The 70,857-nt window shown below is 40.1% G+C and overlaps 3 protein-coding genes and 1 pseudogene across 4 annotated transcripts; 1 reads left to right on the top strand and 3 right to left on the bottom strand.

Moving 5' to 3' along the window:
* The first annotated feature begins 1,262 nt into the window (after nt 1-1,262).
* Nucleotides 1,263-2,143, top strand: LOC145877268 (uncharacterized; annotated as a pseudogene).
* Nucleotides 2,144-28,702: 26,559 nt separating this feature from the next.
* Nucleotides 28,703-31,157, bottom strand: LOC145877267 (uncharacterized; the record flags this gene model as incomplete). The annotated part of the gene is made up of 1 exon (XM_082972568.1): nt 28,703-31,157. A coding segment is annotated over one exon (900 nt), but the record flags the coding sequence as incomplete, so codon positions are not given.
* LOC145877269 (uncharacterized) lies at nt 30,966-38,839 on the bottom strand. 2 transcript variants are annotated; one of them, XR_014391627.1, is made up of 3 exons: nt 38,250-38,839; nt 31,415-31,918; nt 30,966-31,144 (listed from the first exon to the last, which is right to left on the bottom strand). XR_014391627.1 is itself a non-coding variant. In XM_082972569.1 (2 exons), the coding sequence occupies exons 1-2, from the start codon at nt 38,536-38,538 to the stop codon at nt 31,566-31,568; spliced, it is 642 nt and encodes a 213-aa protein (XP_082828695.1). In that variant the 5' UTR covers nt 38,539-38,839; the 3' UTR covers nt 31,139-31,565. The 2 variants fall into 2 exon arrangements, 1 of the variants encoding a protein (XP_082828695.1); XM_082972569.1 differs by having other exon boundaries at nt 31,139-31,918.
* A 14,711-nt stretch (nt 38,840-53,550) lies between these two features.
* On the bottom strand, nt 53,551-56,175 carry LOC145877266 (uncharacterized). Its single transcript, XM_082972567.1, has 2 exons — nt 56,172-56,175; nt 53,551-56,077 (listed from the first exon to the last, which is right to left on the bottom strand). Exons 1-2 carry the CDS (start codon nt 56,173-56,175, stop codon nt 55,272-55,274), a joined length of 810 nt encoding a protein of 269 aa, XP_082828693.1. The 3' UTR covers nt 53,551-55,271.
* Between the last annotated feature and the right edge of the window lie 14,682 nt (nt 56,176-70,857).

Here is a 70,857-nt window from a genome sequence, read left to right as displayed (position 1 = left end):
GAATATTATTCATGTTCTGGTTAAAAAAGGCCCTAATGATTTATGCTATACAATGTTTGACATGTTTGAACGAACGTAAATATATTTTTTCCCCTCGATCATGAAGTGAAGTCCGGCGGGCTTAGATCATGTGCTAACAAGACGGAGATTTTTGGACATAAATGATGAGCTTTTTTGAACAAAACTACATTCGTTATGGACCTGTGATACCTGGAAGTGACATCTGATGAAGAGAATCAAAGGTAATGGATTATTTACATAGTATTTTCGATTTTAGATCTCCCCAACATGACGGCCAGTCTGGTATCGCAACGCGTATTTTTCTGGGCGCAGTGCTCAGATTATTGCAAAGTGTGATTTCCCAGTAAGGTTATTTTTAAATCTGGCAAGTTGATTGCGTTCAAGAGATGTAAATCTATAATTCTTTAAATGACAATATAATATTTTACCAATGTTTTCTAATTTTAATTATTTAATTTGTGGTGTTGACTTGACTGCCGGTTATTGGAGGGAAACGATTTCCTCAACATCAATGCCATAGTAAAACGCTGTTTTTGGATATAAATATGAACTTGATAGAACTAAAAATGCATGCATTGTCTAACATAATGTCCTAGGAGTGTCATCTGATGGAGATTGTAAAAGGTTAGTGCATCATTTTAGCTGGTTTTATGGTTTTGGTGACCCTGTCTTTGAATTGACAAAACATTACACACAGCTATTGTCAATGTACTCTCCTAACATAATCTAATTTTATGCTTTCGCCGTAAAGCCTTTTTGTAAATCGGACGACGTGGTTAGATTAAGGAGATGTTTATCTTTCAAAGGGTGTAAGATAGTTGTAAGTTTGAGAAATTTGAATTATGACATTTAATTGTTTTCAAATTTGGCGCTCTTGATATTTCACCTGTTGTTGATAGGGTGTACCAGGGGTGGGACGCTTGCCCTAGTGCCGCAATTTTAGCAAACACAGAAAGGGGCCTATATTGGAGACCAAAAGTCGTCTGGCACACTGCTTAGAGGTTCAACAACATGAATAACTTATTTCTAGCCTACAATCATCAATGTCACTACGAATGTGAAAACAAGACAAAATATGACTATTCTTGCTCATTTTAAGGCAAATATCAAATAATTTTAACATTCATTACAGACGTCAATTGTTGTCCAACATCATGGCTCCGCTGTTGGCATCACCTTTTACAGTGGATTACCGCTGTTGTGGGCCTTTAATCATCTGTCTGACTTTGTTGTTCACACAGGAGAGATATGGCACTATCGTGGATCCTCTGGGGAGCCTCAACAACCTCTTGATGCTGAAGAGGCAGAGAAGAGTCTCTCCACATTAGAACACCTCAATAAACACCTGCAGAGACCCACAGGGAAGAAAACTCACTGCTGCTCTGACTGTGGGAAGAGATTCACCTCCCCATCAGGCATTAAAATTCATCAGAGAACACACACAGGAGAGAAACCTTATAGCTGTACTCAATGTGGGAAGAGTTTTGGTCTATCTGGAAATATGACTGCACACCAGAGAACACACACAGGAGAGAAACCTTATAGCTGTGATGAATGTGGGAAGAGTTATGTTAAATCTAGCACTCTGACTCTACACCAGAGAACACACACAGGAGAGAAACCTTATAGCTGTGGTCAATGTGGGAAGAGTTTTGTTCAATCTGGCGAACTGAAGATACACCAGAGAACACACACAGGAGAGAAATCGTATAGCTGTGATCAATGTCGGAAGTGTTTTACTACATCTAGATGTCTGACTTTACACCAGAGAACACACACAGGAGAGAAACTTTATAGCTGTGGTCAATGTGGGAAGAGTTTTACTACATCTGGCACTCTGACTCGACACCAGAGAACACACACAGGAGAGAAACTTTAACTGTGGTCAATGTGGGAAGAGTTTTACTACATCTAGATATCTGACTATACACCAGCGGAGACACACAGGAGAGAAACCTTATAGCTGTGATATATGTGGGAAGAGATACTCTGATAAAAGATCTCTGATCAAACATCAGAAAATACATACAGGAAGGAATTGTTTCATGATGTCAATGAAATGAAATCTCACAATGTGGAATGTTTTAACATTGTAGTAGGAGTATTTTAATGATGTCACAATGTAGAACCCTAAATGTTTGTCCCCTGTTCTATTGATTTCAACATGATATGGATATTAGCCTCAGGGGGGAAATCCAGGCTCTGAAATGGAAGAGTTACTATTTATGAGATTTAACAAAAAGTGACTAACACAAAAAGAGTTGTTACACTTACCATGTTGGTGACCCACTTGAATCAAAACGCAACACTTCAAAATGTAGTGAGCTGTTTTCTACAAATTGTCCTCTAACCAGGGATGTACACATTATTCCCAGATTCCGTGTGGTTTTTGAGCTGTTCGTTTTAACAGGACGTGTAAACTCATCTTCCTCCTTTCGCACAATTGTTGCCAGCAGCATACCACCCTGCATCCCACTGCTGGCTTGCTTCTGAAGCTAAGCAGGGTTGGTCCTGGTCAGTCCCTGGATGGGAGACCATATGCTGCTGGAAGTGGTGTTGGAGGGCCAGTCGGAGGCACTCTTTCCTCTGGTCTAAACAATATCCCAATGCCCCAGGGCAGTGACTGCCCAGTGTAGGGTGCCGTCTTTCGGATGGGATGTTAAACGGGTGTCCTGACTCTCTGAGGTCATTAAAGATCCCATTGCACTTATTGTAAGAGTAGGGGTGTTAACCCCGGTGTCCTGGCTAAATTCCCAATCTGGCCCTCATACCATCACGGCCACCTAATCATCCCCAGCTTACAATTGGCTCATTCATCCCCCTCCTCTCCCCTGTAACTATTCCCCAGGTTGTTGCTGTAAATGAGAATGTGTTCTCAGTCAACTTAACTGGTAAAACAATGGTAAAAGAGAAAAAAATCCACATGACATCGATGAGTTATGACAAATAGGTGTTGTGTTCCTTTGTTTAGGGACCCCTAAATTTAAATGCATCACTCCAAAATGTAGCTGACTGTCTTCTGCAGGTTGTCCTCTAACCAGTGAGGTAAAATATATCTCCATTTCCATGTGTTTTTTGTTTTGTTGTGTTAGTTTCAAGAGCAGGTTCAACCTGATTTCCCCCCAAATGGATATAAGATTTGTGTTTTGCGTTTAGCTAGTGCGTTGCTATGGATCTTTATTTATTTTGACTGCATGTTTTTCCGTATTGGAGATGAGTTTTGTTTGGGCTTGTTCCAAGGAGACGAGAGTTCTAGAAGCTAGTGGGATTTAGAAAGAGGATAGTTCTAGAAGCTAGTGGGATTTAGGAAGAGGAGAGTTCTAGAATCTAGTGAGTTTTAGGAAGACGAGAGTTCTAGAAGCTAGTGGGATTTAGAAAGAGGAGAGTTCTAGAAGCTAGTGAGTTTTAGGAAGACGAGAGTTCTAGAAGCTAGTGGGATTTAGAAAGAGGAGAGTTCTAGAAGCTAGTGAGTTTTAGGAAGACGAGAGTTCTAGAAGCTAGTGGGATTTAGAAAGAGGAGAGTTCTAGAAGCTAGTGAGTTTTAGGAAGACGAGTGTTCTAGAAGCTAGTGAGTTTTAGGAAGACGAGTGTTCTAGAAGCTAGTGGGTTTTAGGAAGAGGAGAGTTCTAGAATCTAGTGAGTTTTAGGAAGACGAGAGTTCTAGAAGCTAGTGGGATTTAGGATTCTATAGAAAGAAAAAGGAGAAACAAATAATCCTATTGTATATTATTATTTAGAAATACGTGGTTTTTTCTTGTTTTTAATTGTTGACATCCAGTAGACACCATGTTTCTATTGGTGAAGGTGAAGCATTGTAGTTGATTATAATGTGAAATGGAAGTTGTTTTCTGTTGGTGGTGAGCAAACTTTTCCAACAAAAATATAGGATATATTTGTTGTCTTAAGGTGTTACAGGCTTTGGTTTTTCCATTTATGTTTTGAAGTTGGACTTTAGCACGTCTAGCTCGTTAGCCCGTCTAGCTCGTTAGCCCGTCTAGCTCGTTAGCCCGTCTAGCTCGTTAGCCCGTCTAGCTCGTTAGCACGTAGGACGCACTGATTGGTGTCACCTCGTTAGTCAGTATGTGTTACACCTGTGCTGGCTTGTCCATCTCGTTAGTGGGAAGGTGTTTCACCTGAGCTGGTCCAGGTTCTATTTAAGAGTGTCTGGCCCAGTGCTCCAGTTGTCTTGATACATGTGGAGAGTCAACACCTTTAGTTGTTCCACCTTTTTGTCTTTAAGTTCGATGTGGATATGTCTTTTGTTTTCCTCTTCTTGGGCAGATTTAGTGGGTCTCATGGTGGGTGTCTTTTAGGTCCCAGTTGTTGTTACTAGTCAACTTCCAGTGGACACCCCCATAGTGTCTTTCAGAGCCCCTCCTAAAAAACAAGCTTATATTTTGGGTTGGATGTTGCATCCAATTAATATTTTAATCAATGGATTTTCCTTAGAATGCTAATTCGTCTTTCAGTTGTTAATCTTATGTTTGTTGTGGTAAATATTTCTGTTTATTTTCATTGTTTTATTATTTTTTCCTGTGAAGCATCCATGTCTGAAATGTGCTGTATAAATAAAGCTTGATCTTGAACATATTGCAAAAGAAAATGAACCCAATGACTGACAATCAACAGACTCTTGCTAAACCAATGAACAAATATGTGCAAAAAGCAACACATCTTTATCCATCTTAGTATGAAAAACAGTATAAAGTCAGTACATCTCCCACTATGTCAAAATAGTGCTGGTATGTACGTTTAGTATCACTTTTCAACCAACCCAGTGCATTTGTTGAAGATAAATGTTTAATTCAACAATATGTCAAAGGATTCAACTACTGCAAACTGAACACAAACAAATGGATCAAACAGATCAATCCCACTTTTCCAGCCTGCTGAAGGCGTGGTGGAGTGGTAAACACCACCCCCGGCTCTACCAGGGGCTTGAGGTGGTCTCCCACAGCTCTGATTATGTCATGTTCTGTGGCCTTGTCGTTCCATTTATTGACTGACCCTGCAACACAGAAAACACATTTAGTCATATTATATAAAACACTCAAAGTAATGGATATGGAGCATCTATGGCCTCAGTTACACCTGGCACCTAAATGTGACTTCTGTCATCTGATCACTCCAAGCTGCATTAGGTTCAGATCTACCAGGATGAGCCTTTGACATAGTCTGGATGCAGTCAGGCCACTGAATATGCATCAGCAATGTAAAGAGATGGGGTGCATGAGGGGAAAAGTACATTTGACACAAATGACCTTCATAATATCAAAGAACAAATGTGTGTGCCTGAGGGGAAATTAACTTCATACAGCCAAGAGGGGTGAGAAATTACACCAATATCAGTGGACAATTTGCACTAATGTAAATAAACATAGATGGAACATATCACCTTTTGCTGATGTGATGAACCGCTAAGGGGACATAAATATTTACCATCTAAACCATGTGTGACCTCTCACCTCTCTGGTTGTAGAAGTGGTCTTCCTAACCAGTCCCTCAACAGCTCTCTGACTGAGCTCCACCCTCACTGGGTCTTCAGAGGAGAGGAAGGCTGAGGAGGGATGGAAGGATGAATGGATCAGTCAGTCAATAAAGTGTAGAGCTGCTGTCTATGCTGTCTGACAAATTCACTATTTTAGTAGTTCATTAAAGTAAATAAGGCTTTATGACTGCTGAATACCAACTATCAATCACTTAGATCATGTATTTTCAGGTAGAGCTACATCCTTGGGACGTCCCCTAGCCCGTTGAAGTTGACATTTAAAATGGTTAAGGTTAGGGGTTAAGGTTAGGGTTTAGGGTAGGGATGTCCCAAGGATCCCAGATAGCATTGACCATTGTGCATTCTTCTGTCTCTTTTACATAGCAGGTGATGGGTTCTGACTTCTGAACTTGAAAATATTAAATATCCTTATTATGTGAAATTGAATGAAACAATAATGTATGTTGATGCTAATATGATGTACAATATTCCATGATGTTTCTATATGATAACAATAGAGTAATATATTTAATATGATGTACAATATTCCATGATGTTTCTATATGATAACAATACAGTAATATATTTAATATGATGTACAATATTCCATGATGTTTCTATATGATAACAATAGAGTAATATATTTAATATGATGTACAATATTCCATGATGTTTCTATATGATAACAATACAGTAATATATTTAATATGATGTACAATATTCCATGATGTTTCTATATGATAACAATAGAGTAATATATTTAATATGATGTACAATATTCCATGATGTTTCTATATGATAACAATAGAGTCATATATTTAATATGCCATATACTATTTTTTTAACCGTTTCACAAATTCATTTTAATTATCTTAATCATTATGATTCAACATCAGTTCACCGTCTCACCTCATACTGTATTGGAGCAGCAGCAGCTGACTGCCCAGTTCAACATCAGTTCACCGTCTCACCTCATACTGTATTGGAGCAGCTGACTGCCCAGTTCAACATCAGTTCACAGTCTCACCTCATACTGTATTGAAGCAGCAGCAGCTGACTGCCCAGTTCAACATCAGTTCACCGTCTCACCTCATACTGTATTGGAGCAGCAGCGGCTGACTGCCCAGTTCAACATCAGTTCACCGTCTCACCTCATACTGTATTGGAGCAGCAGCAGCTGACTGCCCAGTTCAACATCAGTTCACCGTCTCACCTCATACTGTACTGGAGCAGCAGCAGCTGACTGCCCGGTTCAACATCAGTTCACCGTCTCACCTCATACTGTATTGGAGCAGCAGCAGCTGACTGCCCGGTTCAACATCAGTTCACCGTCTCACCTCATACTGTATTGGAGCAGCAGCAGCTGACTGCCCGGTTCAACATCAGTTCACCGTCTCACCTCATACTGTATTGAAGCAGCAGCAGCTGACTGCCCGGTTCAACATCAGTTCACCGTCTCACCTCATACTGTATTGGAGCAGCAGCAGCTGACTTGATCGTTGATGCTAATCATCATGTTTGAATCTGAGAGTAAATAGAGCCGACTACAACTCTAAAAATGAAGGGTTCAACTGGAGTTGTTCTCAGATCCCCTAAGAACCGTAGGGTTCTTGGTCAATGAAAAACAGCCCCAAAAGGTTCTTCAAAGAACTTGTTAGAAGGTGGGTTCATCGAGGAACCTCCGTTGTTGCTGGACTTCTTCCGGGAACTTCGCAATTACAACTGAAAACGATGGTGACAAGTTTGGATGCGACAACAGTTAAAAAGGTTAAGTTGGGTTGATGTTTGGCTCTGAATATGTCTCGAAATAATGTATTATAATAATATAACATACTAATAATGAATAACGAAGACAATGATGGTTTTCTGTGAATATCTTCCATAACGTTACTATAGTTAATTAACGTAAATATTAGAAAGCCGGGTTTGACCGTCGGCGTTGTATGAGCTACAGTACAGTACCGTTAGCTAGCTAGCTAACGTTATGTCCTAACTAGGCACAACTAGGTTTGGATTATTTCCTCAACTATATTCTTTCCCATATATTGTATATCGTTTCCATAAAGACAACATGGCTTTACACTCATTAACGTAAGTTTCCAATCTACATGTACAACTAGCTTCGTTAACTAACTAACTAACTAACTAACTAAGGACGGTGACCTGTCCAGACGAGATGTTACAACGAACTGAATCGTCAATGGAGGTCTTCCTCTTTATATAGCCTGCTACAGCATGCAATACTATTAACTCACAAGGGGGCATAACGTTACATGGACAATACTATCCCATTTTGGACACGTTACATGGACAATACTATCCCATTTTGGAAACGTTACATGTACAATACTATCTCATTTTGGAAACGTTACATGGATAATACTATCCCATTTTGGAAACGTTACATGTACAATACTATCCCATTTTGGAAACGTTACATGTACAATACTATCCCATTTAGGAAACGTTACATGTACAATACTATCCCATTTTGGAAACGTTACATGTACAATACTATCCCATTTTGGAAACGTTACATAGACAATACTATCCCATTTTGGAAACGTTACATGTACAATACTATCCCATTTTGGAAACGTTACATGTCCGCCCCCTTGTGGAGGGAAATTAATATCTTAGATGGTAGCTCTAGATGGGATTCAAATGCATAATGGTATTAATACAGTGTCTAGACTACCTCTTTTGTATAAATGCCCTTCAGAATCCCAACACAGTATTGCCACGCAGCAAAATGTTGCATATAATATATAACACTTACTCTTGAGTTGCTGACTTGTTGCACCCTTGACAACTACTATGATTATTATTATTTGACCATGCTGGTCATTTATGAACATTTGAACATCTTGGCCATGTTCTGTTATAATCTCCACCCCGGCACAGCCAGAAGAGGACTGGCCACCCCTCATAGCCTGGTTCCTCTCTAGGTTTCTTTCTGGGTTTTGGCCTTTCTAGGGAGTTTTTCCTAGCCACCGTGCTTCTACAGCTGCATTGCTTGCTGTTTGGGGTTTTAGGCTGGGTTTCTGTACAGCACTTTGAGATATCAGCTGATGTAAGAAGGGCTATATAAATAAATTGTATTTGATACAGATCTCTGTGAGGAACTATAGATCTCTGAGAGGAACTATACATTTACATTTAAGTCATTTAGCAGATGCTCTTATCCAGAGCGACTTACAAATTGGTGCATTCACCTTATGATATCCAGTGGAACAACCACTTTACAATAGAGCATCTAAATCTTTTTAGGGGAGGGGGGGGGGGGGGGGGTTAGAAGGATTACTTTATCCTATCCTAGGTATTCCTTAAAGAGGTGGGGTTTCAGGTGTCTCCGGAAGGTGGTGATTGACTCCGCTGTCCTGGCGTCGTGAGGGAGCTTGTTCCACCATTGGGGTGCCAGAGCAGCGAACAGTTTTGACTGGGCTGAGCGGGAACTGTGCTTCCGCAGAGGTAGGGGGCCAGCAGGCCAGAGGTGGATGAACGCAGTGCCCTCGTTAGGGTGTAGGGACTGATCAGAGCCTTAAGGTACGGAGGTGCCGTTCCCCTCACAGCTCCGTAGGCAAGCACCATGGTCTTGTAGTGGATGCGAGCTTCAACTGGAAGCCAGTGGAGTGAGCGGAGGAGCGGGGTGACGTGAGAGAACTTGGGGAGGTTGAACACCAGACGGGATGCGGAGTTCTGGATGAGTTGTAGGGGTTTAATGGCACAGGCAGGGAGCCCAGCCAACAGGGAGTTGCAGTAATCCAGACGGGAGATGACAAGTGCCTGGATTAGGACCTGCGCCGCTTCCTGTGTGAGGCAGGGTCGTACTCTGCGAATGTTGTAGAGCATGAACCTACAGGATCGGGTCACCGCCTTGATTTTAGCGAAGAACGACAGGGTGTTGTCCAGGGTCACGCCAAGGTTCTTAGCACTCTGGGAGGAGGACACAATGGAGGTGTTAACCGTGATGGCGAGATCATGGAACGGGCAGTCCTTCCCCGGGAGGAAAAGCAGCTCCGTCTTGCCGAGGTTCAGCTTGAGGTGGTGATCCGTCATCCACACTGATTTGTCTGCCAGACATGCAGAGATGCGATTCGCCACCTGGTTATCAGAAGGGGGAAAGGAGAAGATTAATTGTGTGTTGTCTGCATAGCAATGATAGGAGAGACTATGTGAGGATATGACAGAGCCAAGTGACTTGGTGTATAGCGAGAATAGGAGAGGGCCGAGAACTGAGCCCTGGGGGACACCAGTGGTGAGAGCACGTGGTGCGGAGACAGATTATCGCCACGCCACCTGGTAGGAGCGACCTGTCAGGTAGGACGCAATCCAAGAGTGGTCCGCGCCGGAGATGCCCAACTCGGAGAGGGTGGAGAGGAGGATCTGGTGGTTCACAGTATCAAAGGCAGCAGATAGGTCTAAAAGGATGAGAGCAGAGGAGAGAGAGTTAGCTTTAGCAGTGCGGAGAGCCTCCGTGACACAGAGAAGAGCAGTCTCAGTTGAATGACCAGACTTGAAACCTGACTGATTTGGATCAAGAAGGTCATTCTGAAAGAGATAGCAAGAGAGCTGGCCAAGGACGGCACGCTCAAGAGTTTTGGAGAGGAAAGAAAGAAGGGATACTGGTCTGTAGTTGTTGACATCGGAGGGATGGAGTGTAGGTTTTTTGAGAAGGGGTGCAACTCTCGCTCTCTTGAGGATGGAAGGGACATATCCAGTGGTCAAGGATGAGTTGATGAACGAGGTGAGGTAAGGGAGAAGGTCTCCGGAAATGGTCTGGAGGAGAGTGGGGGGATAGGGTCAAGCGGGCAGGTTGTTGGGCGGCCGGCCGTCACAAGTCGCAAGATTTCATCTGGAGAGAGAGGGGAGAAAGAGGTCAAAGCATAGGGTAGGGCAATGTGAGCAGGACCAGCGGTGTCGTTTGACTTAACAAACGAGGAGCGGATGTCGTCAACCTTCTTTTCAAAATGGTTGACGAAGTCATCCGCAGAGAAGGAGGAGGGGGGGAGGGGGAGGAGGATTCAGGAGGGAGGAGAAGGTAGCAAAGAGCTTCCTCGGGTTAGAGGCAGATGCTTGGAATTTAGAGTGGTAGAAATTGGCTTTAGCAGCAGAAACAGAGGAAGAAAATGTAGAGAGGAGGGAGTGAAAGGATGCCAGGTCCGCAGGGAGGCTAGTTTTCCTCCATTTCCGCTCGGCTGCCCGGAGCCCTGTTCTGTGAGCTCGCACTGAGTCGTCGAGCCACGGAGCAGGAGGGGAGGACCGAGCCGGCCGGGAGGATAGGGGACATAGAGAGTCAAAGGATGCAGAAAGGGAGGAGAGGAGGGTTGAGTAGGCAGAATCAGGAGATAGGTTGGAGAAGGATTGAGCAGAGGGAAGAGATGATAGGATGGAAGAGGAGAGAGTAGCGGGAGAGAGAGAGCGAAGGTTGCGACGGCGCAATACCACCCGAGTAGGGGCAGAGTGAGAAGTGTTGGAGGAGAGCGAGAGGGAAAAGGATACAAGGTAGTGGTCGGAGACTTGGAGGGGAGTTGCAATGAGATTAGTGGAAGAACAGCATCTAGTAAAGATGAGGTCAAGCGTATTGCCTGCCTTGTGAGTAGGGGGGAGGGTGAGAGGGTGAGGTCAAAAGAGGAGAGGAGTGGAAAGAAGGAGGCAGAGAGGAATGAGTCAAAGGTTGACATGGGGAGGTTAAAGTCACCCATAACTGTGAGGGGTGAGCCATCCTCAGGAAAGGAACTTATCAAGGCGTCAAGCTCATTGATGAACTCTCCAAGGGAACCTGGAGGGCGATAAATGATAAGGATGTTAAGCTTGAATGGGCTAGTGACTGTGACAGCATGGAATTCAAAGGAGGAGATAGACAGATGGGTCAGGGGAGAAAGAGAGAATGTCCACTTGGGAGAGATGAGGATTCCAGTGCCACCCCCCGCTGGCCAGATGCTCTCGGGGTATGCGAGAACACGTGGTCAGACGAGGAGAGAGCAGTAGGAGTAGCAGTGTTTTCTGTGGTAATCCATGTTTCCGTCAGCGCCAAGAAGTCGAGGGACTGGAGCGTAGCATAGGCTGAGATGAACTCTGCCTTGTTGGCCACAGACCGGCAGTTCCAGAGGCTGCCGGAGACCTGGAACTCCATGTGGGTTGTGCGCACAGGGACTAGGTAACCTCGATAGTTTATCTGTACTACACCTTTATCATGATACAAAGGCAACTATGCAGCTAGCTAACGTAACACTAATCAAGACGTTCCTTTGTAATGTATTGAGTTTCTACAGTGCTGCTAGTCGGTAAAGTTGGCTAGCTAGCAGTGGTGTTGACTAAGTTTGACTAGGTTTAGAAAACAGCGTCGCGGCGGACGAAAATAGCTGGCTAGCTAACCTCGAAAATTACTCTAAACTACACAAAGACAGCAAAGACAGCTATGTAGCTAGCTAACACTACACTAATCAAATCGTTCCGTTGTAATGTATTAGTTTCTGCAGTGCTACAGTGCTGCTATTGGTAAAGTTGGCTAACTAGCGGTGGCTGTGGAGTTGACTGTTAGGAAAACGGCGCCGCTGCGAGCTGGCTAGCTAACCTCGATAATTTCTCTAAAGTTGGCGGTAAACTACACAATTATCTTTGATACAAAGACAGCAAAGACAACTATGTAGCTATCTAACACTACACTAATCAAATCGTTCCGTTGTAATGTATTTAGTTTCTACAGTGCTACAGTGCTGCTATTGGTAATGTAGGCTAGCTAGCAGTGGCTGTGGTGATGACTAGGTTTGGAAAACGGTGTCGCGGCGGATGAAAATAGCTGGCTAGCTAACCTCGATAATTTCTCTAAACTACACCACTATCTTTGATACAACGACAGCAAAGACAGCTATGTAGCTAGCTAAAATTGCTCAGATCAAACAAATCAAACCGTTGTAATGTAGTGAATTGTAATATTACCTGCGGAGCGAAGTGAAGCACGACTACTCGCTCCAAACCCGGAAGTTTCTATAGATCTCTGAGAGGAACTATAGATCTCTGTGAGGAACTATAGACCTCTAGGAGGAACTATAGACCTCTAGGAGGAACTATAGATCTCTAGGAGGAACTATAGATCTCTGTGAGGAACTATAGATCTCTAGGAGGAACTATAGACCTCTAGGAGGAACTATAGACCTCTAGGAGGAACTATAGATCTCTGTGAGGAACTACAGACCTCTGTGAGGAACTATAGACCTCTAGGAGGAACTACAGATCTCTGTGAGGAACTACAGACCTCTGTGAGGAACTATAGATCTCTGTGAGGAACTATAGATCTCTGAGAGGAACTATAGATCTCTGAGAGGAACTATAGATCTCTAGGAGGAACTATAGATCTCTGTGAGGAACTATAGATCTCTAGGAGGAACTATAGATCTCTGTGAGGAACTATAGATCTCTAGGAGGAACTATAGACCTCTAGGAGGAACTATAGACCTCTAGGAGGAACTATAGACCTCTAGGAGGAACTATAGATCTCTGTGAGGAACTACAGACATCTAGGATGAACAACAGATCTCTGTGAGGAACTACAGACCTCTGTGAGGAACTATAGATCTCTGTGAGGAACTATAGATCTCTGTGAGGAACTATAGATCTCTAGGAGGAACTATAGATCTCTAGGAGGAACTATAGATCTCTAGGAGGAACTATAGATATCTGTGAGGAACTATAGATCTCTGTGAGGAACTATAGATCTCTAGGAGGAACTATAGATCTCTGTGAGGAACTATAGATCTCTGTGAGGAACTATAGACCTCTAGGAGGAACTATAGATCTCTAGGAGGAACTATAGATCTCTGTGAGGAACTATAGATCTCTGTGAGGAACTATAGATCTCTGTGAGGAACTATAGATCTCTGTGAGGAACAATAGATCTCTAGGAGGAACTATAAATCTCTGTGAGGAACTATAGATCTCTGTGAGGAACAATAGATCTCTAGGAGGAACTATAAATCTCTGTGAGGAACTATAGATCTCTATGTTACTATCCAAACATCAGATTAAGACTCAGTCACACAACTCTCATATCCACAGTCACACAACTCTCATACCACAGTCACACAACTCTCATATCACAGTCACACAATGCTATTCCCAAACATACCTAATCAATTAGTTGTTTTTCAACAATATTTTAACCTGCAGGAATATCTTCACATTTCTATCTCATGGTTAGTTCCTAGGATAATGTAACTCATACATGTACATATTTCAATACTTCTAAAATGGGGTCCAGGTTTAAAACAATTACAGGTTTAAAACAATTACAGGTGCACCGTACTATCATAAATGGTCTGTGTGGTTTCCCTGAGATCCCAAGTTTGAGGGATCCCTCATGCACCCTTTACCCAGGTCGTCAGGAGCGGTCACCAAGTCAAGATTCACATTCCCATCGCCAAATGTGGTGGTTAATTTCTTTAATATCAAATGAGGAGACAAACTTATGACACAAGTCAGAGTTATTCTTAAAATCAATCTTTATTCACTTATAAGGGAGCAGGTCAATACAACGTACACATATAAAGTGAATCAATTGAGTGCTCTACGATAAATGATGGCTGGTCGACGAATCACCCCCAGATGATTCATTGAGAGCCACAATACAAAAGTACAAAGGTCTTTTACAGCCAAGATACACCCCTTTCAACCTACATGACCAACAACAGATGTATAGAACGGGTCACAAGGTTAAGATTTGTATGAAAGATGCTTATAATTCTCAGCAGACAGTATCTGCTGTAAAAACAGTACTCTTTATGTAGAGACCAGGGTCTGGCCCTGAGGTCATCTCTCCCTGGTACCATATAGAACAGAAACATTAACTCATGTTCTGGAATGCAGTCTCTTTAGGTTTTATCACCCAAAAGACATTGTAAATCTCCTGTCAGTGTTTTCTCCCAGAGGCCCATCCTCAGTAGAACACACAGACACAATAGTTCTAAGAACCCTCTATTCTGTTGCATAAAACAACCATTTGATGCAATAAAAGTATTATAACAATGTTGCAATTTTGCTCTCTCAGTGTCCACTGAAAGTTGACTAGTAACAACAACTGGGACCTAAAAGACACCCACCATGAGACCCACTAAATCTGCCCAAGAAGAGGCAAACAAAAGAAAAACCCACACCAAACTTAAAGACAGGAAGTAAACCAAAAAGGTGGAGCAACTAAAGGTGTTGCCTCTCCACATGTATCAAGACAACTGGAGCACTGGGCCAGACACTCTTAAATAGAACCTGGACCAGCTCAGGTGAAACACCTTCCCACTAACGAGATGGACAAGCCAGCACAGGTGTAACACATACTGACTAACCAGGCAACACCAATATGTACCCAAGACACATTTCAGTTGAATGCATTCAGTTGTACAATCAATCAATTCAGATCAAATGTATTTATATAGCCCTTCTTACATCAGCTGATATCTCAAAGTACTGTACAGAAACCCAGCCTAAAACCCCAAACAACAAACAATGCAGGTGTAGAAGCACGGTGCCGAGGAAAAACTCCCTAGGAAAAACTCCCTAGAAAGGCCAAAACCTAGGAAGAAACCTAGAGAGGAACCAGGCTATGAGGGGTGGCCAGTCCTCTTCTGGCTGTGCAGGGTGGATATTATAACAGAACATGGCCAAGATGTTTAAATGTTCATAGATGACCAGCAGGGTCAAATAATAATAATCACAGTGGTTGTCGAGGGTGCAACAAGTACCTCAGGAGTAAATGTCAGTTGGCTTTTCATAGCCAATCATTCAGAGTATCTCTACAACTTCCATTTCACATTATAATCAACTACAATGCTTCACCTTCACCAATATAAACATGGTGTCTACTGGATGTCAACAATTAAAAACAAGAAAAAAACACGTATTTCTAAATAATAATATACAATAGTATTATTTGTTTCTCCTTTTTCTTTCTATAGAATCCTAAAACTCACTAGCTTCTAGAACACTCGTCTTCCTAAAACTCACTAGCTTCTAGAATTCTCGTCTTCCTAAAACTCACTAGCTTCTCGAACTCTCGTCTTCCTAAATCCCACTAGCTTCTCGAACTCTCGTCTTCCTAAAACTCACTAGCTTCTAGAACTCTCGTCTTCCTAAAACTCACTAGCTTCTAGAACTCTCGTCTTCCTAAAACTCACTAGCTTCTAGAACTCTCGTCTTCCTAAAACTCACTAGCTTCTGGAACTCTCGTCTTCCTAAAACTCACTAGATTCTAGAACTCTCCTCTTTCTAAATCCCACTAGCTTCTAGAACTCTCGTCTCCTTGGAACGAGCCCAAACAAAACTCATCTCCAATACGGAAAAACGTGCAGTCAAAATAAATAAAGATCCATAGCAACGCACTAGCTAAACGCAAAACACAAATCTTATATCCATTTGGGGGGAAATCAGGTTGAACCTGCTCTTGAAACTAACACAACAAAACAAAAAACACACGGAAATGGAGATATATTTCACCTCACTGGTTAGAGGACAACCTGCAGAAGACAGTCAGCTACATTTTGGAGTGATGCATTTAAATGTAGGGGTCCCTAAACAAAGGAACACAACACTTATTTGTCATAACTCATCGATATCATGTTGAAATCAATTGTGCCGCGAGGAAGGAGATGACGTTGCACGTCCTGTTAAAACTAACAGCTCAAAAACCACACAGAATCTGGGAATAGTGTGTACATCCCTGGTTAGAGGACAATTTGTAGAAAACAGCCAGATACATTTTGATTCCAGTGGGTCACCAACATGGTAAGTGTAACACAACTCTTTTTGTGTTAGTCACTTTTAGTTAAATCTCATAAATAGTAACTCTTTCAATTCAGAGCCTAGATTTTCCCCCTGAGGTTAATATCCATATCATGTTGAAATCAATAGAACAGGGGACAAACGTTTAGGGTTCTACATTGTGACATCATTAATATACTCCTACTACAATGTTAAAACATTCTACAATGTGACATTAATTCATTGATATCATGAAACAACTCCTTAATGTATTTTCTGATGTTTGATCAGAGGTCTTTTATCAGAGAATCTCTTGTTACATTGACCACAGCCAAAATATTTCTCTCCTGTGTGTGTTCTCTGGTGCACTGTCAGATATCCAGATAGACCAAAACTCTTCCCACATTGACCACAGCTATAAGGTTTCTCTCCTGTGTGTGTTCTCTGGTGCACTGTCAGATTGCTAGATTGACCAAAACTCTTCCCACATTGATCACAGCTATAGGGTTTCTGTCCTGTATGTATTCTCTGGTGCACTGTCAGATTGCTAGATTGACCAAAACTCTTCCCACATTGACCACAGCTATAAGGTTTCTCTCCTGTGTGTGTTCTCTGGTGTAATGTCAGAGAGCCAGATGTAGTAAATCTCTTCCCACATTGAGTACAGCTAAATGGTTTCTCTCCTGTGTGGATTCTTTGATGAATTTTAATGCCTGAGGAGGTGAATCTCTTCCCACAGTCAGAGCAGCAGTGAGTTCTCTTCCCTGTGGATCTCTGCAGGTGATTATTGAGGAGTTCTGATCTGGAGAGACTCTTCTCTGCCTCTTCAGCATCATGAGGTTGCTGAGGCTCCCCAGAGGATCCACGATAGTCACATCTCTCTCCTGTGTGAACAACAAAGTCAGACAGATGGTTAAAGGCCCACAACAGCGGAAATCCACTGTAAAAGGTGATGCCAACAGCGGAGCCATGATGTTGTACAACAATTGACATCTGTAATGAATGTTACAATTATTTGACAATTGTCTTAAAATGAGCAAGAAAAGTAATATTTTGTCTTGTTTTCACATTCGTAGTAACATTACGATTGTAGGCTAGAAATAAGTTATTCATGTTGTTGAACCTCTAAGCAGTGTGCCAGACGACTTTTGGTCACCAATATAGGCCCCTTTCTGTGTTTGCTAAAATTGCAGCACGAGGGCAATGCACACAATTTGGTTGCAGAAACTCATCCCTGCTAATGAGGAAATGGCTAGTTATGGATGTAGTATATCTGCTAATGAGGAAACCACTAGTTATGGATGTAGTATATCTGCTAATGAGGAAACCACTAGTTATGGATGTAGTATATCTGCTAATGAGGAAACCACTAGTTATGGATGTAGTATATCTGCTAATGAGGAAACCACTAGTTATGGATGTAGTATATCTGGTAATGAGGAAACCACTAGTTATGGATGTAGTATATCTGCTAATGAGGAAACCACTAGTTATGGATGTAGTATATCTGCTAATGAGGAAACCACTAGTTATGGATGTAGTATATCTGGTAATGAGGAGACCACTAGTTATGGATGTAGTATATCTGGTAATGAGGAAACCACTAGTTATGGATGTAGTATATCTGGTAATGAGAAAACCACTAGTTATGGATGTAGTATATCTGGTAATGAGGAAACCACTAGTTATGGATGTACTATATCTGCCTGGAGCAAAAATGGTGAGCAAAGATTTTAGTTTTTCACAATGTATTCTGAATGTGAATGGGGGAAACTCAGGGGAGTAACCTCCATTTCCAGGTTGATGATGAGTTCATTTCACACTACTTTGAATTATAATTGTAAGACTCATTTGAATCTCCTGCTTAATATGTTTGTGTTATTGTCGCAAATCAACTGCTTTGTACTTAAAAAACACTTCAACCAGTAAAATGCTCTTTGGCTTTTCCATCAGCCTGACAATGAGGGTTTGTACACTCTTTGCCAAATTGGCCCATAACTTCACCTAACAACAATCATACCTATGTAATGAACGAAGAAGCACTTTGGTTGTTGTTGCATGACACACATAGTGTCCTCTAGGACCCATAACAATAACACAGACCTACTGTAGGACCCATAACAACAACATAGACCTACTGTAGGACCCATAACTTCACCTAAAAACATAGACCTACTGTAGGACCCATAACTTCACCTATTAACAACATAGACCTATTGTAGGACCCATAACTTCACCTAACAACAACATAGACCTACTGTAGGACCCATAACTTCACCTAACAACATAGACCTACTGTAGGACCCATAACTTCACCTAACAACATAGACCTACGGTAGGACCCATAACTTCACCTAACAACATAGACCTACTGTAGGACCCATTACTTCACCTAACAACATATACCTACTGTAGGACCCATAACTTCACCTAACAACATATACCTACTGTAGGACCCATAACTTCACCTAACAATAACATAGACCTACTGTAGGACCCATAACTTCACCTAACAATAACATAGACCTACTGTAGGACCCATAACTTCACCTAACAATAACATAGACCTACTGTAGGACCCATAACTTCACCTAACAACATATACCTACTGTAGGACCCATAACTCCACCTAACAACAACATAGACCTACTGTAGGACCCATAGCTTCACCTAACAACATAGACCTACTGTAGGACCCATAACATCACCTAACAATAACATAGACCTACCGTAGGACCCATAACTTCACCTAACAATAACATAGACCTACTGTAGGACCCATAACTTCACCTAATAACAACATAGACCTACTGTAGGACCCATAACTTCACCTAACAATAACATAGACCTACTGTAGGACCCATAACTTCACCTAACAACAACATAGACCTACTGTAGGACCCATAACTTCACCTAACAATAACATAGACCTACTGTAGGACCCATAACTTCACCTAACAATAACATAGACCTACTGTAGGACCCATAACTTCACCTAACAATAACATAGACCTACTGTAGGACCCATAACTTCACCTAACAATAACATAGACCTACTGTAGGACCCATAACTTCACCTAACAATAACATAGACCTACTGTAGGACCCATCATTTATTTTTTTAATTTTTTTTATTTCACCTTTATTTAACCAGGTAGGCTAGTTGAGAACAAGTTCTCATTTGCAACTGCGACCTGGCCAAGATAAAGCATAGCAATTCGACCCATACAACAACACAGAGTTACACATGGAATAAACAAAACATACAGTCAATAATACAGTAGAACAAAAGAAAACAAAAAGTCTATATACAGTGAGGGCAAATGAGGTAAGTTAAGACAATAAATAGGCCATGGTGGCGAAGTAATTACAATATAGCAATTAAACACTGGAATGGTAGATGTGCAGAAGATTAATGTGCAAGTAGAGATACTGGGGTGCAAAGGAGCAAGATAAATAAATAAACACAGTATGGTGATGAGGTAGGTAGATAGATGGGCTGTTTACAGATGGGCTATGTACAGGTGCAGTGATCTGTGAGCTGCTCTGACAGCTGGTGCTTAAAGCTAGTGAGGGAGATATGAGTCTACAGCTTCAGAGATTTTTGCAGTTCGTTCAAGTCATTGGCAGCAGAGAACTGTAAGGAAAGACGACCAAAGGAGGAATTGGCTTTGGGGGTGACCAGTGAGATATACCTGCTGGAGCGCATGCTACGAGTGGGTGCTGCTATGGTGACCAGTGAGCTGAGATAAGGCGGGGCTTTACCTAGCAGAGACTTGTAGATAACCTGTAGCCAGTGGGTTTGGCAACGAGTATTAAGCGAAGGCCAGCCAACGAGAGCGTACAGGTCGCAGTGGTGGGTAGTATATGGGGCTTTGGTGACAAAACGGATGGCACTGTGATAGACTGCATCCAGTTTGTTGAGTAGAGTGTTGGAGGCTATTTTATAGATGACATCGCCGAAGTCGAGGATCGGTAGGATGGTCAGTTTTACGAGGGTGTGTTTGGCAGCGTGAGTGAAGGATGCTTTGTTGCGATATAGGACGCCGATTCTAGATTTAACTTTGGATTGGATATGCTTATAGTCAGTCTGGAAGGAGAGTTTACAGTCTAACCAGACACCCAGGTATTTGTAGTTGTTCACGTATTCTAAGTCAGAGCCGTCCAGAGTATTGATGCTGGACGGGCGGGCAGGTGCAGGCAGCGATCGGTTGAATAGCATGCATTTAGTTTTACTTGCGTTTTTTTTTACATAGATGGCAATAAAAGTTACTTTTAGATTTGTATAATTTTCATTTAGATAGAATGTAGATTAATCACAGGCAATGATTTTGAGATACTATTATAAATGAAATGAAACTGTTCCAGTAAAATGTACATATGAAAATCACAACTGGCACACAGATTGGTAGAAATGGTCAGATAACTTGCCACTCAGCTGATGTAAGAAGGGCTATATAAATACATTTGATTTGATGATGGAATATTTGATTATTTTGACTGCCAGAGCGAGTCTACCTCTGAAAATAACATACAGTCCTTGGACCTTGAGGAGTAACGGGGGCAGCAATCAGCAGTAGAAACAATATCAAAGCGAACTCCCTGCCCGTTTCAGTAAAAAGCTGAGGGATGGAGCTGGAGAAATGTAACCATCCATGATATCAACATTATAGTTTTAACCATGTTTTGAGGATATACAGTGTTTGTTAATATTTCCTGACAAACATTGGAGTAAAAAAATGCTTATATTTTGGGTTCTGATGGGGTACGACAGTTGAACTAAGCTCATGAGGCATTTATAAGTGATTTCTTCAAGAAACAGATGGGTACATATCATTAATGTATAAGTCCCAAAATGGATGTAACAACTGCTGATTGCCCCTTTAAGAGAACATCTTGGGCTAATCTAATAGGAGATATTGAGGACTACAGTATTTCAGGCATTGTCATTGGATGCATTTGATCAATTGTTAACGTTTTGTTGATGGTCCACTCTTGATGTTCTACACGTTACAGTGTAGCTTCAGCCATTCCTACAGAACAACATTAAAGTGTAGAACCCCTTTACTGCATATTGGTTCAACGACTGCAGAGACGGTACTTACTGGTGTTAAACAGATCTCCAACCTCCTCTTCTTCCTCCGATGTGACAGTCATCTCCCCCTCCTCCTCTTTCACTCCAAAAACTGCCTCCTCTTTCTCTTCCTCCTCTTCTTTTACTGTAACATCCTCCTCCTCTTTCACTCTGAACGCGTCTTCCTCTTCTTTCACTGAAACGTCTTTCTCTTCTTCTTTCACGCTAACAGCCTCATCCTCTACTTGTTTTTGCATTGTAACAGCCTCCTCTTCCTCCTCCTCTTTCACTAGAGCTTCTTTCTCCGTCCAGCAGACCTCCTCTTTAACAGGAGGAGAGTAGCTTAGTGAACTCATGGTCGGGGATGTTAGCTAGTTAGCATTAGCGACTAGCCTAGTTCTAAGCTAACTTAGCAAACCAGCTAGCTTACAAACAACGTAAATATATAATTAAATGGGTCAACAAGTACATACGACAGAAGTGTGTTTAATACACAGCGACTGATATACACCAAAACAGTGTAAAGAGCGTGAATGTTGTAGCTATGTTTGCTAGAAAGCTACCGAGGTGTCTGACTAGCTGTTGTTGTTGAAGGAGCGTCCCGTCCACTAGATTAGACGTCACACTGGCAGCATCGCCTGAACCTAAAAGACGCACATCGCCATCTGCTGACTGGACTGGGCAACGCAGTTGAGGAACCAAACGTTTATTTTTCATTTATTTCAGGAAAGTTTAATATTATATTAAGTCGTTCAAAGAGAAGCATGTGTTGATTGATTCGTTTTTAATGAGTTAGAATTTAAAACCAACTTTACACCCACTACATATTTGCATGGAACCATACTTCTGACATGGATCATTTTGACCCCAGAGGCATATCTTTTATCATAGCCAAAATGTATTTTATTCAATTCTTCCACTTTTCATGACTTTGTCAATCAACTGGTTGTTAATACATCTAAATCATGGTTTAGTGTTTCTGTATCAATATGGACTTTTAACAAATTCAAATCCTTTGGAGTCATTTTGACCCCAGCCAAAAGCACCTTTGATAAATAGGACGTTTATTTCAAATCAAAATCACATTTTATTGGTCACATCACATGTTGAGCAGATGTTATTGCGGGTGTAGCAAAATGCTTGTGTTTCTAGCTCAGACAGTGCAGTAATATCTAACAAATAATGTCTAACAATTTGACAACATATACCCAATACACAAATCTAAGTATTTGAATCTAGGTTTCTCTGTAGATATGACAAATCTGTTGTTCTGCCCCTGAACAAGGCAGTTAACCCACTGTTCATAGGCTGTCATTGAAAATAAGAATTTGTTCTTAACTGACTTGCCTAGTTAAATAAAGGTTAACATTTTTTGTTGTTGAAAACTCTACACAATCCCAAAGCAGGTTTTTAGACATTTTTACAAATGTACTTAAGTATTCAGACCCTTTGCTATGAGACTCGAAATTGAGTTCAGATGCATCCTGATTCCATTAATCATCCTTGAGATGTTTCTACAACTTGATTGGAGTCCACCTGTGGTAAATTAAATTGGTTGGACATGATTTAGAAAGGCACACACCTCTCTATATAAGGTTCACAGTGCATGTCAGAGCAAAAACCAAGCCATGAGGTCAAAGGAATTGTCCATAGAGCTCTGAGACATTATTGTGTCAAGGCACAGATCTGGGGAAAGGTACCAAAAAATGTCTGCAAGAACACAGTGGCCTCCATCATTCTGAAATGGAAGAAGTTTGGAACCACCAAGACTCTTCCCAGAGCTGGCCACCAGGCCAAACTGAGCAATCGGGGGAGAAGGGCCTTGGTCAGGGAGGTGACCAAGAATCCGATGGTCACTCTGACAGAGCTCCAGAGTTCCTATGTGGAGTTGGGAGAACCTTCCAGAAGGACCATCATCTCTGCAGCACTCCACCAATCAAATTTCAAATCAAATCAAATTTATTTTTATATAGCCCTTCGTACATCAGCTGATATTCTCAAAGTGCTGTACAGAAACCCAGCCTAAAACCCCAAACAGCAAGCAAAGCATGTGAAAGAAGCACGGTGGCTAGGAAAAACTCCCTAGGAAAAACTCCCTAGAAAGGCCAAAAACCTAGGAAGAAACCTAGAGAGGAACCAGGCTATGAGGGGTGGCCAGTCCTCTTCTGGCTGTGCAGGGTGGATATTATAACAGAACATGGTCAAAATGTTAAAATGTTAAAATGTTCATAAATGACCAGCATGGTCAAATAATAATAATCATAGTAGTTGTCGAGGGTGCAACAAGCACGTCCGGTGAACAGGTCAGGGTTCCATAGCCGCAGGCAGAACAGTTGAAACTGGAGCAGCAGCATGGCCAGGTGGACTGGGGACAGCAAGGAGTCATCATACCAGGTAGTCCTGAGGCATGGTCCTAGGGCTCAGGTCCTCCGAGAGAAAGACAGAAAGAGAGAAAGAGAGAGTTAGAGAGAGCATATTTAAATACACACAGGACACCGGATAAGACAAGAGAAATACTCCAGATGTAACAGACTGACCCTAGCCCCCCGACACATAAACTACTGCAGCATAAATACTGGAGGCTGAGACAGGAGGGATCAGAAGACACTGTGGCCCCATCCGATGATACCCCCGGACAGGGCCAAACAGGCAGGATATAACCCCACCCACTTTGCCAAAGCACAGCCCCCACACCACTAGAGGGATGTCTCCAACCACCAACTTACCGTCCTAAGACAAGGCCGAGTATAGCCCACAACGATCTCCGCCATGGCACAACCCAAGGGGGGGGGGGGGGGGGCGCCAACCCAGACAGGAAGACCACGTCAGTGACTCAACCCACTCAAGTGACGCACCCCTCCCATGGACGGCATGGAAGAACACCAGTAGGCCAGTGACTCAGCCTCTGTAAAAGGGTTAGAGGCAGAGAATCCCAGTGGAAAGAGGGGAACCGGCAAGGCAGAGACAGCAAGGGCGGTTCGTTGCTCCAGCCTTTCCGTTCACCTTCACACTCCTGGGCCAGACTATACTTAATCATAGGACCTACTGAAGAGATAAGTCTTCAGTAAAGACTTAAAGGTTGAGACTGAGTCTGCGTCTCTCACATTGGTAGGCAGACCATTCCATAAAAATGGAGCTCTATAGGAGAAAGCCCTACCTCCAGCTGTTTGCTTAGAAATTCTAGGGACAATTAGGAGGCCTGCGTCTTGTGACCGTAGCGTACGTGTAGGTATGTACGGCAGGACCAAATCGGAAAGATAGGTAGGAGCAAGCCCATGTAATGCTTTGTAGGTTAGCAGTAAAACCTTGAAATCAGCCCTTGCCTTAACAGGAAGCCAGTGTAGGGAGGCTAACACTGGAGTAATATGATCAAATTTTTGGGTTCTAGTCAGGATTCTAGCAGCCGTATTTAGCACTAACTGAAGTTTATTTAGTGCTTTATCCGGGTAGCCGGAAAGTAGAGCATTGCAGTAGTCCAGCCTAGAAGTAACAAAAGCATGGATTAATTTTTCTGCGTCATTTTTGGACAGAAAATTTCTGATTTTTGCAATGTTACGTAGATGGAAAAAAGCTGTCCTTGAAACAGTCTTGATATGTTCTTCAAAAGAGAGATCAGGGTCCAGAGTAACGCCGAGGTCCTTCACAGTTTTATTTGAGACGACTGTACAACCATCCAGATTAATTGTCAGATTCAACAGAAGATCTCTTTGTTTCTTGGGACCTAGAACAAGCATCTCTGTTTTGTCCGAGTTTAAAAGTAGAAAGTTTGCAGCCATCCACTTCTTTATGTCTGAAACACAGGCTTCTAGCGAGGGCAATTTTGGGGCTTCACCATGTTTCATTGAAATGTACAGCTGTGTGTCGTCTGCATAGCAGTGAAATTTAACATTATGTTTTCGAATGACATCCCCAAGAGGTAAAATATATAGTGAAAACAATAGTGGTCCTAAAACGGAACCTTGAGGAACACCGAAATTTACAATTGATTTGTCAGAGGACAAACCATTCACAGAGACAAACTGATATCTTTCCGACAGATAAGATCTAAACCAGGCCAGAACTTGTCCATGTAGACCAATTTGGGTTTCCAATCTCTCCAAAAGAATGTGGTGATCGATGGTATCAAAAGCGGCACTAAGATCTAGGAGCACGAGGACAGATGCAGAGCCTCGGTCTGACGTCATTAAAAGGTCATTTACCACCTTCACAAGTGCAGTCTCAGTGCTATGATGGGGTCTAAAACCAGACTGAAGCGTTTCGTATACATTGTTTGTCTTCAGGAAGGCAGTCAGTTGCTGTGCAACAGCTTTTTCTAAAATTTTGGAGAGGAATGGAAGATTCGATATAGGCCGATAGTTTTTTATAATTTCTGGATCAAGATTCGGCTTTTTCAAGAGAGGCTTTATTACTGCCACTTTTAGTGAGCTTGGTACACATCCGGTGGATAGAGAGCCGTTTATTATGTTCAACATAGGAGGGCCAAGCACAGGAAGCAGCTCTTTCAGTAGTTTAGTTGGAATAGGGTCCAGTATGCAGCTTGAGGGTTTGGAGGCCATGATTATTTTCATCATTGCGTCAAGAGATATAGTACTAAAACACTTTAGTATCTCCCTTGATCCTAGGTCCTGGCAGAGTTGTGCAGACTCAGGACAATGGAGCTTTGGAGGAATACCCAGATTTAAAGAGGAGTCTGTAATTTGCTTTCTAATGATCATGATCTTTTCCTCAAAGAAGTTCATAAATTTATTACTGCTGAAGTGAAAGCCATCCTCCATTTGCGAAGGCTGCTTTTTAGTTAGCTTTGCGACAGTATCAAAAAGAAATTTCGGATTGTTCTTATTTTCCTCAATTAAGTTGGAAAAATAGGATGATCGAGCAGCAGTAAGGGCTCTTCGATACTGCACGGTACTGTCTTTCCAAGCTAGTCGGAAGACTTCCAGTTTGGTGTGGCGCCATTTCCGTTCCAATTTTCTGGAAGCTTGCTTCAGAGCTCGTGTATTTTCTGTATACCAGGGAGCTAGTTTCTTATGACAGATGTTTTTAGTTTTTAGGGGTGCAACTGCATCTAGGGTATTGCGCAAGGTTAAATTGAGTTCCTCGGTTAGGTGGTTAACTGATTTTTGTCCTCTGACGTCCTTGGGTAGGCAGAGGCAGTCTGGAAGGGCATCAAGGAATCTTTGGGTTGTCTGAGAATTTATAGCACGACTTTTAATGCTCCTTGGTTGGGGTCTGAGCAGATTATTTGTTGCAATTGCAAACGTAATAAAATGGTGGTCCGATAGTCCAGGATTATGAGGAAAAACATTTAGATCCACAACATTTATTCCATGGGACAAAACTAGGTCCAGAGTATGACTGTGGCAGTGAGTAGGTCCAGAGACATGTTGGACAAAACCCACTGAGTCGATGATGGCTCCGAAAGCCTTTTGGAGTGGGTCTGTGGACTTTTCCATGTGAATGTTAAAGTCACCAAAAATTAGAATATTATCTGCTATGACTACAAGATCCGATAGGAATTCAGGGAACTCAGTGAGGAACACTGCATATGGCCCAGGAGGCCTATAAACAGTAGCTATAAAAAGTGAGTGAGTAGGCTGCATAGATTTCATGACTAGAAGCTCAAAAGACGAAAACGTCATTGTTGTTTTTTTTTTTGTAAATTGAAATTTGCTATCGTAAATGTTAGCAACACCTCCGCCTTTGCCGGATGCACGGGGGGTATGGTCACTAATGTAACCTGGGGGTGAGGCCTCATTTAACACAGTAAATTCATCAGGCTTAAGCCATGTTTCAGTCAGGCCAATCACATCAAGATTATTATCAGTGATTAGTTCATTGACTATAACTGCCTTGGAAGTGAGGGATCTAACATTAAGTAACCCAATTTTGAGATGTGAGGTATCACAATCTCTTTCAATAATGGCCTTTATGGTAGAGAGGCCAGACGGAAGCCACTCCTCAGTAAAAGGCATATGACAGCCCACTTGGAGTTTGCCAAAAGGCACCTAAAGGACTCTCAGACCATGAGAAACAAGATTCTCTAGTCTGATTAAACTAAGATTGATCTTTGGCCTGAATGCCAAGTGTCACGTCTGGAGGAAAATGTGCACCATGAAGCATGGTGGTGGCAGCATCATGCTGTGGGGATGTGTTTCAGCAGCAGTGCGAATTGTCCACTGATATTGGTATAACTTTTCACCCCTTTTGGCTGTATGAAAGTTAATTTCCCCTCAGACACACATTTGTTCTTTGATATAATGAAGGTCATTTGTGTAGAATGTACTTTTCCCCACCTCTTTATTTTTTTCAAGAGAAAAACTGCTGATGCACATTTCTAAATGACACCTTGTCTATTCTTCTATTCTAACTCTCAACAGTAAGTTTAGACCCCGACTGATTTAAAAATATATATATATATATTATTATTTATTACAAACAACACAAGGAATGGGTAACATTAAAGTTTTTCCTTTACTTTTCCCCTCATTCACCCCATCTCTTTACATTGCTTATTTATATTTGGTGGCCTGACTGCATCCAGACTGTGTCAAAAGCCCATCCTGGTAGATCTGAACCTAATGCAGCTTGGAGAGATCAGATGACAGAAGTCACATTTAGGTGCCAGGTGTAACTGAGGCCATAGATGCTCCATATCCATTACTTTGAGTTTTTTATATAATATGACTAAATGTGTTTCTGTGTTGCAGGGGCAGTCAAGAAATGGAACAGCAAGGCCACAGAACATGACATAAGCAGAGCTGTGGGAGACCACCTCAAGTCCCTGGTAGAGCCGGGGGTGGTGTTTACCACTCCACCACGCCTTCAGCAGGCTGGAAACGTGATACTGTTTTTCATACCAAGAGTCTGTTGATTGGCCAGTCATTGGGTTAATTTGTACGAAATCAAATCCAGCTTTATTTATACAGCACATTTCAGACATGGATGCAACACAATGGCTTCACAGGAAAAAAAATTAAAAATGAAAATAAACAGAAATATTTAGTAAACAACAAACAGAAGACTAACAACTGAAAGACTAATGAACATTCTAAGGAAATGCCATTGATTAAAATATTAATTGGATGCAACATCCAACCCAAAATATAAGCTTGTTTTTTAGGAGGGGATCTGAAAGACACTATGGGGGTGTCCACTGGAAGTTGACTAGTAACAACAACTGGGACCTAAAAGACACCCACCATGAGACCCACTAAATCTGCCCAAGAAGAGGCAAACAAAAGAAAAACCCACACCAAACTTAAAGACAGGAAGTAAACCAAAAAGGTGGAGCAACTAAAGGTGTTGACTCTCCACATGTATCAAGACAACTGGAGCACTGGGCCAGACACTCTTAAATAGAACCTGGACCAGCTCAGGTGAAACACCTTCCCACTAACGAGATGGACAAGCCAGCACAGGTGTAACACATACTGACTAACGAGGTGACACCAATCAGTGCGTCCTACGTGCTAACGAGCTAGACGGGCTAACGAGCTAGACGTGCTAACGAGCTAGACGTGCTAACGGGCTAGACGTGCTGACGGAGCTAGACGGGCTAACGAGCTAGACGTGCTAACGAGCTAGACGTGCTAACGAGCTAGACGTGCTAACGGGCTAGACGTGCTAACGAGCTAGACGTGCTGACGGAGCTAGACGTGCTAACGAGCTAGACGGGCTAACGAGCTAGACGTGCTAACGAGCGAGACGGGCTAACGAGCTAGACGTGCTAACGAGCTAGACGTGCTAAAGTCCAACCTCAAAACATAAATGGAAAAACCAAAGCCTGTAACACCTTCCCCTTTAAGACAACAAATATATCCTATATTTTTGTTGGAAAAGTTTGCTCACCACCAACAGAAAACAACTTCCATTTCACATTATAATCAACTACAATGCTTCACCTTCTACAATATAATCACTGGCTGTCAACAATTAAAAACAAGAAAAAAACACGTATTTCTAAATAAAAATATACAATAGTATAATTTTTCTCCTTTTTCTTTCTATAGAATCCTAAAACTCACTAGCTTCTAGAACACTCGTCTTCCTAAAACTCACTAGCTTCTAGAACTCTCCTCTTCCTAAAACTCACTAGCTTCTAGAACTCTCCTCTTCCTAAAACTCACTAGCTTCTAGAACTCTTGTCCCCTTGGAACGAGCCCAAACAAAATGTATCTCCAATACGGAAAAACGTGCAGTCAAAATAAATAAAGATCCATAGCAACGCACTAGCTAAACACAAATCTAATATCCATTTGGGGGGAAATCAGGTTGAATCTGCTCCTGAAACTAACACAACAAAAAAAAAAAACACTTGGAAATGGAGATATCTTTCACCTCACTGGTTAGAGGACAACCTGCAGAAGACAGTCAGCTACATTTTGAAGTGATGCAGTTAAATTTAGGGGTCGGTAAACAAAGGAACACAACACTTATTTGTCATAACTCATCGATATCATGTTGAAATCAATTGTACGACAGGAGGGAGATGAGGTTGCATGTCCTGTTAAAACGAACAGCTCAAAAACCACACAGAATCTGGGAATAATGTGTACATCACTGGTTAGAGGACAATTTGTAGAAAACAGCCAGATACATTTTGATTCCAGTGGGTCACCAACATGGTAAGTGTAACACAACTCTTTTTTTGTTAGTCACTTTTTATTAAATCTCATAAATAGTAACTCTTCCATTTCAGAGCCTGGATTTCCCCCCTGAGGCTAATATCCATATCATGTTGAAATCAATAGAACAGGGGACAAACGTTTAGGGTTCTACATTGTGACATTATTAAAATACTCCTTCTACAATGTTAAACATTCTACATTGTGAGATTTCATTGATATCATGAAACAACTCCTTCATGTATTTTCTGATGTTTGATCAGATGTCTTATCGGAGAATCTCTTGTCACACTGATCACAGCTATGATTTCTCTCCTGTGTGTGTTCTCTGGTGTAGAGTCAGAGAGCCAGATGTAGTAAAACTCTTCCCACATTGATCACAGCTATAAGGTTTCTCTCCTGTGTGTGTTCTCTGGTGTAGAGTCAGAGAGCCAGATGTAGTAAAACTCTTCCCACATTGATCACAGCTATAAGGTTTCTCTCCTGTGTGTGTTCTCTGGTGTAATATCAGGTTGTCTGACCGAGTAAAACTCTTCCCACATTGATTACAGCTATAAGGTTTCTCTCCTGTGTGTATTCGCTGGTGTCTAGTCAGATGGCAAGATGAAATATAAGTCTTCCCACATTGATCACAGCTATAAGGTTTCTCTCCTGTGTGTGTTCTCTGGTGTACAGTCAGGTAACTAGATGAAATAAAACTTTTCACACATTGATTACAACTAAAAGATTTCTCTCCTGTGTGTATCCTCTGGTGTGATAACAGGTTGCTTGACTGAGTAAAACTCTTCCCACATTCAGTACAGCTGTACGGTTTCTCTCCTGTATGTGTTCTCTGGTGTATAGTCAGATAGCTAAATGTAGTAAAACTCTTCCCACATTGATCACAGCTGTAAGGTTTCTCTCCAGTGTGAATTCTCAGGTGTACTTTTAGTGCTTTTAATCTTAAGTAACTCTTCCCACAATCAAAACAGTGGTGAGATTTCTCTCCTGTGTGTGTTCGCTGGTGTATTTTAAGTTCTGATGAAGATTTGCAATGTTTTCCACAGTCAGAGCAGCAGATAGATTTCTTCCCTGTGGGTCTCTGCTGGTGTTTCTTGAGGTGATAGAATCTGGACAGACTCTTCTCTGACTTGTTAGCATCATGATGTTGAGACTCCCCAGAGGATCCATGATAGTCACGTCTCTCTCCTGTGTGAACAAGTCAGACAGATAGTTAAAGGCTCACAACAGCAGAAATCCACTGAAAAAGGTGATGCCAACAGCGTAGCCATGATACTGTACAACAATTGACGTCTGTAATGAATGTTAAAATTACTTGACAATTGTCTTAAGACAGTCAAGTGAGCAACAATAGTCATATTTAGTCTTGTTTTCACATTAGTAGTAACTAGAAATAAGTAAAAGGTGTTGAACTCCTAAGCAGTGTGCCAGGCCACTTTTGTTCTCAAATATAAGCACCTTTTTCTGTGTTTGCTAAAATTGCGACAAGGGCGATGCACACACAATTTGATTGCAGAAACACCTCCCTGCTAATGCAGAAACCGCTAGTTATGGATGTAGTATATCTGCCTGGAGCAAAAATGGTGAGCAAGTGGCCTAAGCTGTGCCATTAGAGATTCTGGGTTCGAGTCCAAGCTCTGTTGCAGCCGGCCGAAACCGGGAGGCCCATGGGGCGACACACAATTGGCCCACCGTTGTCCGGGTTAGGGGAGGGTTTGGCCGATTTTGATCTTAAGTAACTCTTCCCACAATCAAAACAGTGGTGAGATTTCTCTCCTGTGTGTACTCGCTGGTGTATTTTAAGTTCCGATGAAGATTTGCAGTAAGATTTCCATGTGAGAGATCTTCGTCTCTGCAGGTGTTTCTTGAGGTGTTCTGATGTGGAGAGACTCTTCTCTGCCTCTTCAGCATCATGAGGTTGTTGAGGCTCCCCAGAGGATCCATGATAGTCCCGTCTCTCTCCTGTGTGAACAACAAAGTCAGACAGATGGTTAAAGGCCCACAACAGCAGAAATCCACTGTAAAAGGTGATGCCAACAGCGTAGCCATGATGTTGTAAACAATTTAAGTCAGTAATGAATGTTACAATTATTTGACAATTGTCCTAAAATGAGCAAGAATAGTCATATTTTTTTGTCTTGTTTTCACATTAGTAGTAACATGATGTTTGTAGGCTAGAAATAAGTTATTAAAGTTGTTGAAATCCTAAGCAGTGTGCCAGACGACTTTTGGTGTCAAATTTTGGCCCCTTTCTGTGTTTGCTAAAATTGCGGCACGAGGGCGATGCACACACAATCTGGTTGCAGAAACACCTCCCTGCTAATGAGGAAACCGATAGTTATGGATGTAGTATATCTGGTAATGAGGAAACCACTAGTTATGGATGTAGTATATCTGGTAATGAGGAAACCACTAGTTATGGATGTAGTATATCTGGTAATGAGGAAACCACTAGTTATGGATGTAGTATATCTGGTAATGAGGAAACCACTAGTTATGGATGTAGTATATCTGGTAATGAGGAAACCACTAGTTATGGATGTAGTATATCTGGTAATGAGGAAACCACTAGTTATGGATGTAGTATATCTGGTAATGAGGAAACCACTAGTTATGGATGTAGTGTATCTGGTAATGAGGAAACCACTAGTTATGGATGTAGTGTATCTGGTAATGAGGAAACCACTAGTTATGGATGTAGTATATCTGCTAATGAGGAAACCACTAGTTATGGATGTAGTATATCTGGTAATGAGGAAACCACTAGTTATGGATGTAGTATATCTGGTAATGAGGAAACCACTAGTTATGGATGTAGTATATCTGGTAATGAGGAAACCACTAGTTATGGATGTAGTATATCTGGTAATGAGGAAACCACTAGTTATGGATGTAGTATATCTGGTGTTGAGGAATCCACTAGTTATGGATGTAGTATATCTGGTAATGAGGAAACCACTAGTTATGGATGTAGTATATCTGGTAATGAGGAAACCACTAGTTATGGATGTAGTTTTTTCTCTCTGCCTGGAGAAAAAATGGTGAGCGACGATTTTAGTTTTTCACAAGGCATTCTGAATATTACAGCGCACTATCAGGTGTGCTACTGAAGGAAACTCACATTAAGCTCTGTGTCTATTCACTAACTCACCACCGTGGGGGAAAACTCGGGGGAGTTCTCATAGGCTGACTGCAAAAATAGCCTCCATTTACAGGTTGTTTATGAGTGCATTTCACATTACTTTTGGATTATAATTGTAACGCTTGTTTGAATGTCCTGTTTGTGTTGTTGTAGCAAATCAACTGCTTTATAAATAAACACTTAAACCTGTAAAATGCTCTTTGGCTAGCTTTGCCATCAGCCTGACAGAGGGTTGTACACTAAGTATTTGCCAAATTTGCCCATAACTTCACCTAACAATAACATAGTCCTACTGTAGGACCCATAAGTTCACCTAACAACAACATAGACCTACTGTAGGACCCATAACTTCACCTAACAATAACATAGACCTAGGACTATATATTTAATATTTCAGGTGAAACAAGGAGACTAAAATGTCTTTGTCATGACAATTCATAACCTGATCACCAGATAATTTTGTGAATAATCCCACTAGGCTACTCTGTAATGTGTTGTCATTCTAAATGTCCTGAATAAAGGAAAATAGCTCTGTGTGTTGTACAATAGCCTATCCATCAAGGAACAGATCTCTACACATTATGAGCTAAGTATCTCCGTTTCCAAACGGACTAACGAGACCCTACTGTAAATCAAGTAGACAACACATTATAAATATCGATTTGTTTGGGATGTTGGATCCAACGTGGAGCACGGCATAACTGTCTTTACCGGTGTAATGAATGAAGAACTACATTTGACTGGCATGCAGAAAATGATTTCCTGGATCAGCTGATGATAGTTGAACATGTGACTGTAACTAAACAGCTACAGTATTAAGTATTATGCATAATTATTTAAGAACCGCATTAATGACAGTATCCATTTGGGAGTTGTCAATAAAGTTAAGGTGACTCTCGGTTAGAACCATTGGATTTAGTAAACTGAAATGATTTAGGATTTCTGTGCCCATGAAAACTGTTTTCCCAGCGTAACATAAGGAGACACTAAATGTTACGTAGGTAGAGAGCATTTCAGCGATCTGAATACAAAAAAAACTGTCCGACAGCAAGATCCAGTATTTAAGTTAAAGTTCATCATATGACAAGCTTAACGTTATGACTATAACTACTGTTCCCTGAAGGAGGGAAACTAGGTACAACATACTATTAAATCCACACGTTATGACTATAACTACTGTTCCCTGAAGGAGGGAAACTAGGTACAACATACTATTAACCTCTCTGGGCTAGGTGGCACCAAATCGTCCCACCTACGTAACAGCCAGTTGAATCCTGTGGCGTGATTTTCAAATACCTTAGAAATGCTATTACTTCAATTTCTCAAACATATGACTATTTTACAGCATTTTAAAGACAAGACTCTCGTTAATCTAACCACACTGTCCGATTTCAAAAAGTCTTTACAACGAAAGCAAAACATTAGATTATGTCAGCAGAGTACCCAGCCAGAAATAATCAGACACCCATTTTTCAAGCTAGCATATAATGTCACAAAAACCCAGAAGACAGCTAAATGCAGCACTAACCTTTGATGATCTTCATCAGATGACACACCTAGGACATTATGTTATACAATACATGCATGTTTTGTTCAATCAAGTTCATATTTATATCAAAAAACAGCTTTTTACATTAGCATGTGACGTTCAGAACTAGCAAACTTCCGGGGAATTTACTAACAATTTACTAAATTACTCACGATAAACGTTCACAAAAAGCATAACAATTATTTTAAGAATTATAGATACAGAACTCCTCTATGCACTCGATATGTCCGATTTTAAAATAGCTTTTTGGTGAAAGCACATTTTGCAATATTCTAAGTACATAGCCCAGCCATCACGGGCTAGCTATTTAGACACCCGGCAAGTTTAGCCTTCACCAAAATCAGATTTACTATAAGAAAAATGTTATTACCTTTCCTGTTCTTCGTCAGAATGCACTCCCAGGACTTCTACTTCAATAACAAATGTAGGTTTGGTCCCAAATAATCCATCGTTATATCCAAACAGCGGCGTTTTGTTCGTGCGTTCTAGACACTATCCGAAATGGTAAATACGGGTCGTGCGCATGGCGCATTTCGTGACAAAAAAATTCTAAATATTTCATTACCGTACTTCGAAGCATGTCAACCGCTGTTTAAAATCAATTTTTATGCAATTTATCTCGTAAAAAAGCGATAATATTCCGACCGGGAATCTACGTTTCGGTAAATAGAGGGAAAAACAGAAAGACGGGGGCGGCCAGTGCACGAGCCTAAGCCCTTTGTCCTCTGATAGACCACTTAGCAAAAGCGCTCGTGTGTTTCAGCCAGGGCTTTGAATTACGTCATTCAGGTTTTTCCTGGGCTCTGAGAGCCCATTGGAGCCGTGGGAAGTGTCACGTTACCGCAGAGATCCTTTGTTTTGGGAAGAGATGTCAAAGAAAGCCAATAAATGGTCAGACAGGCCACTTCCTGTAAAGGAATCTCTCAGGTTTTTGCCTGCCATATGAGTTCTGTTATACTCACAGACACCATTCAAACAGTTTTAGAAACTTTAGGGTGTTTTATATCCATATATAATAAGTATATGCATATTCTAGTTACTGGGTAGGATTAGTAACCAGATTAAATCGGGTAAGTTTTTTATCCAGCCGTGTAAATACTGCCCCCTAGCCCTAACAGGTTAAATCCACACCTCGCTGGAAGCCCCGCATTCCACAGGTGATGAGCGTGAGACTTGGATATATTCCTTAAATGATTTAATCCTTAAATGTAATACCTCACTTCACCGACCCAGGAAGTGGAGGAGCCAAACAGGTGTTGTAACTCGTTCATAACTGGCAAGCAGATCGGTAGAAATGGTAAGATAAATTGGCACTTCAAACGGAAATGGAAAAAGTTTGCCTATTTTACCGGAAACTCCAGGAGCATTACGTCAGAATTAACGAAGGCCAGCAGCAGGTGGGGAATTGGTTATTTTCTTCTGGTTATATTGACCTCTGGCTTCCTCAAGTCATTTGTGTGTGTTAATTATTTAATCAAACGCTTGAAGCATCAGTTCAATTCAAGTTCTGCACATACAGTTGATTTTATTAAACACATGGGGAGTGTCTATATGAACAAATACACGTCATAACATTTCAACCAATCAATTGGTAGAAAGAAAATACTATTTTTTTTTAAATCTGCCCTAGAACATACAACATACATGCATTCAGACCCCTTCCCTTTTTACACATTTTTATTATGAAATAGATTTTTTTTTCAATTATCAATTTTCAGACAATACCTCATAAAGACATCACAATACCCCATAAAAGTGAGAAAAAAAGTTTAGAAATGCTTGTATATATATATATATATATATATATATATATATATATATATATCTAGGTCATGCCAGTAGGCTACAGTAGGTTGTATCTCTCTAGGTCATGCCAGTAGGTTACAGTAGGTTGTAACTCCCTAGGTCATGCCAGTAGGTTACAGTAGGTTGTAACACTCTAGGTCATGCCAGTAGGTTACAGTAGGTTGTATCTCTCTAGGTCATGCCAGTAGGTTACAGTAGGTTGTATCTCTCTAGGTCATGGCAGTAGGCTACAGTAGGTTGTATCTCTCTAGGTCATGGCAGTAGGTTACAGTAGGTTGTAACTCTCTAGGTCATGCCAGTAGGTTACAGTAGGTTGAATCTCTCTAGGTCATGCCAGTAGGTTACAGTAGGTTGTATCTCTCTAGGTCATGCCAGTAGGTTACAGTAGGTTGTAACTCTCTAGGTCATGCCAGTAGGTTACAGTAGGTTGTATCTCTCTAGGTCATGCCAGTAGGTTACAGTAGGTTGTATCTCTCTAGATCATGCCAGTAGGTTACAGTAGGTTGTAACTCTCTAGGTCATGCCAGTAGGTTACAGCAGGTTGTATCTCTCTAGGTCATGCCAGTAGGTTACAGTAGGTTATAACTCTCTAGGTCATGCCAGTAGGTTACAGTAGGTTGTATCTCTCTAGGTCATGCCAGTAGGCTACAGTAGGTTGTAACTCTCTAGGTCATGGCAGTAGGCTACAGTAGGTTGTATCTCTCTAGGTCATGGCAGTAGGTTACAGTAGGTTGTAACTCTCTAGGTCATGCCAGTAGGCTACAGTAGGTTGTATCTCTCTAGGTCATGCCAGTAGGTAGTATCTCTCTAGGTCATGCCAGTAGGTTACAGTAGGTTGTATCTCTCTAGGTCATGCCAGTAGGTTACAGTAGGTTGTATCTCTCTAGGTCATGCCAGTAGGTTACAGTAGGTTGTATCTCTCTAGATCATGCCAGTAGGTTGTATCTCTGTAGGTCATGCCAGTAGGCTACAGTAGGTTGTATCTCTCTAGGTCATGCCAGTAGGTTGTATCTCTCTAGGTCATGCCAGTAGGTTACAGTAGGTTGTATCTCTCTAGGTCATGCCAGTAGGTTACAGTAGGTTGTATCCAAGTGGAAACAATTATCAACCCAATGTGGAAAGTGTTGAATTTGGTCAACAACAAAATGAATGGCTTATTTGCTACGTGAGGTTTACTTGCTCTAACAGAAGTTTCGTAATGATTAAGTTGTTACGTGGACACGTGACATACCGACAACTTTGATAAAAACACTATAGGAGTTGTCTTCAGATCGCTATGCATATTCATGCTAGTAGCTTAGCATCTCTCTCCATTGAATACAGGCGGTTGACGTCAACAACCCTCATAGAATATAAACAATAGATTACAATAATAAGATGTATCCACCAATCCAAAGACAGGATAGGTGGGAGATAGACAACCCACAGAGCTTCGTGGACAACGACTCCCCTTGTCAGGACGGAGAGACATCTTGTCAGTATATCCATAATCTTTGGTGTAGCCAACCCAACTCTCACATGGCTCTATTGGGGGTCACGGTGTGTAGTAAAACATCACTACATTAAAATCACTACATGCCGTGGCCCCCCAGTCTGCGGTCAGCAGATAGACCCTCCTCAAATATATATGTTAAGTCACTTTTTGGAAACGGAACGGAGAAAACAAGGGGTAGCTTGTCTCTACGTCGTCTGATTCTAGACATATCAGTCATCATCCCAGGGCCCTCCGTTGAAGAGGTATTGACGAGCCAACTCCGAATATCCAAAGTTAAAAACTAATTGAAGGCGGTACTTACTGGTGTTAATCAGATCTCCCGTCTCCTCCTCTTCATCTTTCAATGTGACAGTAATCTCTCCTTCCTTCTTCACTCCAAAAACAGCATCATCCTCTTCTTCCTCTTGTTTAACTGAAACGTCTCTCTCTTCATCTTTCACTGTAACAGCCTCACCCTCTACTTCTTGTTTTACTGTAACATCCTCCTCTTCCTTCTCCTCTTTCACGACAATGTTCAGCCCCAGAGCTTCTTTCTCCGTCCAGCAGACCTCCTCTTCTTTAACAGGAGAGGAGTAGTTTAGGGAGCTCATGTTCGGGGATGTTAGCTAGCTAGCTATCATTAGCGACTAGGCTAATGCTAACTTAACCAGTCAGCTACTATAGCTGACTAATAAAAAATAACGTAATATTAAATTAAATAGGTTAACAAGTAGATACGACAGAAGTGTGTCTAAAACACAGTAGCTAATATAGACTGAAAGCGTATAAATAGCTTGAATCTTTCGGCTATGTCGGCTAGCAAGCTACCGAGGTGGTTGACGAGCTGTTTATGAAGAACCGTCCACTAGATTATACGTCACGCTGCAGCATCGCCTGAAAGACGCACATCGCCGTCTGCTGACTGGAGGGAAACGCAGTTGAGGATCAGATTTTATTTTCAGACAAAGATTATTTTACATGGATTTAATTAAATAATACTATTGAGACATACAAAGACAGGAATGTGGTGATTGATTAGTGAGAATAAAAAATGTTTACTACAGCACATTTAAGGCAGTTTCATTCAGTCAAACAACATATAAATAAGTAGCCAGCTACTGTAGGTCTATACTGCTCCTACATGGTGTAACAATACATCATGTAGATGTATATAATGAACAGACTAGGTCTATACTGCTCCTACATGGACTAACAATACATCATGTAGATGTATATAATGAACAGACTAGGTCTATACTGCTCCTACATGGTGTAACAATACATCATGTAGATGTATATAATGAACAGACTAGGTCTATACTGCTCCTACATGGTGTAACAATACATCATGTAGATGTATATAATGAACAGATTAGGTCTATACTGCTCCTACATGGACTAACAATACATAATCTAGATGTATATAATGAACAGACTAGGTCTATACTGCTCCTACATGGTGTAACAATACATCATGTAGATGTATATAATGAACAGACTAGGTCTATACTGCTCCTACATGGTGTAACAATACATCATGTAGATGTATATAATGAACAGACTAGGTCTATACTGCTCCTACATGGTGTAACAATACATCATGTAGATGTATATAATGAACAGACTAGGTCTATACTGCTCCTACATGGTGTAACAATACATCATGTAGATGTATATAATGAACAGACTAGGTCTATACTGCTCCTACATGGTGTAACAATATGCCACTACCGTTCAAATGTTTGGGGTCACTTAAATATCATTTTTTTAAGAAAAGCACATTATTTGTAAACAGTGTTTTTGCATGCAGCAATTCAACCATGAAGGCCTGATTCACGCAGTCTCTGACTAAATCACAGACAGTGTCACCAGCAAAGCACCCCCCACCATCACATCTCCATTTTTCACGGTGGGAATCGCACACGCGGAGATCATCCGTTCACATACTCTGCGTCTCACAAAGACACGGCGGTTAGAATCAAAGATCTCAAATTTGGACTCATCAGACCAAAGGACAGATTTCCCTGGTCTAATGTCTATTTCTTGGCCCAAGAAAGTCTCTTCTTATTATTGGTGTCCTTTAGTAGTGGTTTCTTTGCAGCAATTCGACCATGAAGGCCTGATTCACACAGTCTCCTCTGAACAGTTGATGTTGATATGTGTCTGTTACTTGGGCTGCAATCTGAGGTGCAGTTAACTCTAAGGAACATATCTTCCGCAGCAGAGGTAACTCTGGGTCTTCATTTCCTGTGGCAATCCTCATGAGAGCTTCCCATACCTTGTCACAACACAACTGATTGGCTCAAACGCATTAAGAAGGAAAGAAATTCCTCAAATTAACATTTCACTAGGCACACCTGTTAACAAATTAATTCCAGGTGACTACCTCATGAAACTGGTTGAGAGAATGCCAAGAGTGTGCAAAACTGTCATCAAGGCAAGGAGTGACTGCTTTGAAATATCTCAAATATAAAATATATTTTGATTTGTTTAACCCTTTTGTCACAAAAAATGTCATGGTGTTGCAGGGAAGACCAAAATGCAGCAGAGTGGATCTTTTAATTCACAAAAACAAGAGTAAAACACAGAAAAAAACAAAACAATAAACGATGCTCACGACACCAACAGTTTTGCAGGCTATACTAACGCAGTGCAAAAACAATTCCCCACAAACACACCCAACTAATATAGGACTTCCAATCAAAGGCAACACCACACAGCTGCCTTCAATTGGAAGTCCACCCCAATTAACTCTACATAGAAACACCCAACCTAGACAGAACATAGAAAACAGAACTTCTACTGCCACGCCCTGACCAAAACTATACACCTACTCCACCTGCTGGTCAGGACGTGGCACCTTTTTTGGTTACTACATGATTCCATGTGTTATTTCATAGTTTTGATGTCTTCAATGTTATTCTACAATGTAGAAAATAGTCAAAATAAAGAAAAACCATTGAATGAGTAGATGTGTATAAACGTTTGACTGGTACTGTATGTAAATGTGATATTTCAGTTGTTGCTTTTGTTACATTTGCAAACATTTCTAAAAAACGGTTTTTGCTTTGTCATTATGGGGTATTGTGATGTCATTATGGGGTATTGTGATGTTATTATGGGCTATTGTGATGTCGTTATGGGGTATTGTGAAGTCATTATGGGGTATTGTGTGTAGATGGATTAAATCAATGTTTTCCTCATAAATTTTAGAATAATGTAACAAAATGTGTAAAAAGTGAAGGGGTCTGAATACTTTCCGACAGCACTGTATAAATTGGGGCAGTACTTAGTGACATCACTTCCTGAAACAGGAGGTGCAAATATATAACAGGTTCACAATATCAACATTCAATGTATCAAAATATATGACCAAGCTGGAAGTGTAAACACCAGCCCAGCCACAATCCTAGAGGTTCACTGATGATCAACCTCCTCCTTCACATCTGACTCCTGATGATCAACCTCCTCCTTCACATCTGACTCCTGATGATCAACCTCCTCCTTCACATCTGACTCCTGATGATCAACCTCCTCCTTCACATCTGACTCCCGATGATCAACCTCCTCCTTCACATCTGACTCCTGATGATCAACCTCCTCCTTCACATCTGACTCCTGATGATCAACCTCCTCCTTCACATCTGACTCCTGATGATCAACCTCCTCCTTCACATCTGACTCCTGATGATCAACCTCCTCCTTCACATCTGACTCCTGATGATCAACCTCCTCCTTCACATCAGACCAGCTATCTATTTATCACTGTAAAAAAACAAACTCCAAATGTAGAACAGCCATGGAGGAGGGTGAAAGGATAGCAGCCCCAACTGTCAGTGAGAGAGGAGGCTATTCTGGATAGGGCAGGTACTTTTGTGTAGTTCCTGTCCCTAGATGTGAGGATGGAGATAATAGTAACATAATATTCAGTGTGGTGTAATTTGACTAAAATGAAGTCTGTTTCTTGTGAGGTTTTCTGTCCTCAGATAAAGAGCTCTATGAAAGCCAGTCTACATATGAAGAGGTCCCAATGAAGAGCAGTGGTTCTCAGTCCTGGGGACTCAAAGAGGGGCACATTGTTGTTTTTGCCTTCACACTGCACAGCTGATTCAAATGATTCAAACTCATCATCAAGCTTCAAGTGGTATTTATGTATTCATTTGTGATGCCATCCTTGATATGATCCTGTTATTGTCACATGCTACACATGTACATATGTGTGCCCATGCATCTATCAATCCAATGTTATCATGATTTGTTATCAGGGATATTATACTTTAGTAATCCACAATGACCTTGTGATGTAACAGTCTAGTAATTACATTGTCTTCCATATTCCTACAGATACCTTGTAACTGGAGATTCCTTCAAAACGATTGCCTACAGTTACCGTGTAGGGCACTGCAAGGTTGGGTGACCAGGGCCATCTGGGACTGCCTCCTGGAGGAATTCAGGTGTGTGAAGGCTACCTGTGTCCTGCGTAACTTCATGAGGATGGACACGAGGACCAGGAGGGGATCTGCAGCTCGCCGCCGTGTGTCAGAGGAGGAGTCTGCTGCTCTGCAGGATGTTTCAAGGATGGGGTCCAACAACGCAGCAAGAGAGGCAATCCGTGTGCAGGAGATCTTCACCTCCTACTTCTTCAAAGAGGGTGCTGTTCCCTGACAACACCATAGACGTCACTATGCACAACCAAAGGCTGTTTTAAGAGCCATTCACATCGCAATAAGAGTATTCTTCTATTTACTGAGCTATGTCAACTGCAGTTATTCAATTCACAGTTTCTCTCCCTTTGATTTCTACTTCTCAGGTGAGGGTGCTGTTTAGGTAAGGGTGTGATGTCTGTGCAAAAACAAAACAGGCTATTTTAAATCACCAATATTGAAAAAATGTAGAACAATTAGACACCCTATAACCCACACCTACACACTCATGTATCAATCTGATTGATGGATTGTGTTGTGCAGTAAACAGGCTCAGGTGTATAACTGTGGCTCCTTCCACCTTCAAAGAATAGGCAAGAGGGCCAACCATGGAGAATAGTAAGACACTTCATTATTTCTATAACTACGCTATATTGTTTGTCCTCGTGTGTCCGTTCATGTTTTTCAGCATAAAGTCCTCTGCAACCACTTAGTGTGGTGTGGACACCAGGTGAGGCCACACACAGATTCCTGTGAACACTGTCGCTTTAACTACCTTATTTTCTCAATAACAGTCTCTCTCCTTCACTTCATCCCTCTCTCCCCTTCTCCCTAAATCCTCTAGGTTATATCAGCTGTGTCGGTGAACCCCTCCTGCATCTGAACTGGCTACATAGAGGGCACAGCATGATCAGAGGTGAGAGGTCACTTGGTCAGGTCAACAGGAAGTATTATTAAAGAGATTCTTTACATTGAAATACAGATAGAGATGCAGTAGTCCCAGAGTTAATGATCCCAGGTCAGTTTATATTATACAGGAAGTATTATTAAAGAGATGCTTTACATTGAAATACAGATAGAGATGCAGTAGTCCCAGAGTTAATGATCCCAGGTCAGTTTTGCATTTCACCTCCTGATTGATGACTAACAATGTTAGAATAAAAAATAAAAACACAAGGTTTAAACATGCTCTCTCTCTCTCCATCTGTCTCTCGTCTGCAGGTATGTTTTGATGTGAGAGGATGCCAACCCCCAGTCCCATCATCACCACCTCACCTGCTTTTAAGAACCTTTGGGCCGACGAGAGACACTATTATGTAATTGTGATGAACTGAGAGAATATTTATGTAGCACTGTGATTCATTAATCATGTGCTGCCTTCCCTGCTCCTATGTGCTTACCTCTTTCCCTTTCTGTCTTTTACACCTCTCTCACCACCTCCTCTTTCTTCCTCTGTTTTTATAATGCACAACAGATGTGCATTGAAGTACAGATTAAACTTGTATTTATAACACTTGGATAATGAGCTTTTCAATAAAGCGTTTCACATTCTCCACTGGTTGAAATGAAGTGTAATGTGATGAAATACTCCACCTATCCTGTGTTTATCAGATCAATGCAGATGAAGGGCATTAGATGTTGAGATGAACCAGTGTTAGAGTATTTACATGATGCATAGGAAGTGTAGTGTTCTGTTTTTTAACATTATATTTCTGTATATATGAATTAACTAGTTAAATCCTGTTTCTAGTCTATTAGTTACAATGTGTAACCATTGATGTCCCAGGACCAAGATTGGTAAACACTGTTGAAGTGTATAATTGTAATACATACATGCAGACACAGCGTCATTCAAAGACTGGAATTTGATACTCCTGGTATTGGATATGACTGAAAAATAATCTCAAAGACATTCATACCTAAACTGCAACTTTATTTGCCAAGGTAGAGTACATGATCAGTGAATATATTAAATGTACAGGCTACAATGTGGGGATCTCATGCATGGTAATAACTACATGTATATACGACTTGCATCCTTGGCACAACATGATATTATATTCTACTCAATCCATAGGCTTCATTAATGTCATTCAGGCTGTTTTGAAGTTGATACAACTGGCTATGATAGCTGAGGTTCATAGGTTCTGAACTAATATGTATACCAAACGTTTGGGTCCATACACAGATCGGCTAGATAGCTAGCTACACATCCATAGGCATACAGGTATTATAATCATCCACTGCACAATAAGCAAGAACATAGCTAGCTACGTTATTTCATCTATCTGCATGGCAAATATCAGCAAGGCAAGCTTACACAATTGTACATTCAATTTTCAGTAAATTCTTCAGCTGGCTAGATTCTATACATTCACTGTTTCACAAAACGACAGCCTGGTTTGCTGGTTGTTTCAGGAGTCCCTAAAACAGCCAGAATGACAATTTCATACTCATGTCACAACACCCATAAAGCTGGTCAGCTAGCTGGTTAATGTTAGCTAGTCAGCTAGCTGGTTAATGTTAGCTAGTCAGCTAGCTGGTTAATGTTAGCTAGTCAGCTAGCTGGCTAATGTTAGCTAGTCAGCTAGCTGGTTAATGTTAGCTAGTCAGCTAGCTGGCTAATGTTAGCTAGTCAGCTAGCTGGTTAATGTTAGCTAGTCAGCTAGCTGGTTATTGTTAGCTAGTCAGCTAGCTGGTTAATGTTAGCTAGTCAGCTAGCTGGCTAATGTTAGCTAGTCAGCTAGCTGGTTAATGTTAGCTAGTCAGCTAGCTGGTTAATGTTAGCTAGTCAGCTAGCTGGTTAATGTTAGCTAGTCAGCAAGCTGGTTAATGTTAGCTAGTCAGCTAGCTGGTTAATGTTAGCTAGTCAGCTAGATGGTTAATGTTAATGCTAGCTAGTCAGCTAGCTGGCTAATGTTAGCTAGTCAGCTAGCTTGCTAAATCGCGATTTTCGTAAATGAACTTTATGATTAAAAAAAACATAATCGTTTGTCTCTACATTAACTAACATTCCTGTCAACTGTACATGTTTCTGCATGATTCGTTATGACGTTATAATCCCTTACATTTGCTTCCATCCTAGTATTTCTGTCCACCATCTTTGATCCAGTTCAGTTCTGTGTAGGGGTACCCCTCTCTCCTAGTGTTTCTGTCCGCCATCTTTGATCCAGTTCAGTTCTGTGTAGGGGTACCCCTCTCTCCTAGTGTTTCTGTCCGCCATCTTTGATCCAGTTCAGTTCTGTGTAGGGGTACCCCTCTCTCCTAGTATTTCTGTCCGCCATCTTTGATCCAGTTCAGTTCTGTGTAGGGGTACCCCTCTCTCCTAGTATTTCTGTCCACCATCTTTGATCCAGTTCAGTTCTGTGTAGGGGTACCCCTCTCTCCTAGTATTGCTGAAGAAAGTCTAACAGTCACTGGTGCAGCAGCAGCCTCCCCCGGTCCTAGGAGTTTAAGATGCGATGGAACGGTTGACGAAAAAAAATAAATCACAGAAAAAATATATTGACTGATATTGATTTATTTAGGGGGGGGGGGGGGGGGCTAATGAATATTTTAGGACCAGCGATGTCCCTTATTCCTACCCTTTAACTTTTTGTCTGACAATAAAATAAACATTTTCCTCAACTGTGTTACCCACTCCAGTCAGCAGATGGCGGTCTGGGAATTTAAGGCGATGCTGTTGGTGTGACGTATAATGTAGTGGACGGAACTCTTCTTTCAACAGCAGCAACAGTTAGTCAGACACCGCGGTAGCTTGCTAGACAAAATAGCCGAACAAATAAAGGTCTTTAGACGCTTTAGTGTATATTAGCCACTGTGTTTTAAACCCACTTCTGTCGTCTAGTTAGTTATCCGATTTAATTTCATATTTACGGTGTTGTTATTATTTTGCTAGCGGGCTGGTTAAGTTAGCATTAGCATAGCTAGCTAACATCTCCGACCATGCGGTCACTGAGCTACTCTCCTGCTAATGAAGAGGAGGACATCACAGTAAAACAAGAAGTAGAGGGTGAGGCCGTTACTGTGAAAGAAGAAAAAGACGCGTTCAGAGTGAAAGAGGAGGAGGATGTTACAGTAAAAGAAGAGGAGGATGCAGTTTATGGAGTGAAAGAGGAAGAGGGGGAGATGACTGTTACATCGATAGAGGAGGAAACTGGACATCTGGGCCCGGTTTCCCAAACGCATCTTAAGGCGTCCAATGGTTCTAACGGTGAACTTAGCCATAAGATGGTTTTGAGAAACCGTTCCCTGATTAACACTAGTAAGTACTGTCTTAAATACAGAGGCACAAACTCTGCAGTTGTTGAACTGATGTGTGGTGTTAAAGCGGAAATATGCAATAGCTACATCCATATTGCGACTTTTAAATTATTAATTTATAGCCATTGATTCTTGAAGAATATAACACATGCCTCATGAGCTTAGTTCAACTGTTGTACCCCATCAGAACCCCAAATAAGCTTTTTTTTACTCCAATGTTTAGAAATGTAAACCAACACTGTATAGCCTCAACATAGTTAAAACTATAATGTTGATATCATGGATGGTCAGTCCTTGCATCCATAGGTCTGTCTATGAATGTGAAAGTAGTTACATTTCTCCAACCCCCTAATCATCTTATTACCAAAACAGTGGTGGAATGACAGTTTTGTTGTTGTATGAACTGCAGATTGCTGGGTTGTGTGGGTTTTTTCAACAGTAACAAAATGGCTGCCCAGAGGCTTGGTTTGGTAAACAGCGGAGGAATGGGGGAAGGAGAAGTGTAACCACTCAAATTTATTCATCCAGGATGTCATAATGATAGTTTAACCAGGTTTCTAGGCTATATAGTATATTCTAGAATTCATCCATGATGTCACAATGATAGTTTAACCAGGTTTCTAGGCTATATAGTATATTCTAGAATTCATCCATGATGTCATAATGATAGTTTAACCAGGTTTCTAGGATATATAGTATATTCTAGAATTCATCCATGATGTCATAATGATAGTTTAACCAGGTTTCTAGGATATATAGTATATTCTAGAATTCATCCATGATGTCACAATGATAGTTTAACCAGGTTTCTAGGCTATATAGTATATTCTAGAATTCATCCATGATGTCATAATGATAGTTTAACCAGGTTTCTAGGATATATAGTATATTCTAGAATTCATCCATGATGTCATAATGATAGTTTAACCAGGTTTCTAGGATATATAGTATATTCTAGAATTCATCCATGAGGTCATAATGATAATTTAACCAGGTTCCTAGGCTATATAGTATATTCTGGAATTCATCCAGGATGTCATAATGATAGTTTAACCAGGTTTCTAGGCTATATAGTATATTCTATAACAGCCAGTGTAGATTTCCTGTGGAGGCAAATTATTAGAGCTGTTGATAAGTCATTGTATAATATTCAGCCAATTGTTTTTCATGCCATTACATTAAAGGCAAGACATACCTAGATTCAATTACATTCATGAATTGGTTTGAAACCTTTATTTTAAACCCTTCTCAAAATTGGTGCCTTGCCGGATTTGTAAAAAATGGTTTGTCATGAAACTCTATTTTTTAAATGTATTTAAATGTAACCTTTATTTAACTAGACAAGTCAGTTAACCTCTATGGGCTAACATTAGATTATGTCAGCAGAGTACCCAGCCAGAAATAATCAGACACCCATTTTTCAAGCTAGCATATAATGTCACATAAACCCAAACCACAGCTAAATGCAGCACTAACCTTTGATGATCTTCATCAGATGACACCCCTAGGACATTATGTTATACAATACATGCATGTTTTGTTCAATCAAGTTCATATTTATATATCAAAAACCAGCTTTTTACATTAGCATGTGACGTTCAGAACTAGCAAACTTCCGGTGAATTTACTAAATTACTCACGATAAAAGTTCACAAAAAACATAACAATTATTTTAAGAATTATAGATACAGAACTCCTCTATGCACTCGCTATGTCCGATTTTAAAATAGCTTTTCGGTGAAAGCACATTTTGCAATATTCTGAGTACATAGCCCGGCCATCACAGGCTAGCTATTTTGACACCCAGCAAGTTTAGCACTCACCAAAGTCAGATTTACTATAAGAAAAATGTTATTACCTTTGCTGTTCTTCGTCAGAATGCACTCCCAGGACTTCTACTTCAATAACAAATGTTGGTTTGGTTCAAAATAATCCATAGTTATATCCAAATAGCGGCGTTTTGTTCGTGCGTTCAAGACACTATCCGAAAGGTAAATAAGGGTCACTCGCCCGACGCGTTTCGTGACAAAAAAATTCTAAATATTCCATTACCGTACTTCGAAGCATGTCAACCGCTGTTTAAAATCAATTTTTATGCGATTTTTCTCGTAAAAAAGCGATAATATTCCGACCGGGAAACCCTGTATACGCTCAAAGAGAGAGAAAGTAAAAATGGAGTTGGCCCGTGCACGCCCCTCCATTCTCATTGTTCTCAGATCGACCACTTACTGAAGGCGCTAATGTGTTTCAGCCTGGGGCTCCAAAGCCAAGATTCAAATTTCTGGCGCCTTCTGAGAGCCTATGGGAGCGTTAGAAAATGTCACGTCATGCCAGAGATCCCCTGTTTTGGTTAGAGATGATCAAAGAAGGCCATGAAATGGTCAGAGAGAGCGCTTCCTGTTTGGAATCTTCTCAGGTTTTGGCCTGCCAAATGAGTTCTGTTATACTCACAGACACCATTCAAACAGTTTTAGAAACTTTGGAGTGTTTTCTATCCAAAGCTTATAATTATATGCATATTCTAGTTTCTGGGCAGGAGTAATAATCAGATTAAATCGGGTACGTTTTTTATCCGGCCGTGCAAATACTGCCCCCTATCCCCAACAGGTTAATATAATGTTTGCTACAGTATTATGAGTTATGTGTAATTATTGAAGAACTGTGTTAATGACAGTATCCATTTGGGTGTTGTCAATAAAGTAAAAAAAATATATATATTATTTTCACCTTTATTTACCCAGGTGGCCAGTCAAGAACAAGTTCTCATTTACAACTGTGACCTGGCCAAGATAAAGCAAAGCAGTGCGACAAAAAAACAACAGTTACACGTGGGATAAACAAAAGTACAGTCAATAACACAATAGAAAAATCTATATACAGTGTGTACAAATGGAGTAAGGAGGTAAGGCAATAAATAGGCCATAGTAGCGAAGTAATTACAATTTAGCAGATTAACACTGGAGTGATAGATGAGCAGATGATGATGTGCAAGTAGAGATACTGGTGCGCAGGATACTGTAGGACCCATAACTTCACCTAACAATAACATAGACCTACTGTAGGACCCATAACTTCACCTAACAATAACATAGACCTACTGTAGGACCCATAACTTCACCTAATAACAATATAGACCTACTGTAGGACCCATAACTTCACCTAACAATAACATAGACCTACTGTAGGACCCATAACTTCACCTAATAACAATATAGACCTACTGTAGGACCCATAACTTCACCTAACAATAACATAGACCTACTGTAGGACCCATAACTTCACCTAACAATAACATAGACCTACTGTAGGACCCATAACTTCACCTAACAATAACATAGACCTACTGTAGGACCCATAACTTAACCTAATAACAACATAGACCTACTGTAGGACCCATAACTTCACCTAATAACAACATAGACCTACTGTAGGACCCATAACTTCACCTAATAACAACATAGACCTACTGTAGGACCCATAACTTCACCTAATAACAACATAGACCTACTGTAGGACCCTGTAGATGTTATATCCGTGTATTGCTACTGCTGTATCAAAGGAATTATCTCAGTGAGTTTCAGAGATGAACAGTACAGTGCATTCCAAATTCAATAGGCAGGCAAGTAAACAAAAACGTTTTCAAATAAAAACTATTCTAGAAAATGTCAGGGCGTATATAACTCCCATCCAAGAGACTGTCGACCAATCGCGTTCACATTGTCATGCTGTGACACGCAGTTCCTAAACTAATTCTCACCAAATCCCTTTTTAAAGTCAGGGTATGAGTCGAGAAACATGTCTATTTTCCTTGAATGTGTCGCAATTGAGAATCGATTCACATTTAGATGGAATGCTGCCAGAGCCAGTCTACCTCTGAAAATAACATACAGTCCTTGGACCTTGAGGAGTAACGGGGGCAGCAATCGGCAGTAGAAACAATAATAAAGCGTACTCCCTGCCCGTTTCAGTAAAAAGCTGAGGGATGGGGCTGGAGAAATGTAACCATCCATGATATCAACATTATAGTTTTAACCATGTTTTGAGGATATACAGTGTTTGTTTATATTTACTGACAAACATTGGAGTAAAAAAATGCTTATATTTTGGGTTCTGATGGAGTACAACAGTTGAACTAAGCTCATGAGGCATTTCTAAGTGATTTATTCAGGAAACAGATGGGTACATATCATTAATGTATAAGTCCCAAAATGGATGTAACAACTGCTGATTGCCCCTTTAAGAGAACATCTTGGGCTAATCTAATAGGAGATATTGAGGACTACAGTATTTCAGGCATTGTCATTGGATGCATTTGATCAATTGTTAACGTTTTGTTGATGGTCCACTCTTGATGTTCTACACGTTACAGTGTAGCTTCAGCCATTCCTACAGAACAACATTAAAGTGTAGAACCCCTTTACTGCATATTGGTTCAACGACTGCAGAGACGGTACTTACTGGTGTTAAACAGATCTCCAACCTCCTCTTCTTCCTCCAATGTAACAGCCTCCTCTTCCTCCTCCTCTTTCACTAGAGCTTCTTTCTCCGTCCAGCAGACCTCCTCTTCTTTAACAGGAGGAGAGTAGCTTAGTGAACTCATGGTCGGAGATGTTAGCTAGTTAGCATTAGCGACTAGCCTAGTTCTAAGCTAACTTAGCAAACCAGCTAGCTGACAAACAACGTAAATATATAATTAAATGGTCCAACAAGTACATACGACAGAAGTGTGTTTAATACACAGCGACTAATATACACCAAACCAGTGTAAAGAGCGTGAATGTTGTAGCTATGTTTGCTAGAAAGCTACCGAGGTGTCTGACTAGCTGTTGTTGTTGAAGGAGCGTCCCGTCCACTAGATTATACGTCACACTGGCAGCATCGCCTGAACCTAAAAGACGCACATCGCCATCTGCTGACTGGACTGGGCAACGCAGTTGAGGAACCAAACGTTTATTTTTCATTTATTTCAGAAAAGTTTAATATTATATTAAGTCGTTCAAAGAGAAGCATGTGTTGATTGATTCGTTTTTAATGAGTGAGAATTTAAAACAAACTTTACACCCACTACATATTTGCATTGAACCATACTTCTGACATGGATCATTTTGACCCCAGAGGCATATCTTTTATCATAGCCAAAATGTATTTTATTCAATTCTTCCAAATTTTCATGACTTTGTCAATCAACTTGTTCTTAATAAATCTATATCATGGTTTAGTGTTTCTATATCAATATGGACTTTTAACAAATTAAAATCCTTTGGAGTCATTTTGACTCCAGCCAAAAACACCTTTGATAAATAGGACGTTTATGTCAAATCAAATCACATTTTATTGGTCACATACACGTGTTTAGCAGATATTATTGCGGGTGTAGCGAAATGCTTGTGTTTCTAGCTCCGACAGTGCAGTAATATCTAACAAGTAATATCTAACAATTTCACAACATAGACCCAATACACACAAATCTAAGTATTTGAATCTAGGTTTCTCTGTAGACATGATCCATCCCACCAGAGGGTGGAGGGGCTCCTGTATCAGTGGTTTTGACCAGATAGACACCTGCAGATACACAGTATAGTGCCTCCCATGTACTCTCCTAAGATTGGACTTTTCTATACCACGTATCACATGACTGTGTACAAAACTGCCAATGATAGAAAACTCTGCAGTGGTAGAAAACTCTACCAGCGGTATACAGTGCATTCGTTAAGTATTCAGACCCCTTCACTTTTTCCACATTTTGTTACGTTACAGCCGTATTCTAAAATGTCATAATTTTTCCCCTCATCAATCTACACACAATACCCCATAATGACAAACCAAAAACATACATTTTTGCAAATTTATTTACTGAAGTATTCGTACCTCAGCCAGGATTGTGAAATGTTAGGAAATAATATGTCATAATTTACTCGTACCTCAGCCAGCATTGTGAATGGTTAGGAAATAATATGTCATGTTTTACTAGTACCTCAGCCAGCATTGTGAATGGTTAGGAAATAATATGTCATGTTTTACTCGTACCTCAGCCAGCATTGTGAATGGTTAGGAAATAATATGTCATGTTTTACTCGTACCTCAGCCAGCATTGTGAATGGTTAGGAAATAATATGTCATGTTTTACTCGTACCTCAGCCAGCATTGTGAATGGTTAGGAAATAATATGTTATGTTTTACTCGTACCTCAGCCAGCATTGTGAATGGTTAGGAAATAATATGTCATGTTTTACTCGTACCTCAGCCAGCATTGTGAATGGTTAGGAAATAATATGTCATGTTTTACTCGTACCTCAGCCAGCATTGTGAATGGTTAGGAAATAATATGTCATGTTTTACTCGTACCTCAGCCAGCATTGTGAATGGTTAGGAAATAATATGTCATGTTTTACTCGTACCTCAGCCAGCATTGTGAATGGTTAGGAAATAATATGTCATGTTTTACTCGTACCTCAGCCAGCATTGTGAATGGTTAGGAAATAATATGTCATGTTTTACTAGTACCTCAGCCAGCATTGTGAATGGTGTCTGATGCAGTGACATACTAGACCATGGCAGTAAATCTAATACTTAGGTGTTTTTAGGCATGAAAGGTCTGGGGTGGTTCTCTGGTTATAAGTTACATCTCTGGCCATGCTGGCAGGGTCTGAATCAAACCCAATGTCCAGTAGGATTGATCTGTTTGATCCATTTGTTTGTTTCAGTTTCCAGTAGTTGAATCCTTTAACATATTGTTGATTTCAACATTTTTCATTTTCAACAAATGAACTGGGTTGGTTGAAAAGTGATACTAAACTTACATACCAGCACTATTTTGACATAGTGGAAGATATACTGAATTTATACTGTTTTTCATACTAAGATGGACCAAGATACGTGTTGCTTTTGCACATATTTGTTCATTAGTTTTGCAAAAGTCTGTTGATTGTCAGTCATTGGGTTCATTAGTTTTATATGTTCAAATCAAGCTTTATTTATACAGCACATTTCAGACATGGATGAAACACAATGGCTTCACAGGGAAAAGAAAACAAAAAAACAATGAAAATAAACAGCAATATTTACCACAAACATAAGAGGATAAAAAAAATGAAGAATAACAACTGAAAGACTAATGAGCATTCTAAGGAAAATTAATTGATTACAATATTAACAATTGGATGTTATATTCAACCATAACGAGATGGACAAGCCAGCACAGGTGTAACACATTGACTAACTGAGGTGACACCAATCAGTGCGTCCTACGTGCTAACGAGCTAGATGTGCTAACGAGCTAGACGTGCTAACGAGCTAGACGTGCTAACGAGCTAGATGTGCTAACGAGCTAGACGTGCTAACGAGCTAGACGTGCTAACAGGCTAGACGTGCTAACGAGCTAGACGTGCTAACGAGCTAGAAGTGCTAACGAGCTAGACGTGCTAACGAGCTAGACGGGCTAAAGTCCAACCTCAAAACATAAATGGAAAAACCAAAGCCTGTAACACCTTCCACCTTAAGACAAAAAATATATCCTATATTTTTGATGGACAAGTTTGCTCACCACCAACAGAAAACAACTTACATTTCATATTAAAATCAACAAAAATGCTTCCCTTCTACAATATAAACATGGTGTCTACTGGATGTCAACAAGTAAAAACAAGAAAAAAACACGTATTCCTAAATAATAATATACAATCGTATTATTTTTTTCTCCTTTTTCTTTCTATAGAATCCTAAATCCCACTAGCTTCTAGAACACTCGTCTTCCTAAAACTCACTAGCTTCTAGAACTCTCCTCTTCCTAAATCCCACTAGCTTCTAGAACTCTCCTCTTCCTAAAACTCACTAGCTTCTAGAACTCTCATCCCCTTGGAACGAGCCCAAACAAAACTCATCTCCAATACGGAAAAACGTGCAGTCAAAATAAATTGTGATCCATGGTAACGCAATGGCTAAACACAAAACTTTTTAACTGCCCACCCTTGAGACAATCAGCAACCAAGTTGTCCTCACCACTGACATGTCTGATTTCAAGAGGAAACTCCTGCAATATCCATAGTAACTTTCCACCTCACTGCAGAGCTTCTCTCTCTTTTCAGGGTTCACTAGATAGGCATGTTGTTGGATCGGGGCCCAGTCCCAAATGTCATGCTCTACTACATTTGGTTTGGCACATCTGAGAATTAACCCTGATATTCTAAAAGCAGGGCAACAGTGATGCATTTACATTTAAGGGTTGCTGAACAAAGGAACACAACACTTATTTGTCATCACTCATCGATATCATGTTGAAATCAATTGTGCGAGAGGAGGGAGATGAGGTTGCACGTCCTGTTAAAACTAACAGCTCAAAAACCACATGGAATATGGGAATAATGTGTACATCACTGGTTAGAGTACAATTTGTAGAAAACAGCTAGCTACATTTTGAAGTGTTGCATTGTGATTCCAGTGGGTCACCAACGTGGTAAGTGTAACAGAACTCTTTTTTTGTTAGTCACTTTTTGTTAAATCACATAAATAGTAACTCTTCCATTTCAGAGCCTGGATTTTTCCCCCTGAGGCTAAAATCAATTGAACAACAAACGTTTAGGGTTCTACATTCTGACGTTATTAAAATACTCCTACTACAATGTTAAAACATTCTACATTGTGACATTATTTCACTGATATCATGAAACAACTCCTTCATGTATTTTCTGATGTTTGATCAGATGTCTTTTATCAGAGTATCTCTTCCCACATTGACCACAGCTATGAGGTTTCTGTCCTGTGTGTGTTCTCTGGTGTTTAGTTAGACAGCTAGATGTAGTAAAACTCTTCCCACACTGATCACAGCTATAAGGTTTCTCTCCTGTGTGTGCCCTCTGGTGTGCAGTCAGACAGCCAAACGTACTAAAACTCTTTACACATTGATCACAGACATAAGGTTTCTCTCCTGTGTGTGTCCGCTGGTGTACTATCAGGCTGTTTAGCTGAGTAAAACTCTTCCCACATTGATTACAGCTATATGGTTTCTCTCCTGTGTGTGTTCTCTTGTGTATAGTTAGATAGCTAGATGTCGTAAAACTTTTCCCACATTGATTACAGCCATAAGGTTTCTCTCCTGTGTGTGTCCGCTGGTGTACTATCAGGCTGTTTAGCTGAGTAAAACCCTTCCCACATTGATCACAGCCAAAAGGTTTCTCTCCAGTGTGTATCCTCTGGTGTGATTTCAGAGTTTGTAGCCGAATAAAACTCTTCCCACATTGATCACAGCCATAAGATTTCTCTCCAGTGTGAATTCTTTGATGTATTTTAAGGCCTAGTGAAGAGTTGAATATTTTCCCACAGTCAGAGCAGCAGTGAGATTTCTCTCCTGTGTGAACTCGCTGGTGTTTATTGAGGTGTTCTGATCTGGAGAGACTCTTCTCTGCCTCGTCAGCATCATGAGGTTGTTGAGGCTCCCCAGAGGATCCACGATAGTCCCGTCTCTCTCCTGTGTGAACAACAAAGTCAGACAGATGGTTAAAGTCCCACAACAGCAGAAATCCACTGTTTATTTGAGGTAAAAGATGATGCCCAGATCATACCCATGAAGTTATACAACAACTGATGTCTGTAAAATTATTTGACCATTAAGACAGTCAACTTAGCAACAATCATATTTTGTCTTGTTTTCAAATTAGTAGAAACTAGAAATAAGTTATTAAAGTTGTTGTAACTCTAAGCAGTGTGCCAGACGACTTTTGGTCTCCAATATAGGCCCCTTTCTGTGTTTGCTAATATTGCGCTTTGCCATCTGCCTGACAATGAGTGTTTGTCCACTAAGTGTTTAACATAACTTCTCCTAACAACAACATAGACCTACTGTAGGACCCATAACTTCTCCTAACAACAACATAGACCTACTGTAGGACCCATAACTTCACCTAACAACAACATAGACCTACTGTAGGACCCATAACTTCACCTAACAACAACATAGACCTACTGTAGGACCCATAACTTCACCTAACAACAACATAGACCTACTGTAGGACCCATAACTTCACCTAACAATAACATAGACCTACTGTAGGACCCATAACTTCACCTAACAATAACATAGACCTACTGTAGGACCCATAACTTCACCTAACAACAACATAGACCTACTGTAGGACCCATAACTTCACCTAACAACAACATAGACCTACTGTTGGACCCATAACTATAACATAGACCTACTCTAGGACCCATAACTTCACCTAACAACAACATAGACCTAGGACTATAAATCATTTAATATTTCAGGTGAAACATGGAAACTAAAATGTCTTTGTCATGACATTTCATAACCTGATCACCAGATAATTTTGTGAATAATCCCACTAGGCTACTCTGTAATGTGTTGTCATTCTAAATGTCATGAATATAGGAAAATAGCTCTGTGTGTTGTACAATAGCCTATCCATCAAGGAACAGTTCTCTACACATTATGAGGTAAGTATCTCTGTGTCCAAACAGACTAACGAGACCCTACTGTAAATCAAGCAGACAATAATACATTATAAACATCAATTTGTTAGGGATGTTGGATCCAACGTGGAGCACGGCATAACTGTCTTTACCAGAGTAATGAATGAAGAAGCACTTTGGTTGTTGTTGCATGTCGTGATGTTTGTCATGTGACTGTCATTCAGAAAATGATTTCCTGGATCAGCTGATGATAGTTGAACATGTGACTGTAACTAAACAGCTACAGTATTAAGAATTATGTGTAATTATTGAAGAACCGCATTAATGACAGTATCCATTTGGGTGTTGTCAATAAAGTTAAGGTGACTCTCAGTTAGAACCATTGGATTTAGCAAACTCTGAAATGATTTAGGATTTCTGTGCCCATGAAAACTGTTTTCCCAGCGTAACATAAGGAGACACTAAATGTTACGTAGGTAGAGTGCATTTCAGAGATCTGAATACAGAAAACCGTCCTAACATGACAATAACCTAAACCACAAGGCCAAATCTACACTGGAGGAGCTTACCAAGATGACATTGAATGTTCCTGAGTGGCCTAGTTACAGTTCGGACTTAAATCATCTTGAAAGTCTATAGCAAGACTTGAAAACGGCTTTCTAGCAATGATCAACAACCAACTTGACAGAACAGGAAGGATTTTAAAAAGAATAATGAATATTCACATGAAGATCAGTCTCCTATTGGATGACATCACGACTTCCCATCAAGCCAACTCCTTGGAGGCCTTACTATGACATCACTCCTTCTAGTTTGCAGTTGTTAAAAAAACACTATTTTGCTCAAAACATTTATTTGTTTCCTTTTAGTGTGTTTATACTTTACTGTATTTATATATCACTTTTCAACAGGAAAAGTTTTTTTTTAAATCACTGGAGGACGTCATGGACAATTCCGACAGTACAAAAACATATTCAAGTGTAGTAGGGCTTCCCTTTTAAAAATCACACATTAGTTCAACAACTGCAGAGTTTGTGCCCCTGTTTTATTAGATAGTACTCACTGTATTTACTGGTGTTAATCAGATCAATGTCCCTGTTTTATTAGATAGTACTCACTGTATTTACTGGTGTTAATCAGATCAATGCCCCTGTTTTATTAGATAGTACTCACTGTATTTACTGGTGTTAATCAGATCAATGTCCCTGTTTTATTAGATAGTACTCACTGTATTTACTGGTGTTAATCAGATCAATGCCCCTGTTTTATTAGATAGTACTCACTGTATTTACTGGTGTTAATCAGATCAATGCCCCTGTTTTATTAGATAGTACTCACTGTATTTACTGGTGTTAATCAGATCAATGTCCCTGTTTTATTAGATAGTACTCACTGTATTTACTGGTGTTAATCAGATCAATGCCCCTGTTTTATTAGATAGTACTCACTGTATTTACTGGTGTTAATCAGATCAATGTCCCTGTTTTATAAGATATTACTCACTGTATTTACTGGTGTTAATCAGTTCTCCAGTCTTCTCTTCTTCGTCCTCTAATGTGACAGTAATCTCCCCCTCTTCATCCTCCACTCCAAAAACGTCTTCATCTTCTTTCACTTCCTCCTCTTCTTTCACAATAACATCCTCCTCTTCCTCTTTCACTCTGAACGCGTCTTCCTCTTCTTTCTCTGTAACGTCTTTCTCTTCTTCTTTCACGGTAACAGCCTCACCCTCTACTTCTTGTTGTATTGTGACATCCTCCTCTTCCTTCTCCTCTTTCACGACAATGTTCAGCCCCAGAGCTTCTTTCTCCGTCCAGCAGACCTCTTCTTTAGCAGGAGGAGAGTAGCTTAGTGAGCGCATGGTCGGAGATGTTAGCTAGCTAGGCTAGTGCTAACTTAACCAGCCAGATAGTTGACTTACAACGTAAATATTAAATTAAATGGGGTAGCTAGTTGTTTCCACATAAGTATGTTTAAATCACAGTTACAATTAAACCAGGAAAGTGTCTAAAGAACTTGAATGTTCAGACTTTGTCGGCTAGCGAGCTACCGAGGTGGCTGCAGTTGTTGAAGAGTTCCGTCCACTAGATTATACGTCACACTAGAAACATCGCCTGAAAGACACATATCGCCATCTGCTGTCTGGAGGGAGGAAACGCAGTTGAGGAGGGAAAACTATTTTTATTCTTCATTGAATTATAATATTATAAAGCAGTTTAGGGAAACGTTTTTTTCCTCTCCATTAAATATTAATATTATATCAACACGTACAAAGAGCAACAAGTGTTGTTTGATTAGTTCATTTTTTTTATGAGAATTTAAAACAAACTACATCTACTCCACATCTGTATTTCTGATTCAGTCAAATAACTAGATATCAAAATAAGCACCTAGTTATTGGTACCCTTGATAATGATGAGCAAAAATTACTGTATGAAATAAATAAATAAACTTTACCCACTACCAGGATATTTTAGCCCAAAACCTGGTTACCTCTCTGCTAGGAGGCTGAAACTTGGCCATAAGAGGATCTTCCAGCAAGACACATCAACATCCACAAAGAAATGGTTAATTGGGCACAAAAATCAACATTTTCAATGGCCATCTCAGTCTTCGGACTTGAACTCCATTGAAAACCTGTGGTTTGAATTGATCAGGGCAGTCCATAAGAGCAGACTAAATAAATCAAGGACCTGGAGAGATTCTGTATGAAGGAAGGGTCTAAGATCCCACCCAATGTGTTCTCTAATCTCATAAAACATTTCAGTGTCGTTATCCTCCCAAGGGGAGGGTGCTGGAGTATTGAAAACATGGGTGGCAATAATTCAGACCCCAACCTTTTGAGAATTACATTTTAAACTATATCTCTTTCTCTGAGCAATTGTATTAGTATAAAATAATATAATTTCCTTTTTTTGTGTTGGTGTAACAATACATCATGTAGATGTATATAATGAACAGACTAGGTCTATACTGCTCCTACATGGTGTAACAATACATCATGTAGATGTATATAATGAACAGACTAGGTCTATACTGCTCCTACATGGTGTAACAATACATCATGTAGATGTATATAATGAACAGACTAGGTCTATACTGCTCCTACATGGTGTAACAATACATCATGTAGATGTATATAATGAACAGACTTGGTCTATACTGCTCCTACATGGTGTAACAATACATCATGTAGAAGTATATAATGAACAGACTAGGTTCTATCCTATTCTACTGTATCTGTCTATGTATTACTCATCACATATGTATATACTGTATTCTATCCTATTCTACTGTATCTCTCTATGCATTACTCATCTCATATGTATATACTGTATTCTATCCTATTCTACTGTATCTGTCTATGTATTACTCATCTCATATGTATATACTGTATTCTATACTATTCTACTGTATTTTAGTCTATGCCACTCTGACATTGCTCGTCCAAATATTTATATATTCTTAATTCCATTCCTTTACTTTAGATGTGTGTATTTGTTGTGAAGTTGTTACATATTATTGCACTGTTGTCCTTGAGTGGTCCAGCCAGAGCCCGGACTTGAACCCGATCAAACATCTCTGAAAATAGTTGTGCAGCGATGCTCCCCATCCAACCTGACAGAGCTTGAGAGGATCTGCAGAGAAGAATGGGAGAAACTCCCCAAATACAGTTGTGCCAAGCTTCTAGTGTCATACCCAAGAAGACTCAAGGCTGTAATCGCTGCCAAAGGTGTTTCAACAAAGTACTGAGTTAAGGGTCTGAACACTTATGTAAATGTAGGATTGGGCCGTTGTCATCAAACTTCCATGATTAGTAAGAATTAGGGTAGATTTATAGGACTATTGTTTTTATGATTCATACATACTTTCCTAACCCTAAAATGTACCTAAATAATCTACAAGATCAGAGTATTTTTAAATCTACCAGTTGGTGTTGAAACAGAGACGAATGATGACTTTCTTGAATTGATCCCTAGTTTCTGACTCCGTGTATTCTATTGAGTCCGTCAACAAAATTAGAATGAAAAGGTATTTAAAGGCACAACATTCTAATTAAAGGTATTACCGTATTTAAAAGAATGGCTTAAGATGAAATGTACTCTAAACCCTATTGAATGAAAACTCCATGACAAAATCTGTTGGCCAACAACTGTGAGGGTTTTCAGCCAGGTATCAACACATGCAGAGTGTGAGTAAGCAAGACATACATTCCTAAATGGGGATCGGCCCCAGTCTCCTGGTAAATCACCAGAACCCTCCCCCTACAGCATTTATGTTCATTTTGAGAAAGTAGCACTACAGTCTCCAGGTAAAAAACTACTTTTGGGTAAAAATAGACGCGACACCTGTCTATGAATTTGAGAGGTTACATTGATGCTCCAGATACTCAACTAGTCTAAAGCAGACCAGTTTTATTGCTTCTTTAATCATAACAACAGTTTTCAGCTGTGCTAACATAATTGCAAAAGGGTTTTCTAATGATCAATTAGCCTTTTAAAATGATAAACTTGGATTAACTAACACAACGTGCCATAGGAACACAGGAGAGATGGTTGCTGATAATGGGCCTCTGTACGCCTATGTAGATATTCCATTAATAATCATCTGTTTCCAGCTACAATAGTCATTTACAACATTAACAATGTCTACACTGTATTTCAGATCAATTTGATGCTATTTTAATGGACAAAAAATGGCTTTCTTTTAAAAACAAGGTTATTTCTAAGTGACCCCAAACTGTTGAACGGTAGTGTACATCTACATCCTCCCATGTTGCTGAACCACTGATCAATAACTCCCTATTACAGGAAAAAACACTATTTCCATTGGTTGTTAGTACTGTACTGACCTCTCGTCCTCTGTCTCTCTCGTACTCTGCCTTGTGTATTTATCTTCAAAATATTCTTATAGTCCCAACATAGAACCAAATAGACTTCCCAAAAATAATATGGCATTTACTTTATTTCACATTTATTTAATCAGATATGTCAATTGAGAACCAATACGCATTTACAATGACAATCTGAATGAAGAAATACTAATATCAATCTATTTAATAATTAACATGTTTGAAATATCCCAATGATATAGTGAACAACATTTAGGGGTTTACACCTGCATTCAATCAATCTTAAGTTCATAATCAAAACATTTTTTTTTACTCTTTTAATCCGATTTTCGACATGATCATGTCTTGAGCTGGGAAAAACATGTAGACCTATTTTTCAGTATGATTTCATTCATACAATATTATTTAATGTAGAATGAACAAAAACACAATTTCTCAATCAAAAACATAAGTCAGAACACAGCCTCTCTATTCTCTCATGTGATTTCAGGTCCTCTGACTGGGAAAATGTCTTTTCACAATGAGAGCAGTGGTATGTCTTCTCCTCCTGTGTATGTGTATGTATTCTTTCATGCTCTTTCAGGTACCTTAACCGGGTAAATCTCTTTCCACTGTGGGAGCAGTGGTAAGGCTTTTCTCCTGTGTGTATTCTCTCATGCTCCTTCAGGCTCCCTAACTGGGTGCAACTCTTTCCACAATGGGAACATTGGAAAGGCTTTTCTCCTGTGTGTGTCCTCTCATGCCTTTCCACGCTCCCTAACCACCTAAAACAATTTCCGCACAAGGAGCAGGTGTAAGGCTTCTCTCCAGTGTGTATTCTCTTATGTGCTCTCAGGCTCCCTAACTGAGTAAAACTCTTTCCACACTGGGAGCAGTGATGTCGTCCTGCTGGTTTGGACATCTCAGGTGTCTGGTTTCTCTGAAGAACTCTTCCTGCTGTCAGAAGGAGAGTCTGGTCTCTCTCCAGTCAAAGACAAACAGATTATATAATTAATTAAACAGAGACCTGAATGAAACCTCCACATGATAAAACTTCCTATGATGTTTAATCTCGACTAGATCCCTCAATCACCTGAAGTCAGTTTTCACAAGTATTATTAAACCCACTTCAAAATGCAGGTCTCTGTGTGCTTCTTAGGATGTCCAGGCAGGTGATTCACTTCTAACCGAAGTTTTGCAGGTGTTTAAATGGTTTTCACATCTGCCAGATCATCGAAAAATCAAATTTCAGTACGAGTGTATATATATATATATTTTTTTTTTTTGTACTTTTACACCTTTTTCTCACCAATTTCATGATATCCAATTGCAACTCCCCTACGGACTCCGGGGAGAGGCGAAGGTCGAGCCATGTGTCCTCTGAAACACGACCCTGCCAAGCCGCACTGCACATCTTGACACACTGCTCGTTTAACCCGGAAGACAGCCACACCAATGTGTCGGAGGAAACACTGTCCAGCTGGCGACCGAAGTCAGCGTGCATGCTGACCACCACAAGGAGTCGCTAGAGCACAATGGGACAAGGACGTCCCGGCCAGCCAAACCCTCCAAACCCTCCCCAAACATAACGCTTTGTATTCAGGATATAAAGTTTGTTTCTTTGCCACATTCTTTTGTAGTATTACTTTAGTGCCAACAGCCTCTCTATTCTCTCATGTGATTTCAGGTCCTCTGACTGGGAATGCTTCCTTCTTTTCACTCTGTCATTTAGGTTAGTATTGTGGAGTAACTACAATGTTGTTGATCCATCCGCAGTTTTCTCATATCACAATCATTAAACACTAACTATTTTAAAGTCACCATTGGCCTCATGGTGAAATCCCTGAGCGGTTTCCTTCCTCTCCAGCAACTGAGTTAGTGACTGGGTATATTGATACACCATCTAAAGTGTAATTAATAACTTCACCATGCTCAAAGGGATATTCAATGTCTGCTTTTTTTTACCCATCCACCAATACATGCCCTTCTTTGCGAGGCGTTGGAAAACCTCCCTGGCCTTTGTGGTTGAATCTGTGTTTGAAATTCACTGCTCAACTGAGAGACAATACAGATAATTGTATGTGTGGGGAACAGAGATGAGGTATTCATTCAAATATCATGTTAAACACTATTATTGCACACAGTGAGTCCATGCAACTTATGTGACTTGTTAAGCAAAATCTTTACTCCTGAACTTATTTAGGCTTTTAATTAAATGTGTAAACATTTCCAAAAACATAATTCCACTTTGACATTATGGGGTATTGAATCCATTTAACCCCAGTATCTCTACTTGCACATTCATCTTCTGCACATCCTACCATTCCAGTGTTTAATTGCTATATTGTAATTACTTCGCCACCATGGCCTATTTATTGCCTAACCTCTCTTATCCTACCTCATTTACACATGCTGTATATAGATTTTTCTACTGTATAATTGATTGTATGTTTGTTTTACTCCATGTGTAACTCTGTGTTGTTGTATGTGTCGAATTGCTATGCTTTATCTTGGCCAGGTCGCAGTTGCAAATGAGAACTTGTTCTCAACTGGCCTACCTGGTTAAATAAAGGTGAAATAAAAATAAATAAAAATATGTTTTAAATTTAGGCTGTAACACAACGAAATGTGGGACAAGTCAAGGGGTGTGAATACTTTCTGAAGGCACTGTATATATAAAACTCCCCCCACACAGCAATCTAATAGCATCAGTAAAATCTGTTGAAATTAAACCACAGATAAATATACCTAACATAGTACATCTATTAAACAATTCATCACAACACATACATCAGAAATAGTTACACATTATAGAGATCCATTCATGGATGTACAGGTCTGTTGGATAAACGTTCAGAAATGTCCACTGCTGATTTTTTCCAGGCGTCCATAGCGGACACCCTGGCCCTATGAATCCTGGCCGTGGACAAATTCTCAGTCAGAAACACAAGTCAGAACACAGCCTCTCTATTCTCTCGTGTGATTTCAGGTCCTCTGACTGGGAAAATGTCTTTTCACAATGAGAACAGTGGTATGTCTTCTCCTCCTGTGTATTAGTATGTTGGAAAGGCTTTTCTCCTGTGTGTTTTCTCGCATGCTTTTTCAAGCTCCCCGACCACCTAAAACTCTTTTCACACTGGGAACATTGGAAAGGCTTTTCTCCTGTGTGTATTCTCTCATGCGTTTTCAGGCTCACTAACCACCTAAAACTGTTTCCACAGTGAGAACAGTGATAAGGTTTCTCTCCCGTGTGTATTCTCTCATGCTTTTTCAGGACCCATAACCACCTAAAACTCTTTCCACAGTGGGAACAGTGATAAGGCTTCTCTCCCGTGTGTGTTCTCTCATGCCCAACCAGGGCTCCTAACTGAGTAAAATTCTTTCCACAGTGGGAACAGTGGTAGGGCTTTTCTCCTGTATGTGTTCTCTCATGCATTTTCAGGCTCCCTAACCACCTAAAACTCTTTCCACAGTGGGAGCAGTGGTGTTGGTTAGGCGTCTCTGGGTCTGTTTCCCCTGAGGAACTCTTCCTGCTGTCAGAGTCTGGTCTCTCTCCTGCCAAAGACAAACAGAGTATCTAGTTAAACAGAGACCTGAATGAAACCTGCATTAAATAAAAATGTCTTCCTATGAGGTTTAATCTAGACTAGATCCCTCAATACCCTGAGGTCAGTTTTCACAACATTACATCATTAATAATAAACTTGGTGACGGTGAGATTTAAAAACAAATGATGAAGAGCTCCAAATCTAATCTCTCAGGGAATGTCATGTTTATAGGCTGATCAGAGCTCTATAATAATACATAATGTCATGTTTATAGGCTGATCAGAGCTCTATAATAATAGATAATGTCATGTTTACAGGCTGATCAGAGCTCTATAATAATAGATAATGTCATGTTTATAGGCTGAGCAGAGCTCTATAATAATAGATAATGTTTATAGGCTGAGCAGAGCTCTATAATAATAGATAATGTCATGTTTATAGGCTGAGCAGAGCTCTATAATAATACATAATGTCATGTTTATAGGCTGAGCAGAGCTCTATAATAATAGATAATGTCATGTTTATAGGCTGAGCAGAGCTCTATAATAATAGATAATGTCATGTTTACAGGCTGATCAGAGCTCTATAATAATAGATAATGTCATGTTTATAGGCTGATCAGAGCTCTATAATAATAGATAATGTCATGTTTACAGGCTGATCAGAGCTCTATAATAATAGATAATGTCATGTTTATAGGCTGATCAGAGCTCTATAATAATAGATAATGTCATGTTTATAGGCTGATCAGAGCTCTATAATAATAGATAATGTCATGTTTATAGGCTGATCAGAGCTCTATAATAATAGATAATGTCATGTTTCCAGGCTGATCAGAGCTCTATAATAATAGATAATGTCATGTTTATAGGCTGATCAGAGCTCTATAATAATAGATAATGTCATGTTTATAGGCTGATCAGAGCTCTATAATAATAGATAATGTCATGTTTATAGGCTGATCAGAGCTCTATAATAATAGATAATGTCATGTTTATAGGCTGATCAGAGCTCTATAATAATAGATAATGTCATGTTTATAGGCTGAACAGAGCTCTATAATAATAGATAATGTCATGTTTATAGGCTGATCAGAGCTCTATAATAATAGATCATGTTTATAGGCTGAGCAGAGCTCTATAATAATAGATAATGTCATGTTTATAGGCTGATCAGAGCTCTATAATAATAGATAATGTCATGTTTATAGGCTGATCAGAGCTCTATAATAATAGATAATGTCATGTTTATAGGCTGATCAGAGCTCTATAATAATAGATAATGTCATGTTTATAGGCTGATCAGAGCTCTATAATAATAGATAATGTCATGTTTCCAGGCTGATCAGAGCTCTATAATAATAGATAATGTCATGTTTATAGGCTGATCAGAGCTCTATAATAATAGATAATGTCATGTTTATAGGCTGATCAGAGCTCTATAATAATAGATAATGTCATGTTTATAGGCTGATCAGAGCTCTATAATAATAGATAATGTCATGTTTATAGGCTGATCAGAGCTCTATAATAATAGATAATGTCATGTTTATAGGCTGAACAGAGCTCTATAATAATAGATAATGTCATGTTTATAGGCTGATCAGAGCTCTATAATAATAGATCATGTTTATAGGCTGAGCAGAGCTCTATAATAATAGATAATGTCATGTTTATAGGCTGAGCAGAGCTCTATAATAATAGATAATGTCATGTTTATAGGCTGATCAGAGCTCTATAATAATAGATAATGTCATGTTTATAGGCTGATCAGAGCTCTATAATAATAGATAATGTCATGTTTATAGGCTGAGCAGAGCTCTATAATAATAGATAATGTCATGTTTATAGGCTGATCAGAGCTCTATAATAATAGATAATGTCATGTTATAGGCTGAGCAGAGCTCTATAATAATAGATAATGTCATGTTTATAGGCTGATCAGAGCTCTATAATAATAGATAATGTCATGTTATAGGCTGATCAGAGCTCTATAATAATAGATAATGTCATGTTTATAGGCTGATCAGAGCTCTATAATAATAGATAATGTCATGTTTACAGGCTGAACAGAGCTCTATAATAATAGATAATGTAATGTTTATAGGCTGAACAGAGCTCTATAATAATAGATCATGTTTATAGGCTGAACAGAGCTCTATAATAATAGATAATGTTTATAGGCTGAACAGAGCTCTATAATAATAGATAATGTCATGTTTATAGGCTGATCAGAGCTCTATAATAATAGATCATGTTTATAGGCTGATCAGAGCTCTATAATAATAGATAATGTCATGTTTATAGGCTGAACAGAGCTCTATAATAATATATAATGTCATGTTTATAGGCTGATCAGAGCTCTATAATAATAGATAATGTCATGTTTATAGGCTGATCAGAGCTCTATAATAATAGATAATGTCATGTTATAGGCTGAACAGAGCTCTATAATAATAGATAATGTCATGTTTATAGGCTGATCAGAGCTCTATAATAATAGATCATGTTTATAGGCTGATCAGAGCTCTATAATAATATATATTACTATTCCAGTCAGTGTTATAGGCTGCAGTTGATCCATTGTTAATAACGTTTTGTTGGTGTCCCACTTCATCTCTAAAGTAATAATGGACATTACTATCTCTCTAAATTATATTTTTTTGTTTAGCCACACCTTTCCTTCAAAATTGTTATTTTGAAGACTTACAAACTGTCCTTTTGCTATTATGTTCAGTCTCCCCAAAACACTTGTCCTTTTGCTAATATTTTCAGTCTCCCCAAAACGCTTGTCCTTTTGCTAATATGTTCAGTCTCCCCATAACACGTGTCCATTTCATTTCAATAATGCTTCTTATTGTAACGGGCGTCGTATAGAGGGGACCAAAACGCAGCGTGTTGAGTGTTCATTATTATATTTATTTACTCAAAACACTAATGACAAAATAACAAAAGGAAATTATCAACTTACAGTTCTGTCAGGTACAGAGACTAAACAGAATGCAACTGCCCACAAAAACCCAGGAAGAAAAACCCCTACTTAAATATGATCTCCAATCAGAGGCAACGAGGACCAGCTGCCTCCAATTGGAGATCAACCCCCCCAAAAAACATAGAAATAGAAAACCTAGAACTAACACATAGAAATAGAAAACATAGAAAAACACAAAACACCGCCTGTCAAACCCTGACCTACTCTACCATAGAAAATAACCAGTTACTATGGTCAGGACGTGACACTTATTTTATGTATTTCTCCAACATTATTTAGAAATCTGCTTTTTGCGGGTATACACACTCTACGCAAGGCCTACAATGGACACACGTCAAAAATTTCATTTATAACATGTTTGCCATTCTGTGAGACAATTAAGTTGTGATTTTGTGGTGGGGGGACTCTGATGGTATACACATGTTACAGTTAAGTAATAAGGCCAGAGGAAGTGTGGTATATGGCCAATATAGCACGGTTAAAGACTGTTCTTAAGCACGACTCAACACAGAGTGCCCGGATACAGAACTTAGCCGTGGTATATTGGCCATCTATCACAAACCCCTGAGGTGTCTTATTGCTATTATAAACATGTTACCAACATAATTAGAACAGTAAAAATACATGACATACCCGTGGTATACGGCCTGATATACCACGGCTGTCAGCCAATCAGCATTCAGGGCTTTAATCATCCATTTTAAAATGTAGCTTTAACATTATATTATAACATGAATTCCTATAGTACAGAACAACATCTTCAAGTATAGAATTTCAGTAGCATGCTGCTTTAAAACAACACGTTCGTTCAAAACCTTTGGAGAGTTAGAGCCCGTTTTTAAGACAGTACTTACTGATGGTAATCAGATCTCCTGACTCCTCTGTCAATATGACAGTTATCTCTCCCTCTTTCTCCTCCTTCACTCCAAAAACTACATCCTCCTCTTTCTCTTCCTCCTCTTCTTTTAATGTAACATCCTCCTCTTTCTCTTCCTCCTCTTCTTTTACAGTAACATCTTCCTCCTCTTTCACTCTGAACGTGTCTTCCTCTTCTTTCACTGAAACGTCTTTCTCTTCTTCTTTCACTGTAACAGCCTCACCCTCTACTTCTTGTTTTACTGTGACATCCTCCTCTTCCTTCTCCTCTTTCACGACAATGTTCAGCCCCAGAGCTTCTTTCTCCCTCCAGCAGACCTCTTCTTTAACAGGAGGGGAGTAGTTTAGGGAGCTCATGTTCAGACCTCTTCTTTAGCAGGCGAGGAATACATCAGTGAGTTCATGGTCGGGGATGTTAGCTAGCTAGCTAGTTAGCATGAGCGACTAGTTTAGTGCTAGGCTAACTTATCAAGCCAGCTAGTTGACTAACAATGTACCTATAACATTTAAATGGTGTCTATTAACTAGATGTCAGAAGTATATTTAAAACACAGAGGCAAATATGCACAGAAACAGTCTAAATGTTTCGGCTGTAGGCTACCAAGGTGGCTGACTCGTTGTTGTTGATCCGTTCCGTCCACTAGATTATACGTCACGCTGCAGCATCGCCTGAAAGACGCACATCGCCGTCTGCGGACTGGAGGGAAACGCAGTTAAGATACTTTTTTATTTGCATACAAATGTATTTTTATTCCTTTCATTAAATAATAATATTATATTGAGACGTTCAAATAGAGCAGTGCATATTTTGAGTGAGAATTTAAAACATACTGTGCTTCACATCTGTATTTAAGGCAGTTTCATATTCATTCATTTAAAGAAACCCACTGGTCACACTGGTTGAATTATCTGTCAAACTAGGAACTCTGCAGCCTAGTTGAACAGGCATCTATGTTCTATGAACGCTGCTGGGAGCAAACTGGAGAATAGCTAGAGGAAAACAAACCTAACGGCATCCCCAGTCCCTGGTATATCATCAGACTGTACAAACCTAACTACATCCCCAGTCCCTGGTATATCATCAGACTGTACAAACCTAACTACATCCCCAGTCCCTGGTATATCACCAGACTGCATACAAACCTAACTACATCCCCAGTCCCTGGTATATCACCAGACTGTACAAACCTAACTACATCCCCAGTCCCTGGTATATCATCAGACTGTACAAACCTAAATACATCCCCAGTCCCTGGTATATCATCAGACTGTACAAACCTAACTACATCCCCAGTCCCTGGTATATCACCAGACTGTACAAACCTAACTACATCCCCAGTCCCTGGTATATCACCAGACTGTACAAACCTAACTGCATCCCCAGTCCCTGGTATATCATCAGACTGTACAAACCTAACTACATCCCCAGTCCCTGGTATATCACCAGACTGTACAAACCTAACGGCATCCCCAGGCCCTGGTATATCATCAGACTGTACAAACCTAACTACATCCCCAGTCCCTGGTATATCATCAGACTGCATACAAACCTAACTACATCCCCAGTCCCTG

Source organism: Salmo salar, unplaced genomic scaffold (genome assembly GCF_965601325.2).
Source record: "Salmo salar unplaced genomic scaffold, fSalSal1 ptg000743l, whole genome shotgun sequence".
NCBI lineage: Eukaryota > Metazoa > Chordata > Actinopteri > Salmoniformes > Salmonidae > Salmo > Salmo salar.
The sequence above is the reverse complement of the archived record's forward strand: the minus strand, read 5'-3'. Positions and strand labels throughout refer to the sequence as shown.

What these genes read in the sequence shown, in the direction of transcription:
- LOC145877269 (XM_082972569.1), bottom strand. Translation starts at nt 38,538, where the DNA reads ATGAGCTCCCTAAACTACTCCTCTCCTGTTAAAGAAGAGGAGGTCTGC. An exon ending in GGGAGATCTGATTAACACCA is followed by an intron (nt 31,919 to 38,249) that starts GTAAGTACCGCC and finishes TTGTTCACACAG; the next exon opens with GAGAGAGACGGGACTATCAT.